Source organism: Theobroma cacao, chromosome 2, assembly GCF_053813885.1.
Source record: "Theobroma cacao isolate CCN51 chromosome 2, ASM5381388v1, whole genome shotgun sequence".
Classification (NCBI taxonomy): domain Eukaryota; kingdom Viridiplantae; phylum Streptophyta; class Magnoliopsida; order Malvales; family Malvaceae; genus Theobroma; species Theobroma cacao.
In genome coordinates, this window is record NC_142640.1 from 49,735,733 (window position 1) to 49,802,260 (window position 66,528).

General features: G+C 35.8%; 13 protein-coding genes and 1 long non-coding RNA gene across 29 annotated transcripts in view; 7 read left to right on the forward strand and 7 right to left on the reverse strand.

Annotated features, from left to right (window-relative positions):
- The first annotated feature begins 727 nt into the window (after positions 1 to 727).
- On the forward strand, positions 728 to 1,444 carry LOC148764390 (uncharacterized). Its single transcript, XM_088803595.1, has one exon. It carries the CDS (start codon positions 728 to 730, stop codon positions 1,442 to 1,444), a length of 717 nt encoding a protein of 238 aa, XP_088659721.1.
- Positions 1,445 to 5,757: 4,313 nt separating this feature from the next.
- LOC18610362 (transcription factor MYB16-like) lies at positions 5,758 to 8,001 on the reverse strand. Its single transcript, XM_007045963.3, has 3 exons — positions 7,762 to 8,001; positions 7,340 to 7,469; positions 5,758 to 6,865 (listed from the first exon to the last, which is right to left on the reverse strand). Exons 1-3 carry the CDS (start codon positions 7,892 to 7,894, stop codon positions 6,022 to 6,024), a joined length of 1,107 nt encoding a protein of 368 aa, XP_007046025.3. The 5' UTR covers positions 7,895 to 8,001; the 3' UTR covers positions 5,758 to 6,021.
- A 3,118-nt stretch (positions 8,002 to 11,119) lies between these two features.
- On the reverse strand, positions 11,120 to 12,902 carry UCP3 (Mitochondrial substrate carrier family protein). Its single transcript, XM_007045964.3, has 2 exons — positions 12,492 to 12,902; positions 11,120 to 12,137 (listed from the first exon to the last, which is right to left on the reverse strand). Exons 1-2 carry the CDS (start codon positions 12,900 to 12,902, stop codon positions 11,595 to 11,597), a joined length of 954 nt encoding a protein of 317 aa, XP_007046026.3. The 3' UTR covers positions 11,120 to 11,594.
- Positions 12,903 to 13,153: 251 nt separating this feature from the next.
- Positions 13,154 to 19,563, forward strand: APC2 (anaphase-promoting complex/cyclosome 2). 4 transcript variants are annotated; one of them, XM_088803415.1, is made up of 16 exons: positions 13,154 to 13,375; positions 13,449 to 13,761; positions 13,863 to 14,152; positions 14,335 to 14,406; positions 14,610 to 14,854; positions 15,252 to 15,668; positions 15,777 to 15,978; positions 16,078 to 16,192; positions 16,304 to 16,392; positions 17,299 to 17,418; positions 17,568 to 17,656; positions 17,733 to 17,814; positions 18,292 to 18,483; positions 18,671 to 18,739; positions 18,824 to 19,000; positions 19,104 to 19,563. In XM_088803415.1, exons 1-15 carry the CDS (start codon positions 13,154 to 13,156, stop codon positions 18,944 to 18,946), a joined length of 2,640 nt encoding a protein of 879 aa, XP_088659541.1. In that variant the 3' UTR covers positions 18,947 to 19,000; positions 19,104 to 19,563. The 4 variants fall into 4 exon arrangements, with proteins under 4 accessions (XP_088659541.1, XP_088659542.1, XP_088659544.1 ...); XM_088803416.1 differs by having other exon boundaries at positions 19,208 to 19,563; XM_088803418.1 differs by having other exon boundaries at positions 16,310 to 16,392.
- Positions 19,564 to 19,728: 165 nt separating this feature from the next.
- On the forward strand, positions 19,729 to 21,859 carry SDG35 (SET domain protein 35). The gene has a single exon (XM_007045968.3). The coding sequence runs from the start codon at positions 20,041 to 20,043 to the stop codon at positions 21,658 to 21,660; it is 1,620 nt and encodes a 539-aa protein (XP_007046030.3). The 5' UTR covers positions 19,729 to 20,040; the 3' UTR covers positions 21,661 to 21,859.
- A 105-nt stretch (positions 21,860 to 21,964) lies between these two features.
- On the reverse strand, positions 21,965 to 32,756 carry EMB1579 (ATP/GTP-binding protein family). Its single transcript, XM_007045969.3, has 22 exons — positions 32,587 to 32,756; positions 32,340 to 32,426; positions 31,716 to 31,919; positions 31,027 to 31,317; positions 30,770 to 30,861; positions 29,884 to 30,561; positions 29,733 to 29,778; positions 28,995 to 29,087; positions 28,848 to 28,903; positions 28,305 to 28,422; positions 26,945 to 27,156; positions 26,801 to 26,864; positions 25,892 to 26,065; positions 25,329 to 25,359; positions 24,109 to 25,205; positions 23,915 to 23,989; positions 23,673 to 23,747; positions 23,272 to 23,592; positions 22,784 to 22,987; positions 22,633 to 22,674; positions 22,494 to 22,556; positions 21,965 to 22,387 (listed from the first exon to the last, which is right to left on the reverse strand). Exons 2-22 carry the CDS (start codon positions 32,409 to 32,411, stop codon positions 22,265 to 22,267), a joined length of 4,131 nt encoding a protein of 1,376 aa, XP_007046031.3. The 5' UTR covers positions 32,412 to 32,426; positions 32,587 to 32,756; the 3' UTR covers positions 21,965 to 22,264.
- Positions 32,757 to 44,710: 11,954 nt separating this feature from the next.
- Positions 44,711 to 46,029, reverse strand: LOC148764391 (uncharacterized). The gene is made up of 2 exons (XR_016024791.1): positions 45,937 to 46,029; positions 44,711 to 45,135 (listed from the first exon to the last, which is right to left on the reverse strand). It is a non-coding gene; the product is annotated as an uncharacterized LOC148764391 (long non-coding RNA).
- Positions 46,030 to 46,160: 131 nt separating this feature from the next.
- Positions 46,161 to 47,604, forward strand: LOC18610368 (NAC domain-containing protein 1-like). Its single transcript, XM_007045975.3, has 3 exons — positions 46,161 to 46,464; positions 46,576 to 46,856; positions 46,958 to 47,604. Exons 1-3 carry the CDS (start codon positions 46,299 to 46,301, stop codon positions 47,363 to 47,365), a joined length of 855 nt encoding a protein of 284 aa, XP_007046037.1. The 5' UTR covers positions 46,161 to 46,298; the 3' UTR covers positions 47,366 to 47,604.
- A 145-nt stretch (positions 47,605 to 47,749) lies between these two features.
- Positions 47,750 to 51,249, forward strand: CYP704B1 (cytochrome P450, family 704, subfamily B, polypeptide 1). Of its 5 annotated transcripts, none has more exons than XM_088804017.1 (7): positions 47,750 to 48,130; positions 48,714 to 48,997; positions 49,117 to 49,332; positions 49,431 to 49,727; positions 49,815 to 50,207; positions 50,401 to 50,601; positions 50,802 to 51,249. In XM_088804017.1, exons 1-7 carry the CDS (start codon positions 48,127 to 48,129, stop codon positions 50,979 to 50,981), a joined length of 1,575 nt encoding a protein of 524 aa, XP_088660143.1. In that variant the 5' UTR covers positions 47,750 to 48,126; the 3' UTR covers positions 50,982 to 51,249. The 5 variants fall into 5 exon arrangements, with proteins under 5 accessions (XP_088660143.1, XP_088660144.1, XP_007046039.3 ...); XM_088804018.1 differs by having other exon boundaries at positions 48,778 to 48,997; XM_007045977.3 differs by having other exon boundaries at positions 47,750 to 48,997.
- Positions 51,250 to 51,648: 399 nt separating this feature from the next.
- LOC18610370 (2-hydroxy-palmitic acid dioxygenase mpo1-like) lies at positions 51,649 to 53,925 on the reverse strand. The gene is made up of 4 exons (XM_007045978.3): positions 53,465 to 53,925; positions 52,279 to 52,341; positions 52,086 to 52,157; positions 51,649 to 51,988 (listed from the first exon to the last, which is right to left on the reverse strand). The coding sequence occupies exons 1-4, from the start codon at positions 53,822 to 53,824 to the stop codon at positions 51,872 to 51,874; spliced, it is 612 nt and encodes a 203-aa protein (XP_007046040.1). The 5' UTR covers positions 53,825 to 53,925; the 3' UTR covers positions 51,649 to 51,871.
- Positions 53,926 to 54,723: 798 nt separating this feature from the next.
- On the forward strand, positions 54,724 to 55,735 carry PNSL2 (PsbQ-like 2). The gene is made up of 2 exons (XM_007045979.3): positions 54,724 to 55,303; positions 55,416 to 55,735. Exons 1-2 carry the CDS (start codon positions 54,797 to 54,799, stop codon positions 55,512 to 55,514), a joined length of 606 nt encoding a protein of 201 aa, XP_007046041.1. The 5' UTR covers positions 54,724 to 54,796; the 3' UTR covers positions 55,515 to 55,735.
- LOC18610372 (casparian strip membrane protein 1) lies at positions 55,714 to 57,192 on the reverse strand. Its single transcript, XM_018116231.2, has 3 exons — positions 56,754 to 57,192; positions 56,518 to 56,641; positions 55,714 to 56,101 (listed from the first exon to the last, which is right to left on the reverse strand). The coding sequence occupies exons 1-3, from the start codon at positions 57,074 to 57,076 to the stop codon at positions 55,886 to 55,888; spliced, it is 663 nt and encodes a 220-aa protein (XP_017971720.2). The 5' UTR covers positions 57,077 to 57,192; the 3' UTR covers positions 55,714 to 55,885.
- Positions 57,193 to 60,489: 3,297 nt separating this feature from the next.
- Positions 60,490 to 62,558, forward strand: LOC18610373 (uncharacterized). Of its 2 annotated transcripts, XM_007045983.3 has the most exons (8): positions 60,495 to 60,844; positions 60,944 to 61,023; positions 61,175 to 61,391; positions 61,486 to 61,548; positions 61,644 to 61,691; positions 61,831 to 61,884; positions 62,026 to 62,089; positions 62,209 to 62,558. In XM_007045983.3, exons 3-8 carry the CDS (start codon positions 61,194 to 61,196, stop codon positions 62,319 to 62,321), a joined length of 540 nt encoding a protein of 179 aa, XP_007046045.3. In that variant the 5' UTR covers positions 60,495 to 60,844; positions 60,944 to 61,023; positions 61,175 to 61,193; the 3' UTR covers positions 62,322 to 62,558. The 2 variants fall into 2 exon arrangements, with proteins under 2 accessions (XP_017970854.2, XP_007046045.3); XM_018115365.2 differs by lacking the exon at positions 60,944 to 61,023 and having other exon boundaries at positions 60,490 to 60,844.
- Positions 62,559 to 62,664: 106 nt separating this feature from the next.
- Positions 62,665 to 66,528, reverse strand: part of LOC18610374 (RNA-binding KH domain-containing protein RCF3-like) — a 5,572-nt gene continuing 1,708 nt past the window's right edge. The window contains exons 3-10 of one of the 8 annotated variants that reach the window (XR_001926649.2): positions 66,300 to 66,528; positions 65,951 to 66,205; positions 65,570 to 65,836; positions 65,303 to 65,352; positions 65,153 to 65,213; positions 64,198 to 64,276; positions 64,077 to 64,115; positions 62,665 to 62,996 (exon numbers count right to left, since the gene is read on the reverse strand). The exon at positions 66,300 to 66,528 is cut by the window's right edge and continues 134 nt beyond it. Coding sequence is in view for 1 of the 8 variants with exons in the window: in XM_018115360.2 (XP_017970849.2) it covers positions 65,168 to 65,213; positions 65,303 to 65,352; positions 65,570 to 65,836; positions 65,951 to 66,205; positions 66,300 to 66,528 (847 nt within the window). In the remaining 7 variants the exon portion in view is untranslated. Of the gene's footprint in view, positions 64,116 to 64,197; positions 64,277 to 64,517; positions 64,978 to 65,152; positions 65,214 to 65,302; positions 65,353 to 65,569; positions 65,837 to 65,950; positions 66,206 to 66,299 lie in introns of those variants that run through there. The other 7 variants (XR_001926647.2, XR_001926645.2, XR_001926648.2 and 4 more) reach the window with 7 other exon arrangements.

Genomic DNA, 66,528 nt, shown 5'->3' on the forward strand with positions numbered 1-66,528 from the left:
AGCAGCAACTTAATAAGCAACACACCGTTTTGTATTTATAATTATTGTTTTAAAAGTTAGTTAGGTTAGTTATGATATAATTAATTCTTTCTTTTCTTCTTTACTTAATTTTTAAGCTCTTGTATATATAGCTCATTTTATAGAGCCCTGATGTGAATGAATAGAAAACATTCCCTTAACTTTTTCAGCGCCGCTTGTCCTCTCTTCCCTGTCATATTCTTTTTTTGACATGGTATCAGAGCAGGTGGTGATTCCAAGATCCAGCTGTTGTCATTTCTGCTAATGGATTAACATAAACGACTTGCTGATCAGTTTTCTTTTCTTCTTACAGTAAGTCGTTTATCATCTTTTCTGGTTCATTAGCATTCAACTCATATTTATTAGCAAGCATTTATTAACAGCTATGGCTGAGCATACTGAAGCTAATGTACAGATCACAAACATCTCACCCATATCAGACCCCCTTTCACCATATTATGTACATCACACAAATCATTCTGAATCTGTGGTCATTAACCCTAAACTAGCCACTAATAACTACATATCCTAGAGTAGGTCCTTTTTACTTGCATTATCAATCAGGAACAAAACAGGATTTATCAATGGATCCACAGCTAAACTTGCAATCACAGACCCACTTTACTAAGCTTGGACACATTGTAACAACCTGATAGTGGCATGGTTACTTGATTCCATTTCACAACCAATAGCTTCTACTGTATTCTTTATGGATTTAGCTACAAAAATATGGAATAACCTCAAGCAGAATTTTGCTCAACCGGATGATACGAAGGTATGTAATTTGCAATATACCTTAGGGAATGTTAGTCAAGGAACAAGAATAGTTGATTCTCACTTCATTGAGCTTAAGGGTATTTGGGAGGAGTTAAGGAACTACCGTCCTTTGCCTCATTATGAATGTGGAAGCTGCAACCTTAATTGTTTCAAGAAGTACATAGATCAATTTCAAAAGGATATGGTTTTTAGATTTATCAATGGATTGAATAAGTCATTCTCTACGGTGAGATCACAAATTCTACTAATGGACCACATTCCAAGCCTAAATAAAGTATATAGCCTAGACCTGAGGGAGGAGTCACAAAGAAATCTTCTTGTTCAATCACAGCCTCTTTTGGAATCCTCTGCCATGTATGCTGCAACATACAACAAGAGGAAGTTAAGGAAGGACATAACTTGCAACCATTGTGGAAAGAAAGGGCACACCAAAGATAAGTGCTACAAGATTATTGGCTTTCCTGGTGACTTTAAGTTCACTAAAGGAGGGAAATCTAATTCAAGAAGGGGTAAGAATCTTGTTAACAATGTGTCTGCAGTTTTTGATACATCAGTAGAGAATGATTCTCAAGTTGAACCAGATGAGGAGTTGGCCAGTACAGGATCTATGTGTCAACTGTTTAGATCAAGCAACACGTTAACAAGCTAATGCAACTCTTAAATGAGAATGGTATAAGTAGTAGTGAAGGTAAAAGCATTTCATCAAACACTCAGTAGGCAAACCATTCAGTTGTGAATTCAGCCATAGCAAGTATTATTTCAGGCCAACCTTGCTTCAATACATCAAATAACATGCCTAATGGTCTTAGAAATGTAAATGTTAGCATGATAAAGTAAAATTACTGGATAATGGATTATGGTGCCTTTGATAATATATGTTGTACCTTGAACAGTTTCATACAAATCAAACCTGTAAAGAATTGCTTTGTCCAGTTACCTAATGACAAGAAAGTTACTGTGTCACACATAGGGATTGTTAAATTGACCTCAGAATTAATCTTGTAGAATGTTCTCTATATCCAAAGTTTCAAATTCAATTTTATTTCTGTAGGATAACTCACTGGGACTAAGAAAACCTATATATTTTTCACTGATATGTACTGTGTTGTACAGGACATTCCTTCATGGAAGGTGTTTGGGGTTGCTAGGGCTTTCTCAGGGCTATACTTCATGCAAGATAATTCAGATGAACAAGAAATGTCAAAGTTCTGTTTTGATAAGTTAGTCAAAGTTCCTTTTGTTTCAATAGTCAATCATTGTAAACAAAATTGCAAACGTTTGGATTTATGGCATTTCAGACTTGGCCATGTTCCTTTAGAAAGGATTGATGTTATACACAAACAATTTCCTAATGTTTATTCTTCAAACGAACTGGTTTGTGAAATCTGCCCTTTGGCAAAACAGAAAAGGCTTCCATTTCTAGTACATGTTCAATCTACTACTTGTGCTTTTCAGTTGATTTATGTTGACATTTGGGGTCCATATGAGACTCCAACTTTGTCTGGTCAAAGGTATTTTCTCACGATTATGGATGATTTCATCAAGTTCACTTGGATTTTTCTCATGAGTAACAAGTCAGATGTTCTGACCATCATTCTTTCATTCAATAACTATGTTCAAAACTAATTTGAACTTCAAATTAAGTGCATAAGGTCAGATAATGGTTTAACGTTTAGGTTGTTTGTTTTTTTGCAAAAACTAGCATAATACATCATTTATCTTGTGTGGATAGACCTCAATAGAATGGAATAGTTGAAAAGAAACATCAACATATTTTTACTGTTGCTAGAGCCCTAATGCACCAATCTAATGTGCTTGTATACTTTTGGGGGGATGCAGTACTCACTGCAGTTCATATCATTAATAGAGTTCCCACCAAAGTACTTCAGAATAAATCACCTTTTGAGCTGATGTTCCACAAATTACCTACATATGAACACCTAAGGGTATTCAGTTGTCTATGTTTTGTGTCCACATTGTCTCAACACAAGAAAAAGTTAGACCAATGGGCTTCAAAATGTGTTTTCCTAGGATATCCAAATTATATGAAAAGGTACAAGGTATATGATCTTAATGCACAAAAGATTCTGGTATCTAGAAATATTGTTTTTCATGAAGAAATATTTCCATTTCAGTCTATGCAGCATGGTATGTAGGAAAATGCATTTTCTCAAACACCTTATCTGCATACTAAATATCCTGATGTTTTTTATTCATATTCTGAAAATTTTCAAAACCAAGACCATGTACCTGCTGAGAATCATTCATCCTCATCTATGCCAAGTTCACAAACAACTGATACATTAACCTCAAACGAGTTAGTACATGATTCACCTAGGATAGTCAGCATGCCCACTACAGCTGACTCAATATCTAATACAGATGACAATGAAAGCATTTACCATCTCAACATCCTATTGTCCTAAATACTTATCTGCTGATAAACTCTCATTAGAACAGAAAGCATTTACCATCTTAATGTCAAAAATTTATGAGCCAACCACTTACCTTCAAGCAGCTAATCATTCTTATTGGAGAGATGCAATGGTGGTTGAATTAAAAGCTCTGCAGGACAACAACACATGGAGTATTGTACCTTGGCCTGCAAATTCTCATGTGATAGGGTGCAAGTGGGTGTACAAAGTGAAACTAAATGAACATGGTGAAGTTGACAGATATAAAGCTCGGCTGGTAGCTAAGGGATACAACTAGATTGCAGGGTTTGACTATCAAGAAACTTTCAGTCCAATAGCAAAGCAAACCAGTGTCAGGGTGTTCTTTGCCTTAGCTGCAGTGCACAATTGGTCATTGTCACAACTTGATGTGAATAATGCATTTTTAAATGGTGATTTACAAGATGAAGTATACATGGAAATTCCACAGGGGTACACTAACCAGGGAAAGTATCTTAAAGGAACCAAATTAGCTTGTAAATTGCATAAATCCTTGTATGGTCTAAAACAGGCATCTAGACAGTGGAATGCCAAGTTTACTTCATCAATTCTTCAATATGGCTTTCACCTATCATCAGCAAATCATTCTCTTTTCACTAAGAAAGGAAATGATGGAAGTTTCACTGCTTTACTACTATATGTAGATGATATACTGATTAGAAGTACATCTACTCGAGCAGTAGGAGATGTAAAATTGTATCTAAGCTCACAGTTCAAGTTAAAGGATCTTGGAACTGTGAAGTATTTCCTGGGGTTATAGATTAACAAGTCAGTTGAGGGTATTACTATTTCACAGGAAAAATATGCTCTAGATCTCCATGAAAAGTATGGTTTCTTAGGAGCTAAACCAGTTTCTACCCCAATTAACTACAATCACAAGCTACACAGGGTACAAAAGGAAGATGAATTGGTCGATCCTCTAATTTACAGGCAATTGGTAGGAAAACTACTCTATCTAACTTTTAGTAGACTAGATATATCTTATGCAGTTCAAGTATTGACTCAGTACATGGACAAGCCTGGTATGCAACATTTTACAGTAGCACAGAGGGTATTAAAATACCTGAAAAGAGCACCAGGGCAAGGAATTCAGATGAAGTCTACATCAAACTTGAAACTATTAGCCTACTGTGACAGTGATTGGGCAAGTTGTCTAGATTCTAAAAGATCAATTACTAGATTTACTATTTTCATTGGAGAATCACTCATAAGTTGGAGATCCAAGAAGCAGTCAGTAGTGGCCAGAAGTTCTACTGAAGCTGAGTACCGTTCAATGGCTTCAACATGTTGTGAGCTCATTTGGTTGAAGTACTTACTATCTGATTTTGGAATTAGCCATGATGATGTGATTGTTTTTTACTCAGACAATCAATCAGCGATCCACATCAGCAAAAATCCAATGTTTCATGAGAGGACTAAAATATCGAGATGGACTGTCATTTTGTTAGAGAAAAGGTGTTAGCAGGTACAATCAAGCCAGTCCATATATGCACTAATCTTCAGTTAGCTAACATTTTTACCAAAGCCTTGCAGCCGAGGCAGTTTTACAATTTACTGAGCAAGATGAATGTTCTCAACGATCACATATCCTCTTGAGGGGGAGTATTAGAAGTATTCAAGATGAATAAGCTTGAGATTTCTTGGAGGAACTCTGCACCAGGCCAATGACCATAGAACTAAAGAAGGGACAAAGAGACTTGGCAACAGGAAGACACCAAAACGCAGAGTTTAAATAAAAGGGAAGGAGAGCCACCCCAAACACTACATATCAAGCTCAGCTAAGGAGCAGCAACTTAATAAGCAACGCACTGTTTTGTATTTATAATTATTGTTTTAAAAGTTAGTTAGGTTAGTTATGATATAATTAATTCTTTCTTTTCTTCTTTACTTAATTTTTAAGCTCTTGTATGTATAGCTCGTTTTACAGAGCCCTGATGTGAATGAATAGAAAACATTCCCTCAGCCTTTTCAGCGCCGCTTGTCCTCTCTTCCTTGTCATATCCCCTTTTGACACCTTGCACGTATTCAATGTTGGCATATTAGACACTTTCCCAGGGCTGCCAATGGTGCAGCTGGTACTCTGGCCAGAGAGGTGGTCCAAAGGCCGCATAATCTTCTGTGGATTAAACCTGAGGAACCATTGCCTCACCCAGATTTGTTTCTTAATGCATCAGGAGATGCTGAAAATGGCTTGGAAGTTTAGCCATCAGGACTGGCGCTTTTCATTTGGAGGTGATTATTTTTAGGCTCCTTAAATGTATGACTGCTCTCTGTTTAGGTGCTGCATGCCTACGTTCTTTGTTGCGAAAATTTCTGCTGCTGGAATTGTTGCACAGCTTACTTTTGTACAGGGGTTTACGATTTGGAGTTAGTTATTTTTGTTGTATAGATCGGTTGGCTTTCTGCTAGTTTGGGATAGACCTTAGTGTACAGGTTTTGTTTGGAAATTTGTGGGCGTTTTATGGAAGCGAGGTTATGCTGACCCCCTCCTTTTGTACAGCAACTTGACTATCTTTGCCATGAAAGAATTGTACAGGTATTTACGAAATGAAATCACATGCCTTCCAAAAAAATTCCATCCCCATCTTCCTAAAACACCTTGGCTGATTTTCTGGCGAAATTTGGAATTGATTTATACAAGTTCTGAGGAACTTATTTGATTGAATATCGGCTATATCACCAAACATTTGGATAAAGAATCTACAAATACATTGACCTCTAAGCACTAAATCATTCGTTGAAAACACTGCATTTTGGTTCTCAATATCAGAAGTTAGAAGACGGAAGAATCAGACGAGGAAGCATTCATGAACTTGAGTGTGGGATCCCAGTAGCTCCCATCATCCGCCATGCAGCCAATGCTGCAACTTCCATTCGATATCTCTAGTTCCATTGATGAATATGAAGCTGGCACACCCACCAAGGTACCTGGTGAGTCCCCCATGAAATTTGCAATCACCTCATAATCATTGCCTTCCACATAAATACGGTCCACGAACCCTGCATCTTCTGTTGAGCACGTCCTCCCTTGCAATGCTTCATCGAATTCTTGCATTTGGTTAAACTTTTCACAACGTTTCCAATTACCTACGTCATCCAATTCGTCGCACGTATATGAATTCGTTGCAATGCAAGGTAAAAGAGTACCTTCGCCTGCTGCATTTTGATTAATTCCAGCGGTTGGAACTTGAAACCCGCGATGGGAAAAGTTCGATATTGACCCCGGGGACTCGAGATCGTCACGGTCAGAGAAGTTAAACATGCCGGTGACCAAACCTTGCCATGCTCTGAGCAAGTCAAGGCACTTGGGTCTCGGAGTTAGACACCCGAACTGGGATTTTTTTGGTTGGACATGATTTGGCACTGCTGGTTTATTGTTCGATACGCCGGCGGACCTGGCTTCCGCTTCTAGGCGAGCCCTTTCCCACTGAGCCATGTGGCTTAAATTGGCGTCGATGCCGCCGTGACGGGTCGGGAAGCCAAGGGCATCGATTCGGGGCTTGTGGGTCTTAGGATCGATGCCCATTTTGATTAGCCTTTTCTTTAGATGAGTGTTCCAATGGTTCTTGATCTCATTATCAGTTCTCTTCGGCAATTGAGCTGCTATAACTGACCATCTAAATTAATTGACATCAAGAAAAAGGAAAATTATGAACTACGTAATCTTTAATTATCAGTTCTCTTTGAAAGCCGCACGCATGTTCTAAAATTTCCAAGCAAAATAAGAACAGAAATTTACTATCTGAAGCAGCTGTGCACGCGTATCGTAACTCAAAGCAAAAAAAATTAATGGCAGGGCAAGTTTTATAAGTGAAAAAAAAATTAATGAATCAGGATATGATTTCAGGTGGAGGGGAGTAATAATCCTGATGATTGAATGGTATGGGTTGGAGTTCCAACCCCGTGACATGGGGAACTTGGGTGCCATCGTACACTTGGTTTTAGCACGTTCTTGGAAGTTTTCCTTCAGGATATAAATGCTGGTAAAGAAACTTGCTTTTACCTATAGCAAAGGAACAGAAACATGACACAAAAGGAGGATTCCTTTTGTTTTACCAAAAGTAAAACTTCTACAGAGACGGATCTTTCACCTGTTCCCGAGAAAAGCATGGAGTTGAACGATGGTCTGCTCTTCCTGTAAGCTGAACTTTCCTCTCTTGATATCAGGTCTTAGGTAGTTGATCCACCTCAGTCTGCAGCTCTTGCGGCATCTCTTTAGTCCTGAACAAAGGGGGGAACCATATAAATTAGTACAGTACTAAGCTTTTCAGTGAAGAGGAAAAGGAATTGTTCATGGCCTGGGCGGGTTGCTTTATATTTCCTGTTTTATGTTCTGGGGTTTGCTCAAGACTTCTTCTACATAAATTTATCCAGCTTTTTTGGCTGACCAAAAATAAAAAAGAAAGGGTATTTGAAAGAAGAGCAAACTACACAGAAAAGGATAAATATTCTCTTACTGAAAGCAGTCTGATCATGATAAATTATAAAAAAGTTTCCACACAAACTTAACCACCTGCTTTCTCAGGCAAGGTACTCCAGCTGCCATGGCCATGTAGTTGAATGTAAGCAGTGAGCTTTTGGTCTTCTTCAGCTGTCCAGGGTCCTCTCTTCAACCCTTCCTTTTCACAACACTTTGAGCTACCCATTTCCAAACTTGCAGTGATCACTAGGGAAGAGAAAAATGACAGTGTATAAGTTTAAGTTAGAGAAGGATATGCCTGAAGCCATGCATGAAAGGACAAGTTATATAAACTGAAACAGTGCCTAGGGGCACTGTGAAGGTAACCTAATAAATTACAACATAATACCAACTATATGTCGGCAGGTCCTACCATAATCATGAGCAATCTTCCTCAAATTAAAATCATGGCTATTTATTTGGTGAAAAAGTGGTCCTGAGATTCTTCTTTTTTTCTTTGGGAATTGAAGTTAAAGACTTCCAAATTGATTGGATCATTAATCTATATCAAATTATGATACTAATACGATGCTTTCTTTTATTAAGGTTAAAGACTTGAATCAGTACAATATACTCTCTCTCTCTCTCTCTCTCTCTCTCCATTATTAATATATGTCATACTTTTTTATAAAAAAAAAAAAAAAAGACCAGGTTGCATTGCATATGCTTAAACATCTTCAACCTAAAACCGCCATTGAATTTTCCTTTTGAATAAAATATATTATTGCTTCTTGGTGGTGGTGAAATAAATTTAAGTGGTCCTAAACTTAACCTTAGCAAATGTCTGAGACCTAAGAGTACTGAAAGGACAAATCGGTTGCCCTTCAAAAATGGTATGTGACTAGGTGAAAATCTAAATGGTCCCATAATGTTACTTTACTTGTGGTGTGTTGCTTTGATCTCTTTCATGTTAATAAATGTATCGTAACATGAAAGGGACGACTGAATCGTCTTGTAAATTGTATAACGTGGGATAATTGATTAGAAATGTCTATGAATGTGGTCCGACAAATCAAACCTGTTCGAACCTAGTTGTCCAACCTTAGTTTAAACCTGACTCAGCATCAGCCTACTAGGGGAGGAATGGCTTCTTATTCCTTTAGAATAGCAAAGCATCTGTTTGCTTTTTCTTTTTCTTTTTTTTTCTATTATAAAACTCGATACTTATTTACAAGCATGCTCTGTTCTTTTTGAATCTCAAGTTGATATTGTGTTGCATGGTTGCTCTATTCCTTGTGACTCTCGAGTTGATGTTGTATTGCTACTAGTGAGTGTGACATTACATTATATTTCCCGAGGATATTGTCTACCATGTTAGGTGTTGTTTAATGGGTAAACATTGTTTTATGAGCTATGAATTGTGCCATTATGTGTAGGTGTTTTCTAGTGTAAAAATTTTGTTTCGTTAGGTGCTTTTGTATGGACAAAACCTAGTTAGATTACTTTCTTTTTGGTCTTTTTGGCCACATCTTTGACTTTTCCCAAGGCGTTGTATCAATTCTGTGTTACATGATAATATATCAGACTTGATTGAGAAAAAAAAAAAAAAAAAACTCTTGCTTGAAAACTACCCATGCCAAGCTTAAACATATGGGCATAGTTTAGGTTTGATATGTTTATTTGGATTTTCTTTTTCTTTTTGTAATTGTTATTTCTCTTATTTTTACATGTGTAGATTGTTTTGATAAGTTGATGACAAACATTTTTATTTACTTGGTTGACTAATTAAAGTTATTCACATCAAATTATTTCTAGTCTTTCACCAGCTTGAAGACTTGGGTGGTTGTGGAGGTTTCCTACTAAACATTGAACTTGGACAGGTTTGAATCTTTTTATAAAATTATTAATTTTTTTGACTCATAAGACTGATTCGTCCCTACCCACCTCAGTCTTTTGATTTGGTGGGCTGACCCATTTAAGTCTGATTTTAATATTTAGATCCAACTCACCTCATATTTTATAAAAAATAAATCAATCCAATAGATAGATCCAATTTGACAAGTATAATTGTAAATTGCAACTTTTTAAAACTTTAAAGTTGGGACCTTGTTGCTGTGGGGTTGAATGATAGGTGAAATTTTTTGAGAATACCAATTAATAGAAATTGCGGCTTTTTGAGATTTTGTTGTTGGGACCTTTTAGCTATGGGATTGAATGACAGATCTAAAATTTTTTGAGAAGGCCAGCTGATGAATTTGCAACCTTTTGAGTTAGGATCTTGTAATTGGTGGGCCCAACTATGTATAGCTGACTCTTTTTGTATGAAAATTTTATGTGATGAATCATGAATGATATTATTTTTAATATTTAGTAAGTGAATAACAAATGATATCAATTTTATCTATGCAGATTATGAATGATACCATATATAAAACCTTCGCAAAAGGGATTGATTTGTGCTTACGCGAAAAAGGACATTTGCTAATTAACAATGGCAAGTACAACCTTCACATATCATAAGTTTGAAAACTGATGACAATCTTAATTTATGAAAATAATTTTTTTTTTGTATGAACCTTTATGCAAATTAACATATTAACTACTGAAATGATCTTGCAATGTCATTAGGATGCATGTATATGTATATATTCTAACATAATTATGATCATATAAGTCTTACAGTATGAAAGAACCCATAATTCAAGCATTAAAATTTTTGGATATCAATATATATATAGAGAGAGAGAGAGAGGGTATTTTTGTTTTGTATTCTTATGAAAATATTATTAAAATATAGTCAAGGGTAATTTAATTTTTTAGTATAAATATTTTATTATATTATAGTTAAGGGTATTTTGTCCTTTGGTACAAGTATTTTTGTCTTTTGATAAAAAATAATTCAAATATTATAATAAAAGGTAGTTTTGTCATTTTATCATTTATTTCTTGATTATTTCAAAATTATTCCTACCAATCAAACATTAAAATAAGTCATACAATAACAATTCCTACCCTATTTGATTCCATAAACCAAATCACAAAATACTCATTATATTCTAATTCTGTTTTATTCTATTATTACAGAATAACTATTTTATTATATTTCACGAATAAAAATTGTCATTAGCATTAGAAGTTAATAGGATGTACTCGCTATGAGAGGCTTTAATTTGAACCAACCCTGGCAAATGGTAAGTGGATTGAAACTAATGACCAGAGTTAAATCCTACCTAAAAATTTGTCCTGTGATATGTAAATTACACACATGCTTGACGTTGCCCTTTTTAAGGAGGAATTCCCCATTTAATCTAGAGCCAAGTTGATGGTATTGATGAAACGTTTTAATGCAGAACAGATCGATCTGTCTGTTTCAATCCCCACAACGTAAGATTTTGCCTGTTTCTTATCCTAGTACCGAGCCATTGTCGTTAGGATTCATATAATTAAGCCTTGAACACACTTCGAGCAAGAGTAGACTAGAGAATCCAAACCCATTTAGCATTGCCTTCAAGGCCTCGACCACCAACATTCACATTTAAGGATGGGGTTAACCATGTATGGGAAATGACATGAAAAGACTACAAAGGAAGCAACCCTAAGCAGATCCTCAAAGAAGAAACAGGTTGCCTAAATGGAGAGTTGGACAGTACAACTCTGGCGTCAATGCACTTAAGCAATAAAGCAAAGTTGTGTCTAATTATCGGGATTTGTAAAAGGTTGCTGATAAGTAAAGCTCAAAACATTGAATTCCATAATGGTAGACAATGAATGCTTGCTAGCTTATAACTGATGGAACTGAATGACACTCATTAATGATTGATTGGAAGGGGCATCAGCATTAGTAAATCTTCTGCCAAATGCTGCCATTTGTAGCACATTGCTGGTATATGCAAAACTGAATTCACCATGCAAGTGTATCTGCATCTAAATCCCAATTAGGTCATTGTTCAGAAGGAGGACAGACCTGCAATTTGCCGGAATTTCTCATAAGAGACCCAGAAAACAAACTGCCAAGGACCAAGCCTTGCCCATGTAGGAAAGAAACCTTTCCACAATGCTGTTAATCCTTCTATTTTCACCGTCTTCACCAAACAATCATACGAGTTCTTGTACATCACATTCCCCCCCTTGCCGCCTGCTTGGTTCATCATTCTCGTCTTCACAACATCAGCCGGACAACTCAAAGCTGTAGCAGAGAGACCCGACATGATCGATGCCAATGTGTGCGCATAAATGTTATCATCAGATATCTGATTACTGATAACAAAACGTTTTGCATGATCATAACAAGCTAATTCCCCCATATTCACTAAAAATGCTCTCTGGACATTTGGGAAAACTCCTTTCCAAAGACCTCCAAAACCTTCCATAGCTACAATCTTTTTTAAAGCATCAAATGGTCCTTTGTACCTAGGTTGAAGACCCCTGCTTACTATCCGCCCATCTGCTTGCATCCTTACCTTAACAAGATCAGCTGGACTTGCCACTACCTGTACTACTAATGGTAAGCAGAAATATTCTAATTACATTCCAAAATTAAGCATGAAAATTAAAATTGAAAACCAAAATTAGCAAAAGCACACAGGCACAATCAGTTGAAAAGTGAAAGCAAGACTCCAATGGAATGTTAACTTAGTATTTAAAAATAAATGGAATTTATTCATAAGAAAAGAAAGAAAGAAATGGAGTTAAGAAAATAAACAGAAGTGCAAAAAAGAAGTCTTGAATTGATGTAAAGATACCCTTTTTACATCCCAATTAGGAAGATTAACAGCAATCCCAATTTCATCAAACATTTCTCATGCCAAATATTTCTTTCACTGCGTCAATCAATAAACCCAAACCTGAGCAATGACACCGGAGATGCCACCAACAAGAGCCTTGGAAGATAAAGAAAGGGAGCCATCGGAGCTCACGAAATTCCTTAAATTCTCATAACCAACTATCCGGATGGGAGTGTAAAAAAGGTGCCTGATAATCGCCGGAGATAGGCCTTTGTAGAGACCCAATACGCCTTGTTCGCGAACTATTTCGGAAGCGACACGAAACGCGTTGGTAGAGCGCGTGGAGGAGGACGAGGAGGAGGAGGAGAGAGGTTGAGACTCGCCGTGGAGCTGGATCCTGGTCTTGGTCAGGTCAATCGGGAACGTGGAAGTCTCAGCCACCATGGCCGAGAGTGACGTCAGCAAGATCTTAATCCGGAATCGGGTTTGGGTTTGGGTTTGGGTTTGGATTCCGGTTTGACTTGCCTCCATTTTGACTGTTTGAGAGAACAAGCTTGGGCAGCTCTCGCAGACTAACCAGTACTAATGAAAAGTGGAAAAAGGATTCGTTTTTGAAATATAAAACGACAGAAGAAGTGCCGTTTTAATGGCAGTGGCGGCAAAAGAAGAAGTTCTCAAAAATCGAACTAATAATTCCACACCAATTTCTCTCCACTTCTAAGCTCAAGCAGTAGCTTGGTTTTCAAAGAAAGGAGACATTTTTCCTTCTGGGTCTATTGTTAATGGAGTCATTAACTTCTTGTCCAGATTTCAATCTAGGGATTTTGATGAGTCTCGACGACGATACAGTCCAAGAAATCCTCCAAAGCTACGACGGTTTCTGCGCCGCCGCTAAATCTCTCCTCAACGGCTCCATCGGACACGACTTCATCTCTCACGTTCACACTCTCTGCAAACACGGCCTCCACTCTCTCGCTCGCGACTACTTCCTCAGATCACTTGAGGTAATAATCGATTAAGCCATTGATATCTCCTTCAATACCAAGTTTCTTACTTTCCTTCTTTTTGGAATTATAGGAAGCCTTTGAGAAAAACGGAGCGTCGAGATTTTGGCGCCATTTTGAGGATTACAGCAAAATTGAAGAAGATTTAGAGAAGATTGATGAGGATGAGATTCAACGAGTGCTGTGTAAAGCTTTGAAAGAAATATGTTTAGAAAAAGAAAATCAAGAGAAATGTTTGTTAATGTTTGTTCATGCTTTACAATCCTATATGGAGAATTTATCTGATGGAAAGCACAATTTTGATGCGGAAAAAGTCTATCTTTTTTCAAAATATCAGTTAATTGTTTCCTCAATTCTTATGGCCAGTCTTCCTCGCCATTTTCCCGGTAGGAAACTATAGATTCTTTATATATATAAGTCAGTTCTTTTGTTGTGCAAAATTGGATTTTTATTTAGTATTAGCTGATAATTTCATGGATGTTGTTAGAGGTACTCCATTGGTACTTTAAGGGAAGGCTGGAGGAGTTAAGTACAATAATGGATGGAGAATTGAATGAAGAAAATGATTGTCGAGATAGAGATGAGATGGATTTGGATGAAAAGAGTAAGCACAGAAGTGGTGAAATGGATATTGATGAGTGCTATCATCAAGATAAGTTTCCAGAGAACAACAAGTTGGTGAGGAACATTGGGAAGGTTGTTCGTGATCTTAGAAATCTTGGTTTCACATCCATGACCGAAGATGCCTATGCTTCTGCTATCTTCTTGCTTCTGAAGGTGGACTTGTTATTTAAAAATGATATATGACTTTGTGTATTTGACATTCTGTCGGACCTGTTTTTATTTAATTATTCTTTTTAGCAAATGTTACGTTACATATTGGGTAACATTACATGTCATGTTCCAAGCTTATAAATCTGCATCTTATAAACAGTGTGCTTTCCTTGTTTGCATTGCAGGCTAAAGTACATAATCTGGCTGGTGATGATTACCGGAGTTCTGTTTTGGATTCCATTAAGGAGTGGATACAGGTTGTTTTTGGTGTTTGTGAATCCTTTACATTTTCGCTTTTCCATTCAATATAACTGTGAATCTTGCTGGTATTTTTGGTCAAATATAAAAGTATTTTTTCCCAGGTTTCATGTTATTTCAAGTTTTATTAACTTGCTATTATGTTCTCCTATGGTTAAGTTACTGAGAGATTATTCCTTATATTTGGAGGAATATTTGCCAGGCTGTTCCTCTGCAATTCTTGAATGCATTGCTTGCCTATCTTGGTGATTCTATTAGTTTTGACCAGCATTCATCTGGTCTCAAATCACCTCTGGCTTCACAACCATCTTCATGCTGTCCTGGAACAAATACTCCATCAGAAGGACTCATTAGATGGAAATTGCGGCTAGAGTATTTTGCTTATGAAACATTGCAAGATTTAAGGATAGCCAAACTCTTTGAGATAATTGTGGACTATCCTGAGAGGTAATTCTTTTTTCATTCTAAATTTTCATTTTACCTCCTTCAGTTCAATTTCTGCATTATTTTTTATGTTTTCCATTCTGGGTTTATGGGACAGGAGAGGTTTCCCTCTCATTATGTAGCTAAAAATCTCTATGTACCAAAAAGAGATAGAGAGAGAAAGTTACTGATTCAGTACATTAGTTTATAAGATTCTCAAAAACATTTGCCTACTTGAGGGGTTTACTTTGTCTCCTTCTTCTGACTGTGGAGCGAAAGAAGAAGACATATGGAGTTATCTAAACTTTTAAGTATAATTTCCATTGTTTGCTGTGTTCATTGCATGAATTGAAGTTGTTGGTGCTAATGGAAAGTATTCTTGGAAATTCCTCACTATTTTAATTATTTCTGACTATTGCAGCTCTCCTGCAATTGAAGACTTAAAACAGTGTCTTGAATATACTGGACAGCATTCTAAGCTGGTTGAATCCTTTATTTCTGCACTAAGATACCGCTTACTTACCGCGGGTGCCTCAACCAATGACATATTACATCAATATGTTTCAACTATCAAAGCACTCCGGACCATAGACCCAGCTGGTGTTTTTCTTGAAGCGGTTGGTGAACCAATACGGGACTACTTGAGGGGAAGAAAAGATACCATAAAGTGCATTGTGACCATGCTAACAGATGGCAGTAGTGGTAATCCAAATGGATCTGGAAACAGTGGAGATAGCCTTCTTGAGGAATTAAATAGAGATGAAGATAATCAAGAAAATGTCGGAGTTGATGATGATTTTAACACAGATGACAAGCAAGCCTGGATTGATGCGCAACGGTATGTCTACTGCTATCACTGTTGTTTATTACAGGTATAAAAGCAATGCTGTCAAAATTGCTATATCACTGTTCTAATCTGTGTCTTTGTGAGTTCCTTCTTTTTCAGCTGGGAGCCCGACCCTGTTGAGGCAGACCCATCAAAAGGTAGCCGAAACAGACGGAAGGTTGACATACTCGGAATGATTGTTGGCATAATTGGTTCAAAAGACCAGCTTGTTAATGAATATCGTATTATGCTTGCTGAAAAACTTCTGAACAAATCTGATTATGACATTGACTCAGAGATACGTACTCTAGAACTCCTCAAGGCAAGTTGCCTTTATTAAGTTATTGTATTCACTCTGTTTTGTTTTCCTCAACACTTCCTCCTAAATTTACTTGCTTTTTTGCATGCTCTCATTTTTCAGATACATTTTGGAGAGAGTAGCATGCAGAAATGTGAAATTATGCTTAATGATCTGATTGATTCCAAGAGAACAAATACCAACATTAAAGCAACAATTAATAAGCAATCTCAAATAGGTATTCTCTGGCCTTCTAGAACTTTTAGATGTGGGTAGCTTGGTGGGGCTACCTTAGCTATTCTACTTTCGTCTAACCTAATCAGTTTAACTTCTGTTGAATTATTCTAAGATGCAGATGCAGAGTTGGCAGAGACTGGGATTTCTTTGGATAATCTTGATGCTACAATCATATCTTCAAATTTCTGGCCCCCAATCCAGGCATGGTTTTCAGTGATATCAGTTCTTTTTTTTTGCTTTCAATTACTAAGAATTTACTTTGTTTATGGCTTTTTTGCTAGGGGAAGGTTAGAAATATCTCAGAAAAACGTTTTGCATTTTTCCCCTTTCAGTTTAAGTTATATGCCAAAGCTAAAGTGCAAATGGATTAATACCTTATAAAAGAAAGCTTCTCTTTGAATACTGTAAACGATATTTTGTTGGTAAGGTGTGTGTCAGATGGATTGACCATTTTGAAAACTAATTACTATAATTTTTGCCAACAATAGTAGCACATTAAGGTGCCTTGTTTTTTATTAAAGATGCAGTATTTTAGATGAAGAATTATTTGATCAAAGGAAGAGCTAAATTAATGATATTTAAGGAATCAATTATACCAAAAGAAAAATTCAGAAGCATGAGAGAAATGAATACCATTAATCTATTTTCATAACATGTAATGCATCTAGCCACCTTTAGTTCCATATTTCCCCTTTTTAATTTTCTTATTGAACATATCTATGAAGAATTTGTAACTTGACAAGATGCTTTAAATTGGAAAAAAATAAATTTAATGACTCAGTATGTGAAACATGTGATAGAGATATTTATTTAGGTCAGTGTTTGTGCAAAGAAGGCAAAGCAAATTTAGAAAATGGTTCTTGTTGTCCAACAAAATCACAGGCTTTATTCATAGTATGAGATTTATATGATTTTCTTTTTCACTTTTTCATTTCAGGTGTTAAGGTTGTACAGTAAATAAATGCTTGACTTGTATAAGAATGCATCAAGTACCAGATAACTATACTTTGCCTATGCCTGCATTCCTGATGAAAATCCATTTTGTCAAAATGATTAGTGGTTATCAGTGTCTTGTCACTTTTTATTTAATGTTGTGGAAATTTTCAGGAGGAGGCCCTTATCATTCCTGACCCCGTTGACCAGCTGCTCTCTGATTATGCAAGAAGGTTTCATGAAATCAAGACTCCTCGAAAGCTACTGTGGAAGAAAAATCTTGGAACGGTCAAGGTTAGGTCTTTTAAAGTTTAGTTATACATGTCCTTGAATGCCCTTTTCTTAGCATCAAGTATTCTAATTGTATTGTCGATTTCCTTTTCCTCCTTTTTTGCATCTTTTTACTAACATTTATTCTTTTAACCATATATATACTATTTTAGTTAGAGTTGCAATTTGAGGATAAGGCAATGCAATTCACGGTAGCTCCTGTACATGCAGCAATAATAATGCAATTTCAAGACCAAACGAGGTAGTTTCAGCAATTGTTGGAACCTTTTGCATCTTATTGTTCATATTCTAATGGTATATTATATATCTACTTTCAGTTGGACCTCTAAGAATCTTGCTGCTGCTACCGGGATCCCAGTTGATGTGCTGTATCGGAGGATAAGCTTTTGGATCAGTAAGGTACGCTTAACTTCATGTTTTTTTCCTTATCAAATACCGGGCCCTGTTCAAATTTTGAAATTTCCTTTTTCCACTTAATAGCTTGATGCAGCCCCTTGATCTTTAGTTCATTCCTCCATTGTAAAGCACACGTCTTTGCCACTTAAGATATAGGTGTGCTTTCAGTTTTATAGGGTAGAAATTTCCCTCTGTAGTTTTGGTTTGCAACATTATTGGAAGTTGATGAAATCATCCTTCTTCAGCTGGGAGACATTGCAAGTTTTTTAGTTATATGGTCTGAAGTTCAAGTTAATATGCTGCATTGTTTTGATTCATTGTCTGTACAATTCTCTTGGTATTTTCTTTGCAAGTAGAAGCTAAAAGTTTCAAGTAGGTCAAATTTGGTACTGTTTGAAGGTTTCCGAAATCAAAATGAGAATAATTGGAAACTAGAAATCTATTTACAAAATTTTTATCCTCATCAAATCTTCTCTCCAGGGAGTTCTCACTGAATCACTAGGGACAGATCCTAGCAACCATGTATTTACCCTAGTGGACGGCATGGTAGATACTAGTAAGAACGGTGGTAATAGTGGAAATTGTGAGGAGCTTCTAGCGGGTGATGAGGAGCCAGAGAGATCTGTGGCTTCCATTGAGGATCAACTACGCAAAGAAATGACTGTGTATGAGGTATGTGATGTGTGTGAACATTTTCTTTAGGTACTGTTGTTTCCAAAGCGTAAGGTCCTGCTGATCAATATGCATGTATATGGACTATGGACTATGGACTATGGACATGTCCTTTTTAAATATAAATAACTTGTTTAAATGTCATTTTGCTTAATGATGCTCTCTAACCAGTATTGGTTCATTGTAGAAATTCATCATGGGTATGCTCACAAATTTTGGCAGCATGGCATTAGATCGAATTCATAATACTCTTAAGGTAAGATGGTTTTGAGATGCCCTACTGTTTTAAATTATATATGAGTAATGTAATTGCTAACCTAAGACAGCATGTTGCTTTCAGATGTTCTGTGTGGCCGACCCTCCCTATGATAAATCACTTCAACAGCTGCAAAGCTTCTTATCAGGTCTAGTTTCTGAAGAGAAATTAGAGCTCAGAGATGGAATGTACTTTTTGAAGAAGTAATTAGCTGAGATAATCATCTGCCATTTACTATAATGTGTTTAACAAATAGCACCGGTAAGTTTAATCTTAGGAAGTTGAAGAATGGCCCTGCCTGACTTGTTTTACATATATATTCTAAAAATGCTAGGGCTATCATACTTTCCTGTTGGTTTGACAGGTGAACAGGAAGAATTTGCTAAAATTTACAGAGATTTAGACATCAGCGTTCATCATTATATGAAATATCTTTTTAAGGATATATTTGGTTTTCTTATCATTTAGAACTTTTGCCGGTGTCTCTTGTCAACCTCATCCTGTTCTGGAATCAACATGCTTCTGACAAGCTTTCTGCAAGATAAGCCGGAAGAAATTTTGGGTTGATCTCAAGAAGATTGTTCAAATCACGCAAATGATACTCTTAATGCTGCAGAAGCAACTGGTTCCATGGTTGAACTCTCGAGGTTGGAACCCTGGTTTGAGGGCCAGAAACTACAGTTTGTAGAGGACTAATTGAGGCTGAGGGGTCAATGTTATTATTAAGGTATCTGTTTATTGCTGCTCCGACGCCCATATGAAGCAAATGTGTTGTGATAATGTAAATATTCGGTATATCATCTTTCTGAGTGATTCCAGTACCACCAGCAGTTCCTTCAATACAGTGATTCTTTCTTCAGAATGGTGTAGCATTCACTTCTCATTTTCAATGCAGGTTCAATTTCATTGCCAGAGCTTAAGCACTGAAGAACCTCAGATAACCAGTCAATCATTTCAGTTATTTAACAGATATAGTCTAACTTATTCGGATACGGATTAAGATAACAATCATATCTGTATAAAATTAAAATGCTTTATCAAATAACAAAAGAAGATTTTTCCTTGTTTGGATCAAACATATATAGATATATTGTTCTTTTCCTCTTTTAATCCAGGCCCATGAACCCACTACCAAATTTTCACTTAAAAAAAAGAGAAGCAATCCTGACATAGCCGTTGCTATTATCAAACAAGAAGATCCATTATAATAAAGTTCCAAGTAGGATAAGACCAAAGACCAAAAGGAGAACATGACCGTTAGATAGACACCCCCAAATTTCAAAACCAACAAGCCAGAGAAGATGAGGGAAGAGCCAGCAATGTCCGCCGCCGAAGAGCAAATGCAGCAGCTGAGATTGAAAGCCACAGAGCTTATCCTCAGAGAAGAATGGGAAGAATCCATACAACTTTACTCTCAGTTAATCAATCTTTGCCAAGGCCAAATCTCAAAGACCAATCAAGATTCCAACCCAGACCCAGATCACCTCTCCAAGCTCCACAAATCTCTCTGCGTAGCCTTCTCGAATCGAGCTGAGGCATGGTCAAGGCTACAAGATTTCACTGAAGCACTTCAAGACTGTGACCGAGCACTTCAGATTGAAGCTACCCATTTCAAGACTTTACTTTGCAAAGGTAAGATCTTGCTTAGTTTGAACAGATATGCCCATGCTTTGGACTGTTTCAAAGCTGCTCTTTTTGATCCTCAGGGTAATGGGAAGCTGGAAATTCTTAATGGGTATTTAGAGAAATGTAAAAAACTTGAGTTTCAGTCAAGGACAGGAAGTTTTGATCTTTCTGATTGGGTTCTCAATGGGTTCCGAGGGAAGCCTCCAGAACTTTCTGAATACATTGGTCCTGTGCTGGTTAAGAGGTCTGAAACTAGTGGGCGTGGCTTGTTTGCGACAAAGAATATCGATGCTGGGACTGTGGTTCTGGTCACTAAGGCAGTTGCAATTGAAAGAGGTATATTGGGAGGTGAAGATTCAGGAGAAAATGCACAGCTGGTCATGTGGAAGAACTTTATAGATAAAGTTAAGGATGCTGTCACAAAATGTCAAAGAACACAGCTTTTGATTAGTATGCTATCCACAGGTGAAAATGAAGAGGGGCTTGAAGTTCCTGAAATGAGTCACTTTAGGCCTGAGGTGGAGAGCAATGGCTGTTCAAAGGAGAAGCTTGAAATGGATAAGATACTAAGCATCTTGGATGTGAATTCTCTTGTGGAAGAAGCGGTTTCAGCCAATGTATTGGGTAAAAACAGTGATTTTTATGGTGTTGGGTTATGGATACTGGCTTCCTTCATCAACCATTCATGCAATGCTAATGCAAGGCGTTTGCATGTAGGGGACTATGTCATGGTTCATGCTTCGAGAGACATCAAGGCTGGTGAAGAGATCACGTTCATGTATTTCGACACGCTTTCTCCCTTGGACAAGCGTATGGAAATGTCCAAGTCATGGGGTTTTAACTGCAGATGTAGGAGGTGCAAGTTTGAAGAAGTGTGTGCCAAGCAGGAGTTAAGAGAGATTGAGATAGGCCTTGAAAAAGGGGTAGATGTAGGTGCGGCGGTTTATAGGTTGGAGGAAGGTATGAGGAAATGGGCAGTGAGGGGAAAAGAGAAGGGCTTTTTGAGGGCATCGTTTTGGTCTGCATATTCTGAGGTATATAGCTCAGATAGGCTGATGAAACGGTGGAGCAGGCGGATTCCATTAATGGAGGCTGTACTGGACAGTGTGGTAGAAGCTGTGGGAAGTAATGAGAGAGTATTGAAGGTTGTTGTGAAAGGATTGAAGAAGAATGGTGGTGGTGTGGTAGACTTTGAGAGAGCTATGAAGTTGGGAAGAGGGTTTTATGGCAAAGTGGTCAAAAAACAAGCATTGAGGAATCTTCTTGGGCTTGGCATTCATGATCAAAGCTATTAGCTAAATAGCTAGGGGGAAAGTAGTTCTTTTCATTTTCTGCTTTCTACTTTTTGTGTTTCTATTCTTCACCTTTTAACTTATATAACTGCTGAGGAAAGTTAGCCTCGATGTTACTATGGTCAGTATTCATCAAAAAGGTTGATGTTACCAACATGTTTGGAATAATCTAATACAGAGATCCTCAGTTTGGAATAGCAAACTTTAATTCTGGCATTCAGCTGTGTCTTTAGCATAGTATTTCACTAGCAATCTTAGCAATGACAGTACTATTCAAACGTTGAACTTACAAGTCATACCCAGCGTGTAAATCACAATGATGACCACCAGTAATCATAGAAAACAATATGGTTTTCAGAAAGCAGTAAAATTAGACCAATCTGAGAAACACCCACCCATTCATAAATAAGGGGAGAGAGTTGGGGCTTGAGCAACTTAGCAGGCAATTTCTTGTATAAGTGATTAGCACAACTATTTATTTTTTTGATACAGAATGAAAAACTGGCTCTGAATAATTCGACAGCAGAAGCTAAAACCTTGTATGCAACCATCTGTGACTCTACTCCTATGAATCGTTCCTCTCATGGGTCATTAGATGCAAAACAGATTAAAACAGATCATCAGACCAAAAAAGGTCTCCTCCTATGTCAGATATACGAACTAGCTTATTGTAAAGAATGTGATCATCCCTTCCTGTGTTGCTCTCTAATAAAGCACTTTGGACAAGTTCCTGATGCAGTAAACGAAAACCATCATTAACTGTAGAGCAAGAGTACTATGTAAAAGCAGAATTATGACAGAAGCAACAACAAAAAGAGTTTGGAGAATCATCTTACTTTGACATCCCTATGGGAGAGAAACTTCCCCAAGCTGTGAATAATCAACCTCATATCTTCAACCTGTAAAAAACAATAAATTATCAATACCACTAGCCCACGAGAACATACCAAAATAAGTAAAAGATTTTGATCTCACCCTAATGTAGCCAATTCGATTCCGATCAAAAAACCTAAAAGCCTATTAAAAAGAAGACTTGCATTAATGAGGGAAGAAAGAAAATCTGAATTGCACACTCAAACAAGGAAAGATCTGAGGCAAGGGAAATGAAAGGTGAAATGGAAAATACCTGCAACAAATCCTTATCCACGGCAAGCTCCTTATTCCTTGGATCAACTTTCAGCTCCCTCTTCGCAGACGTATCTCCCTCAGGCCCAGGCTCTGTACTAGCAGCTTTTGTGGTCATTTCCTCCTTGATAAATTCCCTTGCTTCATCTTTCTCAGCCTCCTCTTGAGGTTTAGCATCTGTATCTGTCTTCTCTTCTTCATTTTTCTTCAAAGATGAAATTACCATCTTTCATAAATAAGGATAAATAACAGCACAAACCATATGAAAATGAATTTGCCAAATCAAATCACCAGAAATCAGTCCAGGTGTAAAAATGGATGCCTATCATAATGTAAATAATAATAGTATAGACAACATGATTGAAATTCAATCCAGTAACAAAACCAACTGCACAAAAGTTATAAGGAAGCATCCAAAAACCCAGTAGTGAAAATAATTTTTAACGAAAACCATTTCAGTTTCCCTGTTTAAAAAAGAAGGAAGCCTACCTCTTTAGAGGAATTGGATTGTGGACTTGCATCATCCATTGCTTCATATTCCTCAGGATCTTCGTCATCTATTTCGTCGTTTGTCTGTGGCTCATCAACATGATCAGAAGTAGTTTCTTCCTTGGTCACAATTACTTCGTCCTCTTGCAGAGCTTGCTGAGCTGCACTTGATGTATCTGATTTAGTAGATTCATTCTTCACAGAGAGCTCATTGGTTTTCAATCTTTTTGTTGGTGACTTTTTATCAGTTCCCTTCTCATGGGTTTCTTCGCGTTGCCTCTTACGCTGATTTCTTTTTGTCATAAATCTTACACGCAGTTTCTACACATTGAAAACAATGTTAGTGAAAATTCTTAAGAGAGAAATTTAAGTAAAATAAGCAAAAATCATCATAAACCAACCTGAAGAAATGTTAAAATGCGGCAACCCATTTGATACTGAAGCATTTCATACAGTGCCTCTGCAAATAATGAAAGCTGCAAAAATGGAATATAATTGGTGTAAATGAAAAAACTAAAAAGAATAAAACACCAAAATTGCTTCCGATAACATGAAGTTATAAATGAAAATATATGGGATAGCAAAAATTTTTTTAAAAAAAATTGTAGATATTAAGGCAGAAAGATAACAAGACAAAAGAAACCTCAAATGTTGATTCCTCAATGTCCTTGTCAGTATAATCCAAAAGTGAATCCAGTGAAAGTGACAAAGATCGCAACTGCAGCATTAGAATGCATAATTAGACAACTAATAGCAAGGGATATTAGATAGTTTGTGCATAAAGAACATTTTCCTTCACTATAGCCCAGCCCAGTGTATGAGATATGATTAACTTACTTTAGAATCCTTGCTCCAATTTGTTTGTAGAATCAACCCCGGATGCCTCGGAGGAGGTTCCTCAGACTTCCTCTTTTCTTTGGATTCTCTGTTAGGATTGCTTCGGGATTCATCTTTACTATCTTTGTCCTCTTTCTCATCTTTTGACTTTTCCGCTTCTTTCAATTTTCCCCTCTTGTCATCATGATTATCTTTTGTGATAACCTTTTGCTTGTCATTCAGACACTCCACATTAGTCACCTTTTCATCCTTATTCTCCTTCTCAGCCTTGATTTCTGATTTACTTGAAGTAGCAGCATTGCCTTGTTTCTCTGAACCTGCTTGCTTCCCTATATTTGAGGTGCAACTTCCAGCTTGAGCCACTTCTTTCTCATCCTTATCATCATCTTCCTTAGTTTCAGCTACTTCATTATTAGCTTGTGTAGCAGGTACCTTTCTTTTAGGCACCCTCTTAATAATTTTCTTCTTTACAGTTGTTTTCACACTGGCATTTTGTACAGCTGCAGCACCGCTGGCATCTGAATTATCCTTTGGTTGATCTTCAGAGCACCGCGGTTCCCTCTCCACTTTTGCCTCAAGGGGAACACCATTATCTTCACTCTGATCAGTTTTCCCAACTGCCTCCTTTTTTGCAATCTTTTTCCGTACAAAAGTTTTAACCCCAGCACGATCAGCACAAGATTCTTCCTTTTGACTGGCAATCTCTGATTTAGCATCCTGCTCTCCAACATCTTCATCAACCTTGTCACTTTGTTTGCTAGCAGTATTCACTTCGGCAGCTGTCTTATTAGCAACCTTCTGTTTGACAATCCTCTTTATAATTTTCTTCTTCACAGACTTCACAGCACCCGTCTTAGCACCAGCAGCTTCTTCCTGTTCCTTTTTCTCAGGACCTCCTCCTACTGCTGTTTCACTGCCATCTTTTACCTCAACTTTATTTTCACCCCCACTAACCGTTCCTTCAGCTGCATCTCCTTCAATAGAGTTGCCGCGTTTCTCCTTTTTGTTAGCAACTACTCCGTGACTAGAGGACACAGACTGAATCCTTTTTTCTGGTTTGCCTCTCTCAGTTTGTTTTGCAGAATCCGTTTCCTTGTCTAGCCAAATAAATGAAAAATTAAAGGGGAAGAAGCTCAGATCTAATTTCATAAGTGATCATGTCCATACAAAATATTTAAGCAAATCAGTAAGATGACGTAATTTGTAAAAAATCAATTCACCTTTTGATCCTTCCTTCCTCTCCTTAGATTTCTGAAAGAAAACAAATTCACCATTAGTAAAGTGGGCAACATATCCACTGGTCCTTATTTTATTACAAAAATGAAAATTTAGGGAAAGAAAATTGAAAAACTAAGGGTCACCCATATATCCATCTTAACTCAAAACCTGATATCAAGTGTTAGGGCATTGATTGCACAGAATGCTCCAAGCAATTGTCTGTCCAAAATCTTTAGAAACTTGATTTACAGGTCTTGATGACATTCAGAATGCATGATAGGCATTTAATTAAAACATAATCCACTGCGATTTTGGCATGTTGCATTCTAGTAACACTTCCAGTTTGTTGTTCTTCTTCTTCTTGTGTGTGTGTGTGGGGGGGGGGGGGGGGGGGGGGTGGGGGAGTTGTCAATGTGTCTGCTTGTAAATGTGCACACTTCACATGCATAAACTATGCATATGCATCTTCTTAATACAGCTCATGCAAGTACATAGGCATTCACTTGGACAAAACTGTGCATAAGGAAACCTAACAGAAAAGGCAGGGAAAAAAATAGAATAATACCTCCTTTTTCAAGGAAAGCTGGCGCTCTCTCTCAGAAACAGCTTTCCTATGAGCTAGCCATTGGGCTTGCCATGTATCAAATGAAGGGAGGCATTCAGATAAATCTGGAACAAACAGCACAGTGACCTCTTTATGGCTAAACAGTCCATCCTTGCCAACTCTATCATAATGTATCTGCAAATAACAAAAGGAGCTTAAAACTAGCTTCTTGACATCAAGAAACAAAATTCAAACTTTAGAAACTGTAAGAAGAAAAATCATTACAACTTCTAAGCTCATGCAATAGAGAATGTGATGATAAATGTTTGCCACCTGGCTAAACTGCCAGTCACAACAAGATAAGTTTTGCACATTTCTACATTATCTGCTTACTGAATTTTAGAATATTTCCCTATGTTCCAGCTATCATATTACCCGCATATATAGTCACTGATATTAATATCTACTAGACCCTAAACAGTATCTTCAAGTGCTCAAGCAACCTTTCTCTTTCTTTCCTTTTGAAGGCCTATGGAATCAAGATCTTCAGAAATGAAACATGAAAGGATTACAGCGAGTGATCTATGCAAAATAATTTCAAGATGAAAACCACCAAAAGATAACCATCCTTGATGGTCATGTTTGTCTGGTCTACTCAATGACCAAAAATAAGAAATACATACAACAATAAAAGTTTAGATCATGGCTGCTGAGAACAATTAAATTGGATTTTAAGTTCAATAGAATCAACATCTGTTTACAACTTAGCCTGAGATAGAATAAAAAAAAAAAAAAGAGGAGATGGATCCTGCAGAATAATTTTGAATAAAAAGATTCAAACATAAGGTAGAAATTTTTATCCGTAGAATTGCAGCTTCTGAGCAATACCACAGAAGGTTTTTTGGAGACAACTAGAACAAATAATAATACCTCAAGGAAACGATTCCAGTGCTGACAGTTCTGCAAATCAAGATTGGCTACATCCTTTCCATACCTGTTCAAGTAAAATAACTCCCCATTTGAAAAATGAATCAAGTGATACATAGCTTACTACTATTAGCAGACAGGACAAACCTAAGGGCTGTTCGAATGAGAGAGGACTCATCATCAGTAGGATTGCTGCCATCAGCAGAAACCCAAGGTCCACCAATTGCCATGAAGGAATGATCCTTTTTAAGAACAGCAAACCTTAGAATATTGCAAATATGTAGTATGCGATCATCAGGGATTTTTTCAGATGAAAGCTCTTCCAAAGCACTCCTGCTTAATCCACTCATCAAAATCATCTGAATGAAAGAAATGAACATACATTACTCAAGCACGATTAAAATTAACTTTGGTTGGAATCTTCAATATTCCTATCAAAGAAAGCCAAAGAGACAAACAAGTGAGAGAGCTTAAATCACACATGAATTATTACAAATAAATTGTACAAAGGAAACTTCAAAGCAGTCAAATGAATCACACAAAGGATTGGAAACTTCAAAGATCGACGACAGCATAGCTCATGCTTCTACAGCTTTTATCTACTATTGGCCAAATAAAAGCAGAATATGATACAATAAACTTGAAAACAAAACAGAATTTTCTTAAGTTTCAACTTAAACAAAATGCCCTGATCTTCTTTTCAATACTTCAGCATGTTAATATAAGTTTCATAAGAAATTAACAAAATAAGTGCAAGACTACTATATCTCATCCTTTAGTGTCTTGACCAACATATACCTCTGAAGGTTTTTTGATTAATCATAGAAGTAAATAGATAACAAAATATAAAAGAAAACTGTTAGGATACTGAATTCTATGTATAGTCTTCTAGATCAAACAAACAAGAAAACACCTTCCACAGGTACTTGCCAACATAAGGAACAACACAGAAGTATGAGATTAGTCATGATGCCAGTTCAACCAAAAGAGTAGAGTTATAAGGAATGAACTGCCTGGAAAAAAAGTCCTCAATTGTCATCCAAACAAAAAAAAAACTGTTGTAGAGCAAGCAAGAGAGAAAGGGAGAGATAAAGAATTGATGTCAGTTCAATCCAGTGAGTGAATTTATAAGACAAGTACTACCTGCCCAATACAGTCCTGCAGATGTCCCATATAAAACGAAGGGGATAGGTGGAGGCAGTGAGAGACAGGGCCCATTCAAAATAACCCATTATTTCAATGAAGTTTTGCTCCCAACCACTAGTGCAATAGAAACTCCATAACACCAAAGCACACATTCAAAGCTTAAATTTAATCAGAAAGAACTCAGTTCTACATTATTCAGATATTCTGTTCTGATGACTAAAATTAAACCCCATGATGCAGAAAAAATGAAATAACCAATTCACATTTGATAAAAACGTGCTTCCTCAGAAAAGGATAGAAGTATTATAGATAAAAAGGCTATAGTTTCTATCATCAGATGCTACATTTATAAATGACCAACCTTTGCATTCCACACTGTACTTCCTTGTTCAGACTTTTCAGGTTCAACAGGCAAAAGCTTGCTGGAAATTTCTTCTGATTCAGCTAAACAACCTTCTTCAACAAAATCATGCTCAAAGCTGGTCCACTCAACATAAACCATACTATTACAATTCCATAAAAATATAAGGTGCCATATCATTTAGTTGGTCAAAGTAAGTTAGCGAGGGTGAAATGAGGGGAGGAAATGAAAACAGCGATTAAAGTTAATTAGGATCCCACAACTACTTAAGTTTGAACAACTAATTTTGTCTCAATTGTTTTGTTATTCCCCAGGCAAATGACCAAGCTTCATGACAACCAATTCATTAGCAGTTTCACTTCCTCAAAAAATAATTAATTAATTAATAAAGTAACAGTTCATAGAAACAATTAAGATATCTAAAACCATGATGGGAAGACCACTTTAGTCTTTAGCCAATAAATAGACAACAAACCAAGAAGTTCAATGCTAGTTGAGATGTCCAAAAGCTATTCGAGTAACAAAGGGATCCACGAAGAATACCTGACAGGAGTATGCATAGAGAGCTTAAGGTTCTCCTTTGGCCAGTTTAGAACAGCCTACAGCAGTTGAAGATGTTATCTCAAAGCAAATATCTAAAAGTACAAATTTAACACATCACTGAATTTTGAGAGAGAGAGAAAGAAAGACCTTTGAAAATTCAGGAGGTACAAAAAGTCTGGGATATCGCTTATCAATTGACAGATAATCTCTCTCTACATCTACCAAGGTGGATGAATATACCTGCAAGTAGGCAGAATATATTGCTTGAAGGATCAATAACATTTTAAATGACATGCATATTGAGAAAATACATATCCATGTTACAGGAAAATATATTGAACAAGGTTTCCAACTCAGGAAAGTTGGATAAGTTCTCTAAAGTAAAGGTAAGTTTCATCAATTGGAAGAACTAGAAGTTGTAGCGAACCACCACAGCTTAGAGCCGTTTGCATATATAAATCCAGGGAGCTCTGAAAGTTTTGAAATAGACTCTATGAATGTAAAATATGGTTTAACCAATGAGGAAAAATACGAGACGGTGAGGGCAAGGAAAACATCCAAGGAGACGAGGATTGAAGTAGCAAATTGAAACCAGTCAAAATAAAATATTAGAAAAGGTGCCCCAAGAACCAAGGATCAAACCTAGGGTCAAAAAAGTAGGCAACGGCTTATACACATCTGAAGAATTATCTAGACTGGAAAAAATGGCAACTAGCCCTGCGCACCATGAGCCAAAGACCAACAGGAAGCAACAAAAACTGAAGGCCCAAGTCAAGAGTGAAGACAAAAAGAACGTAGATACAAATCAGATTCCAAAAGGAAAAAAGCAAATTCTTGAAGAAGTTCAAATTATCTTCGAATGGGGAGCTCTTGCTGTCCTTTTACCTTGCAGACATATTCTCTCCTTTTTTCCTTAACAGGTGAGAGACGCCTTCAGCAATACAGAACACCAAGTTAGTTATGAAGACTGTGAGAAACACAAGGAGCTAAACATTCAGAACTAGAGCAGGATGGAATGTAAAACATCAAGATCCACCTATGCGAAGCTTCACGACGTGGGGAGTCTCGCCTCAAAGGTCGAGCCTCTTTTGTCAAAGAGGGACCACGGTGGTCCCTAGAAACTCTTGGTGGAGTTCTTTCACGCGTAACTTCAAGTGTGCGCTTGCGCTCGCGTTCTCTCTCCTTCTCCCGCTCTCTCTCCTTCTCCCGTCGCTCCAAGATGCGCAAACGTTCACGTTCTCTTTCTCGTTCTCGAAGTCGTTCTCGTTCCCGCATCCTTTCCCTCTCTCTGTCTTTCTCTCTTTCACGCAAATGCTCCCGATGATGCTCCTCCACTCTCATCTCAAACTCCCTAAGATAACCAGCCCTGTCATCCTTGCGTTCATCAATCCTAGGATGACCACTGCGTGACAATGTACTACTCGGATATTCAGACTCAAGGGATGCAACATGAAGTCCCTTTGTTCCATAATCCCTACCAGGTGGTAGGCTCACTCCATAACCGGGATTTGCAGAATTAGGTGGATACATGAGATCATCCACATTTCTCTTTGGAGCTGCCCCTAATATCGATGGAGGTTGTCCACCATAAGAAGAAGAAGAACTAAGCAATGATAAACTGCGGGGATCAGCATCTATTCTTCCTCCATAAGGCATAAGATCTTGGGTGGAATGACGACTAGCAGCACTCCTTGCTGCAAGATAATCAGCTTGTCTGCCAGAAATGGGTTGCTACTCAGTGTAGTAAGCAATATATTACCATCTAACAAGCAGTCAACAGACTATCACCAAGAAGGATGAGAAGGTTGACCTTGGCCATATACTTACGAGGGAATGAGTATAAGTGAAGAAGTGTAGCTATGAAGTACAAACCATCCTCAATTGAAAATTGTACATTAAATATTTCATCAATATAAAAATACCTTGAACCACCTTCATGAGGAGCTGATTGAGCTTTGAGCAATTGTTCTTGTCGAAGCAAGACAGCTTGATCAAGACGATCATATATCTCAGGCTGTTGAGCAATATAGTAAAAATTAAAGATCACAACCAAAAAGAGAACAAGAAACAAAAGTAATAGATGGTCAAGGCTGGAGCAGATTTATATTCAGAACATGAAAAAAAAACACTATAAAAGTAAACCGAAGCTAATAAAAGAAACATCATGAAATTGCTAGACCTGATGCTGATGACCATAAATAGCAGAATCAGCATATCTTCCACTTGACTCACTTGGCAAGTCCCTCCCCAAATAACCACCCTGCCGTTCTCCATATTGTCTTCTCTCCACTGTAGGATAGTCAGGAATCTTCTCTGCATACAGTTGATCACCTTTGTGACTATAACTGTGACTTGATGATGAAACATAGTCAGTAGATGCAAATTTTGGTGAATCTGGCATAGCTGAGGCATAAGCACTACGAGCTTCCAAAGCTGATGGTCCAGCCCCTTTGGAACTTATTGCAGGAACCTAGTACATATAAAATTCATCAAATCCAAAATTCAATCAACAAATGTAAATAATATTGTTCATTACCAAATTAATCAACAAATGTAAATAATATTGTCCATTACCAAATTACAATTAACACACAGAGTGACGCATGTTCATCCAAAATAACAGTCTAATATCACCTTAGAACCAACTAATAATATACCTTAATGAGCAATAGGCCATCATGATTGACTATCGGATGCTAAGACATATTAAACTCCCAAGGAAAAGAAAAGCAGCACAAAATTAATGAAACTGACCAGGATTCACAAATATCTACAATAAGGCTTAAAGAGAAAGGACAATTCAAAGCAAGATGAAATATACGAATTACCAAAACAAACACATAGGAAAACAGACCAAATTCCACTGACCTGCTGAGTAGCACTCAAAGCAGCTGTGCCATATATGGAGCTATACTGCCCCCCATAATGAGCTGATACCGAAGGAAGGGCTCTGTACCCACCAACATCTGCTTCTTGAGAACTACCTAGAATTGATGAATGCCGGGAAGCCAAGGACATTTGAGCTCCACCATCAGGTCCTCCAACGGAACTCCCAGAATAACCAGCCCCCAACTACAAAATTTACCAAAAAGCAAAAAAAAATTGAAACAAAACCAGACCCACTATAACTCTTGAATTATAAAACATACATGGCATGTTATTGCCAGGGAAAATAGCAAATCCCCGGAATTCAGATGCAATGCCACAGCAACAATTTATTTTGAAATAATTATTCACTCATATTAAACGTTTGTATGCTCAGCAACAATAAAGATTGTGAAACAATTATTTAAAACAAAAAGGTTACAAGTCACAGCAACATCAAAGCAAGTACAATTGGGCTGTTTCTCTCACAAACCCAGGCTAACTGTACAAAACATCTTATAATCAGAGCATTCAATCCCATTATAATTTCATACAAAAAACAATGAGCTCGAAAACAGAAAGACCTAGCATCTTTAACGCTAACATTGTGGGAAAAAGAAGACTCACATTTTGTGCATATCCAGATTGACCTCCATAGGTTTGCTGCCCGTAGGCATTCGTCCCTCTTGACGAATACATTAAATTAATTTAAACCTGAATTAAACAACAAATAAAACAATGTTAATCAACCAAACAAATATAACCCATTCTTTCTTTTCTTAAAATAAAAGAGAACAGAAACAAACCACGGGTTCTTTTCTATGCAAATCGTTTAATAACCAAAAATAAATAAAACCCATAATGGAGAAGATACCTAGGTAATTACTGATAAGACAGGGACAGACGGAAACGTGAGATTTGTGAAAAAATATTGATAAACCCTAATGCATGGATGGGGTGGTGTTGAAGAAGAACAGAGAAATGAAGGGGCGGGTGACTTTGAGGATGACTTGAAACTCGACTTAATATATTCTCAGAAGTCAGAAAGAGGTTTAGCACCAATTTTTTGCTTTAGTTTCATTGGCTCAATTCCATGTATCTCATTGTCTTTACGGCGGGCTCAGAAAAAACACCAGAGGGTGAATCCATCTCAGCCCGATATCGTCGTGCTGGGCTTCCGTGGACCCCAATCAGCTCATTTGGTTTGGGCTCTCTTGGCTCTCAGCCCGAACCAGAGGCAAGAATAAAAGGCCGTTGCATGACCATTGAGAGGGGGTTATGCCATAAGGTTTGCTTTCCACGTTCCGTTCGATAATCAAAATTTAATTTATTTTAAAAAAATTATAAAAAATATTTTTCGTTATTCAAATAAACTAAGGAGATTGTCTATAAACAAGTGTAATAAAATTTTCTTGAATCAATAATTATTCGAAAATAATTATAATTTACTCACATATTTTTATAAATAGATAATTATTCGAAAATATAATTTAATTACATTATATTTTATCCATCATAATCAATTAAATTTTGTGTATAGATGTTTATTTTTAGTCAATTCTTCACATATTATAAATTATTTTCAAAATATTATTTAGAAAAAATATTAGAGAATAAATATTTGGGAAAAAAACGAAAAAACTAGTAGAAATAGAAAATCATGTTTTTAGATATATTAAATAGAAAATCATATCTTTGAAATTAGAAAGATGGTCTTTCATTTTTTTTTAAAAAAATAATAAGTTATGTCTTTTGATATATTAAATAAAAAAATCATATTACCTTTCGAAAGAAAAAAGAAAATCATTTCTTTAAACCAAGCATATGGTGCTGAGGAAATATAAATGCCAAAGAGAGAAGTAACGTGTCTTTCAATTTAGATAAGTATTCCATCTCTGACAACAAAATGACAATTTACAAGTATAACTATTACATATTAGCATGGAAAGAAATAAAGAATGAAAGAGCATTGTCGTACTATAAATGCCCTTTAAATGAGAATATTATTACATATAATCAAAAGCTAAGGTATCGTTTACAAAAATACATTGACCTTGAAAGTAATGGATGAATATTCATCCTAATGCACTAAGTTACAATATGTATAAAACCAATAAAGTAGTTACAATAACATCATCATTATACAACCAGCAACACAACGGTCAACTTAAAAAGGTTCACACTTGTTAATGAACCTTATAATTAGCATCAACATCAACCACAAGTGCAAAAAAGTTACAATATCAGGAACTTACCTTCACAAAAAGTTTTAGAGCCATCCAAGCTCAATGGTCAGCAAGAAATGTCCTCAGCCATTTAAGTCTTTAGTCAAGAGCAACATTGAAAAACATAAACATAAGAGTTGGAGATTCAGGAAGCTTAATTGAAATAAGAACCCTTTCCCTCGCTGTCAATCCCTCTACTTGACTTAAAATCCCATCCAACTCTTGAGCCTTTTGTTGGATGTTCATTTGTACCCCAACACTCTTGCTGAACTCAATTCCAGCCTCCTTTATGTTTTCACCCAATATAGTAGCAACAGTAATAATTGATTCAGATGTAATGGGATCACCCATCTCATTTGGCCTTTTCCTCTTTCTTGCTGAAGTAGTTTCACTTCTAGGAGCTAATGTTTGAGGTTGAATATTAGAAAAATCCTCATCATCGAAACTATATCTAGCTGGGTTTTCACCTTCAGTTTTCTCATTTATTGTATCATTACATTTTTGCATTTGTTCGAGGATATCTGCTGCAATTTGTGTTTTTTTTCCTGTTGCATGATCTCTTGCATAAATAAGACTAAGCTCGTTGAAGAAAGAAAAACTCTTTCTTCTAAAAAAGGCAGCCTCATTGTGACTTTAACAGTAAAACGAAAAAGATGACTATTAATTATATTATTATTAAGAAACTAACATGAAAATACTTAAATAAGTTCAAACCAAAAACTTACCCGTATGTAAGATTCTCATATAGGATCATCAGCAACAACCATATTTCTTTAATCATCCCATCCAAATCCACTAGTATGTGTCCCTTGCACCATATCATATATAATAGCGCATTCTTTTTTTAAAGTCTTTATTCTAGACACTATATAGGGCTTTGCCTTCAAGTTTGCATTCGGTAATTTTGTTGCAAGCATATTTTCAAGTTCTATTAAATAGCCCCTTCTAAAACCAGTGTCAGCATTGTATTTTCCTATATTGTGCAAATCAGTCAAAGCTGAAATAAGTACAACATCTTTATGATAATTTCATTTTCTTTTGGTTCCCTTTAAACTTTGAGAAGCTAGGGCTGAAGATGCAAACATTGTTTTCTACCATACACCAAATATTTTATTATAAAAAATTAATTATAATGCTAAAAAATAAAAGATAAAAAAATATATCCAATAATATATTAAAACTTGTCAAAAGTTATTCACATGATAAAAAGTACAATATAAACAACAATTGACAAGACATTAAAACACAAATAACAAATTAAAAAAAAGCACAACTTGTACTGACAAAGGAGATAAGCACTAAAATAATCCTTCAATTAACAATAAGCCTAACAAATATCAATCATCATTTTGTCTAGATGCTTGCCATTCATTAAACATTTGATTTGCTAATTCCATTTTCAAATTACTCCAAATATCAGTAGGATCAATAGTACTTATAAAATCCTCCTCAACTATTATGTTGGTTTGAATATATTCCCCTATATCAACTTCAATAGGATTAAAACTCATCTCCTTCCTAATAAAATTATGAAGCAAACAACAAGTTATAATAATCCAATTATGTATCCTAATCGGATAAAATGAGGGACTCCTAAGGATACCCCACCTCATTTTCAACAACCTAAAACACCTTTCTATAACATTGCGAGTAGTTGCATATTTCATATTAAAAATTCTTTAGGATTGCTTGGTTCATGGCCTTGACGTCATTCATTAAAATGATATCGTTGACTCCCAAAAGATGTAAGAAAGCCCTCACAATTTGTATAGCCTGTATCAACTAGATAGTAACAACCTATATAAAATAAACTAAATAAGTTATTTATTTATTTAATTAGAATAATCATATGGTACATAATTTGAAATATCTTCCTATTATCATAGGAAAGCTTACCATGAGGCACTTTAAGTCCATTTTTTCTCCTCAATGCATCTCGAAAAACTCTGCCATCAGCTACAAATCCTTCCCAACTAGGAAGAACAAAGACAAATTGCATGTCAAGTGTACATACGCCTAACATATTTGTTGCAATATCCCCTTTATGAGTGCGATATCTAAGTTTATCTGCACTTGGCACCTTGACCCTCATATATGTCCCATATAGAACACCTAAATAATTATATAAATCCAATATAATGAATTACTTATAAGTAAACCTATTGATGTCTTGTATATATAATTATAAAGGTAATAAGATCAATAATCTACCTTAAACCACTTCCACCGATTATCTGTTGAGTTTGTTATAATGGGCTTAAGTTTTCTAAACAAATATTCTTAAAATTTTAATACTGCATTTAAAATATTATGAAAGTGCCGACTAATTGTCTCACCCTACCTTTTAAAATTTAAACTAATTACTCAATTCTTAACATAATGAGCAATAATATGTAAGAATATTGTTACTTGCTCATCTACAAGCATGTTCTTTGTTGACTTCAACCCTTTAATACTTCCTAACATTTCACATAATTTAAAAAAGGTTTGTCTATTCATCCTAATTTATGGAATACATGAAATATCATTATCATACACAAGTCGACTCACATATTCTCGATTTGTAATAAAATCTAATGCATAAGATCTTACTCTTGGCCTATAAGTACATAAAGTCGACGCTGCAAACAATAAAGTCAAGAACAAACTAACAGCATGACTAATCTTCATATAAAATTTAAACATAGCTAATAACCTTTTTCGCCATTCAACATCTCTTCTCAAACACAAACAAATCATGACTGCAAAAAATAAATATTCTAATATATTTTATTATGTACACAAAATATTAAAGCCATATGGCATATAAAAAGTAAGAAAATAAAACAAAATAAATAAATAAATATTATTAATTTATGACCATGTTGTATGTATCTTTGCATCAATACCCTAAAATAATGGATTTAATTTCAACTAACTTTCCCAAAACCCTTTACCTTCCTTAATTGAAATCTTATTTGGAAGCCCTTTATCCTAAATTTTTCCTTATTCAATTTGTATTTATAGTATAATTTAAGGATTATGACAATTTCAATTACAACGTTACAAGTTCTAAATTAAATTAAAGTTCAATTAAGAGGTTGAAATCTATGGAATCTAAAAATGAGAGTGAATCAGGTGAAAAATGAGTTTTAACAAATATCTCTTTAAATGGGGTGAGCAATATGTTTTATTGAGCATGTTGGATGTAAGCTGTTAGGATGAAGGACAAGTGCGGGGATAAAAATAAATTAATTAGGGCTTGGGTGGCTCTTTTAGAGTTAATATATATGTTGATTATTGCATTCATTAATTTAATTATTTGATTAATTTGTATAATCAACCTCACTTGATGTTTATCACAATATATTTAAATATCACCTTAACTCATGCCAATAAGCACATATGCACGGTTAGTATTTTTTAAAATTTTTATACTATCATTATAAGGTTGCACAATAATTATGAATCATGATTATACCTTGATCCCTCTTTAATAAAAATTTTAAAAAAAAATTAAACTTTTTTCTAGCATTTATAAAGACAATTTAAGTAGCTAAAAGTGTCTTTATGAGATTTAACATTCTAAAGACTTCCTCTCGTAAACTAATATTACTGAAAGTTGAAACTCTTATACCCCAAAGATTTGGCATGGGTTCAAGATATTGAAGATTAAGATGAATTGAAGGTTAAGTTGAAACTCTGTTTTTCCTGTTAGCTTTTTATCCTTGAACCTTCACAGCAAAATTAGTGTTTATCTTTTAAAAATATAACTGATATTGTAGATCATTGACTGCTCAACAACAACAACTTCAATCAAAAAATGGACTTGGGTATGGGTAAGTGACCTCAAGAGCACACTTCAACCCCATAAGCATATAATTAGAATGCATAAATAGGCTATAGTATCCTTCACATATTCTTATTCCTCTTTGTAACTGACTAATTACTTTGCCTAAGTTTTTTGTTTTTTGAAAGTTAATAGGGATAAGTTCCCTGGATACAAAACAAGCACACGATTTTAAGATGCTATGCCTTGATTAGCATATCATCTCAAAATCATGTTGACAACTTGTCCAGGAGAAGCCATCAAAAAATATACCTCCAACATACTTTGCCTAAGTTTGTTAAAGGGAATTCATGTATTTATTTTTTTTCTTAATCATAATTGTTTTTATTTGTAAAAGGTGGTGCAGTTGGGTTAGAGAAACAGGTAAAGAAAAGGAAATAATTCATGTATCTAAGTGCCTGCTAACAGAAACAGAGGAAATTCATGCATATAGCAAAAAATTGCATAAGTCAAAAGGTACCACTTACTTTCTTCCATTAATGAAAATGTTTATACATTCACTATTATTCATGCATTTATAAGCATGATTCCAAATACAATGATAATGAAAAGAAAAATAACGGTTCATTTTGACCAGCATTATAAGAAAAAATTTCTCAATTGTTAAGTATATCAGTACTAAACATCAGTATAGCTCCTCCAAACTTTTGTCAAGCACAACAAGACCTTCCATCATCCTACCTCAAGCTTTCATGAACCATAACAAACTAACTCAACATATAATCTATCCTTTCAAATTAATAAGAAGGATAAGAAGAATGTGTTTTCTTAAGCTGATAGATTTTTCTATTAAGTAACAACAAAAGAGGTAGAAGTGTGCAGATACAAGTATTAGGCAGCTCATGCTTCTCTAGCTACATTCAAATACCATTAATGTTACCACTAGCACTGCTAAAACAGCTTATAGCTTAAAGAATTACAAAACTAACCCAAATTAATAAACCTTCTTCTAACAAAGAAACGTTCTCTCCCTTCTCTCTCTCAAATACCAAGACCCCTACAAAACAAAACCAAAAAAAAAAAATCTTACAAAAAAAACATAATAGAAAAAAGAAATTGAGATTGAAGTTTGCCTACTTCTTCTTCTTTTTCTACTTATCTCTCTAATTTTCATTTTATATCTAATTTTTTATTAATCTAAGAGCAAAAAAAATTTACCCAAATCACAACCACTAAGCATAATCTATAGTATTGACAATGAATCAAAGAAATAAAGGAGAACAAACTCGACTCACAAACAAAAAATTGAGAAATACACAAGTCAGATAAAATCAAATTACTTCAAATATAAAATAATTCAACACTTAGGCTATTTCCACTTTCAACAGAAAATAAGAGCACAATATGCAAGTACCTGGACTATGGAAGGGAGTAACGTAAGTGGAAAGGTGGATGAGAGAGGCAGTGCTACTAGCGGAGCTAAAAACCATGGAAGAGAACCATGCGATTAAAAGAAAGAGAGAAAAAAGGAAGAGAAAGAAAAAATATATTTTATATAGATAGGGTTGTAATTTTCTAAATCTAAGATGGGTAATTTAGTCATAACAATTTTAACAGCTATTCCATGAGACATGGAATAAATAATACCAGGGGGAAGGTCGAGTTTAGTTGAAAAGGAGTTCTAACCGATTTTAAAGAATAAATATTACTCAAGAATTGGTATTACTTGTTAAACTACTAACCAAACAAAGTTACAATTAACAACTAGGAATAGAAGGGGAATAGTTATGCTATTCCTCATACCAAATGTGCTGCAAGAGGTGTTATACTACTCATAATATAATATAAAGATGTAATACCCTGTACTTTGATATGGTGACTAATAAAGTTTATCGAATGCCAATTGAGGTTAATTATAATGTTTAAAAATGATGAAAGATGAAAAGAATAGTTTGGGATAAAATATTTCACACGCAAGAAAATAATAATAAAATAATAATATTTTTATCGGGAAAGAATTTGCTAAATAAAAAGTGATTCAGAAGTGAATTGATGCATAATAAGGTTTTTGGGTACCAAGGAGATAAGAGGAAATTTTTGAAATAAAATAATATTTTATTAATAAAATAATATTAAAATATTAATATTTTATTCAGTGTCAAATTTTTCCATGAAAGAGGGGTATATGGTCAATATCAGTAGGGGAGACCAAGAAAGAGAAAATTTTGAAGAAAAATGATATTAATGGGGCCCACGTATCTTTATTAAATAAATATAGTTCGAGTAAATAAATATTTTAAATATTATGGGGACACCGCGTTGGAGTACAAACTTTATACTTTATTTGTACATGTGTAAAAGAAGGTAATAGAAAGAAATTGAAGTTAAATGAGTGATGCAAGGATACAATTAAAAATGGTAAAAATCTTGAAGGGTAAAATGATAATTTTACCATTTACTGGGTCAAAGCTTCCGAAGGAAGCTTTGACTCCTTTCTTTATAAGCCATGACAATCCTTATCCTCTCCCACAGATTTTCTTCTTCTTCCTCCTCCATCCCACGCTATTTTCTCATTCTTCACCATGAAAAGTTAATTTTCTTTCATTTTCTTTCCTTGTTTTCTTTTCATTTTCTTTCTCTTCTTGCTTCTTCCTTCTCCCAACTCCTTGTGCACCAAAGTTACAAATTCTAACCCTAAATTTCAGCACTTCCAAACCCAAGAAGAAAGAAAGAAAAATCTCTCTTTCTTTCCTTTATCTTCTATTTCTACTTCACTTTTAACAACACTTGGATTTTTGGCTTCAAATCTTCATTTTCAAGGTTGAAAGGTATATATTTCCAACTTTTAGAAATTTTAAATTTATGGTTATATTTTCAAATTTATTTCCTAATTTCTTCAAATTATTTTTCTTGGAAAGATTAGGTTTTTTATTGATCTTCATGCCTCCAAGCTTATCTAGGTAATGAAATTTTAAATTAGAGTAATTAGCCAAATGGGTTTGTGAATTAGACTAGAAACTTAGGTTAAATGTTAGGTTAGAGGGTAGATTGCCTAATGTAAATTCATTAGAATTATTAGATTTAATTGATGACTTAATTGAAGTTGTTATGGTTTATTGATAAAAATAGGTTTTAATGGTATTTCGGAACTACTTGGATTAGAACCTTGTTGGTGCTAGTTTTGTTGGATGAGTGAACTTGCATTGAAAATATTTTGAAAAATGTATTGGTATTTGGACGAAGCGTGTGAATGATTTTTATTTGATTTTTTCCTTAAAAATTATACATGGGAACAAACCTTTATTAAAACGTTTTACGTTGTGAGTGTGCAATATGATGAATCCTTGTGCCTTATATGATGTTGATAAATATATATGTTACGTATTGATAGTTAATATTGTGTGATAAATATAACCATGCGTGTGCGCGATGTGGGGGATGCACATGCCGGTGATGACGAGGTATGGAAGTGTGGATAGTGATATTGATGTGTGCGAGTAGGGAGTGCAGACAGTGATGTTGATTTGTGCGAGTAGGGAGTGCACAAGATATTGTTGATGTTTGCAAGTAAGGAGTGCACACGATGATATTGAAGTGTGCGAGTAGGGAGTGCACATTGGCTAAGTGAGGTGGTTGTATTCATGTTTATATATGTATATATACATGTGTAAGTGAAAGTTATGAATATAGTAGGTGGATGTAATGTATGTGAAATCTTGTATGTTGAATCTTGAAATCTTGCTAATTATCTTCAAATTGAATTGTATTGCAGCGAGAAACTCTCAGGGTTCTTGCCGCCAGAATCTTGTTGCAGCGAGAATCCACTCTCACTGCAATGAGAAACATTCTGTCATGGTTACTACCTTGCTTGGTTTCTGCCATATTTTCTACTTCTTTAACCTCACGGTTGGTCATGGATTTTCAACATTAAGGGATAAATTTATTAAATTTGAAATGACAGGTTTTAATAAAAATTAAACTAAATTGCATTGTTTTTGAACTTAAGTGCATCATGATTCTAAACTTTCCCTAACGCTACTTGTTCCTTTCCTACGTTCACTCACTGAGTTTATACTCACGTTTTTAAACTTTATGTTTTAGGTTTTTCTGAATTAAAGGTAATTGGATCCTAGGACGAGGTGCTCCTCCCTATCCATTGCTCGGTAGATTTCACATGACACTAAACATTAACAACCGTACCCAAAGTGACTCCGCTAATGGTCAAGGTCCAATTATGTGTATATGAATGCTTGTTGTGAAATGCTAAGATTCATTTGTCAAGGTATATATGTATATTATGGTTGATGATGCTATTCTTAATGCAAAATGGGGTTTTATGAATTGTTTTCAAAGGAATCATATTTGAACCTTACGAATTTTGGATTTCAAAGAAATATATAAGATTATATAAATAGGCTTACTTTGGCTTAATGGGTTGAGCCCATTAGGCCCTTGTGCCCATCATGACCTGGGAATTGGGCTGTGACAAAAGATATCTTTCTCTCACATGTAAATATGCAACTCTCTCTATTCACACAAGTTCATACTTTAAAATTCGCATTGCTAACTAAGTTTTCAGTCATTCATTCAAGATATTGTCATAACTTGGGCTAGGGATATAAACAAGTTGATTATTATACAAGTAATTATGAGTACTCGACCTGATAACATAAAGTTCGAGTACCTTATATTTGGTTATGAAGCAAATTTGGGTAAGACTTTTAATACCTAACTTTGGTTCGAGTTATCACCCATAAGATATCCTTTTAAACCTAATTACATGCCCACGTGCACACACACATATACCTATATATATTAATATTATATATAATCTTTCGAAAGTTTATAATTTATGAAATTCTAACCTATATCCTTTTTATTTTCAATACAACCTTTACCATATTAATCAATTTTGTTTGTAAACTAATAAATATAAAATTAATTTTTTATATGGTTTTTAGTTGTTTAAGTCATTTAATCGAGTATTTAATGGATTTGAGTAATTAGTAAATAGTGTTATATTTTTAGGATTCTATTTTAAATAATGTTTTGCGATTTTATTTAGGTTTTAGTGTTTGTTTGGTTCAAATTTTTTTCAATTTATTTACCTCTTAAAAGCAGAAATCAAGCCAAACAAGATGTTAAAAAGCTATTAAAAAATATTTTTTTTAAGGAACAAAATCTAAAAAAAAAAAACCTTCAGAAAAAGCCTCAAAGAGGAGTTTTCTTTTTTCTTTTTCTAAAAACACGTTAGCTTTTTAAGAATTTTTTGTTTAAAAAATATCATCATCTATTAAAAATAATCCCAACATTACCCTTTCAAAAAATACCCTCTCTCAATGGATCTACCTCTTCTCTTTCTCGACAAATCACCCATCTCCAAAGCAAATCGCAATCTCTCTTTTCTTTATTGTTTACTAAAAATTGTAGAGGAACCACTCAAACTATATTGACTCTCTCTCTTTCTTTCTTTCTTTCTTTTCATTTTCATTTTCTTTTTCTCTCTCAAAAGGAAAAAATCCTCGAAATCTAGAGTTTTTATTTTTGATATCGGTTATTCGATAAGTGTCTTTGTCAATTTCCTTTTTTTCACCTTTCTCAAATCCAAAATTAGTGTGCATGATCTAATTAGGGATAAGTAAAATCAGACCAGACTAATTACTCATCTAAATCAAATGCGATTTGAGTAAAACAGTTTAGTCTAATTGATTCATTTGGTCAATTAGTCTAAAATGTTTGGTTCAATTGATTTTTTGATCGGTTCTCGATTTTAAAATTTTTAGATCAAACCAACCAAAAAATAAAACTAATTTATACATATATATATATAATAATATATATTATTTTTAAATTTATCAAAAAATATAATATACATTTAATATTTTCACTTTTTTATTTTTATTTCTTTATTTCTTTTAATTTTTTTTGGTTTATGCATTTTAGAGATGTTAAATATTGGGATTGTAGTTTCCATTTCCATTGTTAATGATTGATGAGTGAAAAGGCTAGAAATGCATTCTTCACACTTCAATTAAGATAAATGTTAAATTTTATTACTTTTTACATAATTTTTCATTTTAATCTTTTTTACTTTGTTTTTTTAAAAAATTTATTTTAATTATGTTTTTTTAATTTTTTTTCAATTGTTAGATAGCCTATATAAGTGAATGTGAAGAACCAAGTCATAGAGGAGATTCAAGTTGATAATTTATGATAGTTAATAGTCTTGTGTTAAATAGTTTTATTTCGTGGATATTAATTTTATTATATTAGACTTTTGTTATGTTGAATATTGAATGTTAATTCGATTATTTATATAAAAAGATATAATTATGTGAGTGAACGAACAAATATAATGTTTTTTTTTAATTTTTAAAATATTTGTATATTTTATAACTATAGATGAAGTTTATAAGTTTTAATATTGTAATTTACAAAAAAAGTGATAAAATTTTAGTACATTGGTCCAAAATCAAATTAATTCGATGTTTGGTTGATTTGGTCTTTATTAATGTTTGATCGACTTTAATCGATTTTTTAAAAATATTTGATTCATTTGATCTTTAGCTATATTGGACCAAACTACCAAATTACTCACCCCTACATGTAACTCGCTTCATAATCTGAATCTCTTTGATGGGACCACAAAACTAAGTTCAATGCATAAAATAAAGTATTATATTTAAATATTAAATACGTGACGTTATCGAACATCATGATAATAAAATTTTTAAAATTATTCGTGATTAATAGTACGTGGATTCACATCTATCATTTATTTAAAAAATAAATAATTATTATTTAGAAAAAATGAAGATCCGAAAGTCAAATTTATATTTTTTTAATTTTTTATTTTAAAAAAATAAATTTAAATCCTTTCTTATTGGACATTGATTCTAATTTATCCACATGGTTAAAAACAAAACAAGCAAAGGTCATAAAACCGACAAAGACAACTACTGCGCGTGCCTAATTCATAAAAAAGCCCCAATCAACGGCTGAGATTCACAGAATATTCCCTCCAAGTTCTCAAAACCCACGATTGATGGTCAACTTGCCACGTGGTGGCTTGATCTTAGAATAAAAAAAATTACTCAAGGATCAAGATTTCACCACGTGACATTAATTAGGACCCATTGAATACGTGGCAATCAGCAAAAGGGATTAGCACCAATTAGGACCCATTGATGACGTGGCAAAGATAAGAACCACAAGTTAAAAAATCTTTGCCTCCGTTTCTACAAATTCTGCTATGCTTATCCTGGTCTACTACTTTAGAAAGGAACACGTGTCGCTATGTTAAGTGTTTTGATAGCATTCTTTTGATGCCCCATCCCGCCCCAAGTGCTTCCCATCTCCATTGCTCGAGTAGAAAAAACAGCATACTCGCTTTGCCTGGCTTCCATGTTTTGACTGTTTCTGTTTTTTTCTTAAAAAAAAAAAAACTCAAATCACCATTTTTTGCATAAATATATAAGATAATTTCTTAAATATATCATAATTTTCCTAAATAATATAACTATAAATGTGAATTTTTTTATATGTAACTAAAATTACACATGTCTAATTTAATTTTAACAATAAAAATAAATTTTGATAAAAGATTAATATGATGAAAAGAGTTTACAATAAAACAGTATGAAAAGAAGAGAAAGAAATGAAAAATATTCTATGAGAGATTATGTTAAAAAAAAACTAAAATGTAGTGTTCCGAACGTATAGTATTGATTGTACATTAATGTTAATTAAAAAATAATCCGATAGATTATAGTATTTAAAAAGGTTATGTAAAATCATAATTTATTTATAAAAATTTAATACAAATTTTTTAAAACCATTTGGTAGATGACCAATTCACGTCACCAAAAATTTAAAATTAAAAAAAAAATATGATTAGAAAAAGTCCTTATTAATAAACTCATATCTTATCTCTAACATTTTTTGTGGATTTCATCGAAATCTTTCTTGTTTTGACAGCCTACTGCATAAAAAATAAAACTAATTAATAAAGAAAAAAATAGATACAAAAAATCTAAGTATTATCCTTGTTATGTATACCCAAAGAAATAAGAGCCTTTTCTTTTTTTGAATAAAATTTTTTTATTGTCTCGTTTATATTTATTTTATAATTTTATGTTATATATTTAATAAATATTTTATAGTAATATTATTTTTATTAAAATATAAGAATTAAGGAAACTGTAATAAAGACCGAAGAATTTTATTCGACCTTTTCCGAAGGGTGGTGCAACGAACCCAGCATAAGAAGTCAATGGAAGCAGCTATACAGAGAGAGAGTGGCATGTGCTGTCCACGTGCACTGCTAGTGTTGGCAGTCTGATTACCATACGAGGTTTTGTCTGATAGTCAAGTCATCAGCCAATCGAACTCCATTGGAGCGCAGAATAATAGGACAAAATCCTTCAAAGATAAAAGGCCTAGCCCTCTCTTTGCAAACATTTCAAACACCCTTCTGTCTCTCTGTCCTCCTCTCATCTCCTCCTCCTGACCCTCCTTCACCAATTCTTATCCTGTTTTAGCTTTAGTATAAACAAATATCAAATACCCTTTGCTTGGACTAGAAGCAATAGAATGGAGGGAAAAGCCAGCTCTGACCTTCCTCCTGGTTTCAGGTTCCACCCCACGGATGAAGAGTTGATCATGTATTACCTCAGAAACCAGGCCAAATCAAGGCCATGTCCTGTTTCGATAATCCCAGAAGTTGATATTTACAAATTTGATCCATGGCAATTGCCTGGTTAGTTTAAAAAAACATACCCTTTGGTTTGCTCTGTATTTTGCTCAATCATGTCTGTTTCCCCTTGTTGCTGAACGATGTTGTTTCCTTCTTTGGTTTCATGGTTTGTAGACAAAGCAGGATTTGGTGAAAACGAATGGTACTTCTTCAGCCCTCGAGACAGGAAGTACCCTAATGGGGTTCGTCCCAACAGGGCTACTGTCTCAGGGTATTGGAAGGCTACCGGGACAGACAAAGCGATCTACAGTGGTTCGAAATACGTAGGGGTGAAGAAAGCTCTCGTGTTCTACAAAGGCAGGCCACCGAAGGGTATCAAGACTGACTGGATTATGCATGAATATCGATTGAGCGATTCCCGAAAGCAAATCAGCAAGCAAAATGGATCCATGAGAGTGAGTTTCTTATCTTTTGGTTGTTTCCAGGATGCCGATCATGTTGTTGGTGTATGTAAGCTGACCATATGGCTTTGCGTTTTTTTGTGTGTTTCTTTTAGCTGGATGATTGGGTCTTGTGCAGAATCTACAAGAAGAAGCATTCAGGGAAAGTTTTGGATCAAAAAGTGGAAGAATCAAATACCCCAATTGAGATGATAGGGTACTCAAATGATGCTAGTGAAAGCCAACAAATGTTGAAATTTCCGAGGACATGTTCACTTACTCATCTACTGGAATTGGACTACATGGGTTCAATTTCCCATCTTTTGAGTGAAAACACATACAATTCCAGCTTTGATTTCCCTAACAACATAGGCAATACCGGGACTGACCACCATGTTGAGAAACTTCAGTTAGGAGAAGTACCTTACGAATACTCTGATTCAGGGAAGTTTCAAGTGAATCTGAGTGGGAACCTATACCAGCAAGTATGCATGAATCCCATGGTGTATCAGTTTCAGCAATGAGATTTGCGTTAGATTGTTTTTCACCTTAAAGAAAATATTGGATTGGCTAGACACATAAGAAAATGGACCACCCTTTTCCATTAAGAAACTTGTAAAAAAGAAAAAAGAAGAAAGAAATGTTTGCCTGAGAGATTATATCTTTTTAGATGATTAAATTTGTGATATAGGTTGCAGCCATCTCAATATTCAAGAATTATAAATTTAGAATGATTAATATAAGTATTTGTATTGAATGAGTATTGATGATTTTGATTAAGACCAAAGACAATGTCAAAGAGGCAAATCGGATGAATATTGAATATTCCAAGCAGTATTTTTGCTGATAAAGTCATAATCCCTTGTTTTATTTCTTCTAATCTATCCTAAAGTCAGGCCCCTTAGGCCCTGTCAAGGAAGAAAGAAAGAAGTTAGGGAGGCAAAGATAGGCATAGAGCATAGATGATGAGAATAAGAAGATATTTTTCAAGATAAAAAGCTTTGATCTGAAACCATTGGCAGACTTTTTGGGGCTGGGTTATGCATCACTTATCCAAAAAGAGAACAATTGATTGGAAAGTTGGTGGGATGGTCAAAAGACCCTAGTGGGAAAGCAATGTGTGGACGATTGCGTCTAGAATTGCTGCATGCATGGGCTACTTTGTCGTTGCACATTGATGCTGATATTTCCTTCTAAGACTTTCAGATTCTGCCGTCACACCGTGGCACCTGGACAAAGAGAATTCTGTTTGAACAAAGCTTAATCCGACCGCTGAATTCTTTGAATGAGTCAGTATCATAGACATAGGAATAGCATTGCCATTTATTGCTCATTAACTATATCTATGTATACAGCTTAGGCATTGCTGTCCTTATACGCTTTTTTTTTCCCCGCAAAAGAGATTTTAACTCTGTTTTGAACGAGGTATCACTTGTCATTGGATTAAATGTTTAGGTACACGTAGTAACCTTAGGAGATTAGTTTCATTGGCAAGTGATCAGCACAGTTCTTATGTTGTTGACATCTTGGTTTTTATGTGCTTTGATAAGTGTATGTATCTTGCGCACTCATCCTCATATTAAGAATGAAGGAATTACTTTGGGTAGATAAGGGTAAGGATGCAAAAGAAGTGAAACATTTTTTAAAAGCTATATAGCATGCAAAGATTGTTGACAAAGTAGTAGTTAATTCATGAGCTTCACAACTTATCTACATTTTAGCAAACCTGGCTCCTGTTTGCTTTACTCCTTATAAGAAACAATATTTCCCCCACAAGTCATTTCATCAACAAATTACATTTCTATTTTTCTGTTCATTTTTAATCTAAAATGGAAGAAGAAAAGAGTATTTTCTCAGTTTTTTCTTCCCCAGATGGATGCAACATGGGGATGTTGATGCTAGCTTGCATGGTTGTTTCATGGATCTTCACCTACAGGTGGAACCAGAGGAACAGAAAAGGCCCGAAAACATGGCCGTTCATTGGAGCATCGATCGAACAATTCATGAACTATGATCGAATGCATGATTGGCTTGTCAAATACCTGTCCAAATCCAAAACTGTAGTAGTTCCAATGCCATTTACAACTTATACTTACATTGCTGATCCTGCTAATGTCGAACATGTCCTTAAGACCAACTTTGCCAATTACCCCAAGGTAAAGCTCTCATTACTCAGCGACTAATTCATTCTCCATGGTTTGTTGGACTGCATTCTCTCTGTATATTGGTTAACAGATATAAAGGTTGGTATCCTGTTTGTTTCTTAAATTGAAAGGGTGAAACGTATCATTCTTACATGGAAGTGCTGCTTGGAGATGGGATTTTCAATGTCGATGGTGAGCTGTGGAAAAAGCAAAGGAAGACAGCTAGCTTTGAGTTTGCTTCCAAGAATTTGAGGGATTTCAGCACTGTAGTCTTCAGAGAATATAGTCTAAAGCTCCATTCTATTCTAAATCAAGCTTCTTTCTCCAACCTAGAAATAGACATGCAGGTGACTATCACAATATTTCTGTCCACATTTAGAGAATTCTCCAAAGTGCTGTCAGGGTTTTCTTTTCATATGCTTTGACAAATGACACCGTTTTTCAGGACTTGTTGATGAGGATGACTTTGGATTCCATATGCAAAGTTGGGTTTGGTGTAGAAATTGGAACCCTGGCTCCCAGTTTACCAGATAACTGCTTTGCTCAGGCTTTTGATACTGCAAACATCATTGTGACACTTCGGTTCGTTGACCCACTGTGGAGATTGAAAAGATTTCTCAATGTGGGCTCCGAAGCTCTACTTGGCAAGAGCATCAAAGTCATTGACGAGTTCACATACAATGTCATAAGGAGAAGGAAAGCAGAGATAAATGAAACTCGGGACACCTGCAAAACTAGCAAGGTAAACTGAAGTTAAGTTACGTTCAGGTTTCTTTTTTTTTTCTTTTCCCAGTATTCTTATCCAAGCAACTTTTGTTATTGACGGAAGAATCAGATAAAGCATGACATACTGTCAAGATTTATTGAGCTAAGTGAAGACCCAGAAAGCAATTTAACTGACAAGAGTCTCAGGGATGTTGTCCTGAACTTTGTGATCGCTGGCCGTGACACTACAGCTACAACTCTGACATGGGCCATATACATGATAATGAGACACGCTAATGTAGCTGAAAGGCTTTACTCAGAGCTCAAAGCTTTTGAAGAAGAGCAAGCAAGAGAGGAGAAGATTTCATTGCTTCCGTTTGATGTCGAAGACCCTGAATCATTCAATCGAAGAGCAGCACAATTTGCAGGTCTGTTGAATTATGATTCACTAGGGAGACTGTATTATCTGCATGCAGTGATCACAGAGACACTCCGCTTATATCCGGCAGTTCCTCAGGTATGGGAATTTTTCTCCAATTCAGTTGATAAACAATGAAAAACATTTGGGAAAGGGCTCTTGAAGGTTCAATGATGATTTAAACTAGAGCAGTTCTCCGATTCCAACAACCAAAAAATTGTGCCCAGGAGAAAGCAGATGATCTTTTTATTTTGGGTTTTATAACTCAGTATATATAGTTGGATGATTACAGGATCCCAAGGGCATCTTGGAGGATGATGTCTTGCCTGATGGAACCAGAGTAAAAGCAGGAGGAATGGTTACTTATGTTCCATACTCAATGGGCCGGATGGAGTATAATTGGGGCCCTGATGCAGCTTCATTCAAGCCTGAGAGATGGCTCAAAGAGGGTTACTTCCAGAATGCATCTCCATTCAAGTTTACTGCATTTCAGGTATAATGCAAAAGATCTTCATCTTTGGATGAATCCTCATGCACCCAACCAGGAAAAATGCAGATTGAACTAATACTCTGGGAACTTCTTGTTTCTTTACAAAGAATTCATCTATGGGAGTTCTTAAATCTATCAAAGAATGCTGTAAGTTTACATTAGATCAGGTGTCTCATTGGTTCTTGTTTTCTGGTGCTATGCAGGCAGGGCCAAGAATATGCCTTGGAAAGGACTCTGCCTATCTCCAAATGAAGATGGCATTGGCCATTGCATGTAGATTTTTCAAATTCCGTTTGGTGCCGGATCATCCAGTAAACTACAGGATGATGACTATTCTATCCATGGAGCATGGTTTGAAGCTCACAATAGCCAGACAATCTTGAAGTGGCTAATGGTACTTCCAGTTAAAAGTTAACCATTACATATTGTCCAAATAATGCACAAAATTTACTTGGATTTTGCAAGCAATCAGCAATCAACTAAGACAGTTAACAATCTGATTTTCGTACAAAGATAGAACATTGGATATGTACTCCTGGACTCCTCTAAACTGGTCTGATGAGGGCAAAAGGTTATTATCCCTTCTGAGACCAGATGCATTATTAAACTGCTGAATCATTTATGAGAGATGGAGAACACATGTTGCAGTAATGGTCTATAAGGGACAAGCTCCATGTATCAATAAATGTCAAAACCAAAAGAGTAAGTGAAAAATAAAGCAATGGTTTCAACATGCAAATCCTTCCAACTCTGGAAAATCAGAGATTAAACATTTGATATCTCCCAGCAGATTGACAAAAGAAAAAGAAAGAAGGAAAAATCAAAGTGTGAAAAGAAAGAGAATAATATGAAAACGAAGCTCATATTTTTTTGCAAACGGAAAAAGATAGCCTAGTATGTTTTCCGTTAATCCAGATTGGGGATGTAACTGCTCAAAAGTTCCCCTCCTTTCTCAGTGAAAGATAGAGTTAAAATATTCGAATCAGTGAGAAAACACTTCGCACACATTTTAGTTTATGCATTCCCTAGTTGGAGCTTAATCCATAAGCATCAAGGAAAAACTAGTGCAACAGTTTATTTCAGCTACAATTATTGAGAAAACTGTTTACTGTGAACATATCCGGTCCTTGCTACAAGCTTATGCACATTCCACTTAAAGTGCTTAGCATCAGATTTTACATGATGACAGATAAAGTGTGCATATTTACAAGTTTGTTTGTGTCTTCTATACTCACTGAAATCCCCTGCATGCTAATGTCAATGGAAGCAGAATCTAAGAAATCAAGTTCTGCTTCTTTTCTTGCCAGTCATTGATTTGAGCCTCAATCTTTGTTTGAACAACTGCATGAAACCCTAGGTATGGCTCGTAACCAAAGAAGGTTTGAAGAGCCTGAGGAACAAGACGATAATAACTTAGACCATTTGTGAAGATCAATAGTTTTTTTCAGCTATTTTTCTTTATTTTTAAAGAAAAAAAATGAAATTACCTCCAATAGCACAAAGAAGGGAGCCATTATAAGGGCTTGAACAAGGTTGTCCAATAAAGCTGGTGCCCGTTTCTGTAGCATATAAATTGAATTTTAGGAGTGTGAATATGATTGAAAAGCATTAACTTTCTGTGTGTGTATGTATGTGCTTACATATGTTTGTATAATAGATGCAATGAGCAGAACTCATTACCTCAAAGAACCCATGGCCAATGAACTGTCCAGCCCAACAGACTAATTGAACCACCAGAACAACCTAAAATTAGTGTCAACCCAATCAGAGCAAAATCAAGACAAAATGAAACTGCAAGTGCCAAAATTTCAACTATCAAGGAAGGACAGTTCTAAACAACAAATGGATTGAAACAAGAGTAGATGTGAATTGCTTTTGCTATAAACCAACAAGAACATGGCCCTGCAACCACAGATGGGCAGAATGAAAAAGTAACAGCCAATCCACATTTAGTCAAAACAATCAACTAATTATAATTGTTTGGAAATGTTTGTTTTACAAGGGGATTTGGAAAAATAACAGAATTCAATGCAATCCAAGGTTAATGACAGTTTAACACCCTTTTATACATCTTTTATTTTTCTAGAATGCTGCTATCTGAATGTTAGATCATACTTCTGCATTCACCCCTGCCCATCTCTCGCTCACACACACTAAGCAAGGATTCAAAAGCTTTACTTAAGTGAATGGTAAATGGATTAAGACTATCCAGCAGTGATATAACTCATTATATTCTCATCTTTCTTGTATACTTTACCAAGTCAAGCAGAGAGGCCAATAAAGCCAAATTGCAATATTCTTTAAGTCCAAACTATCATGTATAGGAATAACAGGAACAAAAGAATCCATTAGCATGCGAAAAGGATAAACTTTTATGTTTTGGAATAAATTCCAAACCCCAATTCACATTGTAAGCCACAAGAGTGATCCAAATTGTCAAGCCATCATTTAAAATATTGCGAAGGATAGTTCCAGAAACAGACGCATTAGAAGACCTGGTTCTTTTAGAATAAAGGTGCTCCAATATTGAAGGAACTTTCAAAGGCCTACTATGTAGTCTTCTTGCAAGCAAAGTTGTGCTTGTCAAATGCTAAGACTATGGAGCTTGGACTTTGGACTCTGGAGAATCCTCCATGAAAATCTAAATGAAAAGAATGCATTGTATGACTGAACCGATCAGGAACTTGACCAAAAACCAAATCATAAGCATTTCCAATAAAAAATTCCATGCAAAATTCCAAAGAAAAATTCTCTTTCAATCATAGGAAGCTCTCTATAAGGAAAACACAAAAAGGGATTCTTGTTTTTGAAAGGCAAAAGCTTTGAAAAAATCCATAAGACAAGAAAAAAGGAGAAAATTTTGTACCTTCCAAGCAAGAGAAAACCCAAGTCGAGCTGCGAGAAAGCTGCTACCAATCCAACAAACCCCACAAAGCAGAGCAGCCAAGGTCCCAGCTTTGATGTCCAAACACACGTAAAACACAGCATAGATCAACGCAAACAAGAACCCAAAATTCAAAACCAACGCAACGTGGCTCCCAAACAGAGAGAAATCGATGTGAGGGAGATGAAACAGAGGAGGAGTAAAGCAAAGAATGAGGATAGCAGTGAAGAAGATCGGCCAAACGAATAACATGTGGATTGCTATGTTTATTGGGTTGCTGTGGTATGCACCGTAGAACGCAAAGTGCTTTTCCAGATCAAATAATTTAATCTTGATCCCCATATTCTTTTCTTTGCAGATTTTTCCCGAGAAAATTACTGTGTTTGTTTTTTAAAGGCGACGACTTGGAAGCTATAGGAACCGAAAGTTGGGTTCTTTCAATGAGGTTAGTTGTTTTATAAAGGGCCAAATCAGAGCGGACTTGGGTGGCTGCCATTTGGCATCGAAATTCAAGCATTTAGTAAAAATTCTATTTTTCTTTAATTTAGTCATAATTTGGTATTATTATTTCAAACAACTATGCACCACTGAGATAATGACCTACACCAACATCTTGCCAAAGATATGGACTGATACCAACTAAGATAAATGACTCTAAATCGGAAATTTCGATCACATTCAATGGTATTTCTTCATGCTCATGCAACTAGATGGATCACATTTGATGGTATCTATGATGTTTATGCAACATTAATGTAAATAATAATGCTTGTCATGAAAAAGGTATTATGGAGATTGGACCGTCCATAATACATGCGACTACATGTTATAAAACAAGAGAAAATAAGTTTTAATTTCAAGTGTCACGATGATTTAATAGGTTGTGCAATGCATTATTTGTCTGATGTGAGATTAATGAAACACTTTATTTATTTTTTTAAAAATTTTTGACGTGATGTTATGCGTCTAAAATCACTTTATCATATGATTATTATTTTTTTTAAAAAAAAACTTAATAGAATGAGTAGTGTTCATTTTTATTTCTTTTAAAATGGTAGGTGTGATGGGAGGCCCATACCTAACCATTTAAATTTGAAGGAGATAAACCTAATGAGAAAGCCCACTCACTCTGTTTTGAGCTTGGTCACATCCTACGAGATGACAAGTGCCACGTTCCCAAAAAGCTGAGGTCCAAGTTGGATCAAGGGGAAACTAGGTCAGCACCAAAACCTGCCACAAAAATCCATTCTCTCACACTTTCCTCCACATGCAAAGCAACCTATCCTAAATGATCTGGCACTTTATCCAAAAACCATGAGCACCTTCACTAATTCTACAGCTCTCATCCATGTCAGCCAGAGCTTCACAGCACCCCAAACTCACCTTTGCAACAAACCCTCCATCCCCATAATCCGAGCATCGTTTCCATCCCAGCAAAATGATGATGTGATGACCACCAGTACCAACCGGAGAAAACTTGTCACAACAATTCTGGCTACTCCACTAGCAGCACTGGGGCTGCATGGCACCTCTGTGGCAGTAGCAGAGAATTGGGGCACGCGTTCGTTTCTCAGGGAACGGTTTTTCGAGCCCGGGCTGTCGCCGGAAGATGCTGCCGCTAGGATTAAGCAAACTGCTGAGGGGTTGCATAGCATGAGAGAGATGTTGGACAACATGTCATGGAGGTATGTCATGTTTTACATTCGACTAAAGCAGGCTTATCTTTCTCAGGATTTGAAGAATGCTATGAGCACATTGCCCCAAGCTCGAAAGGAAGAATATGTGAAAACAGCGAATGAATTGGTAGATAACATGGCTGAGGTATACATCTAGCTATCTTTCATTTGCATTCAATAATCTGAATTAGTGAAACTATATATATACCTTTAATCTGAATTAATGGGTGATTTTTTCTTTTTCTTAATTCTACTAGTTTGATTATTACGTTCGCACACCAAAAGTATACGAATCATACTTGTACTACGAGAAGACATTGAAATCCATAGATGATTTAGTGGCATTATTGGGGTAGTACAAAGGTACTGGAGCCCTGATGGAGTATATGGTCAGCAATTGGCAAGTTGCTTCCATGTGACCATAACTTTGATTCGCAGTACGATCAGGAACTGTAGAGTTTCATTCAGTATACTTTCGGCAAGCAAATTTTCAACTCTTTAGGACACGTATTTATTCTTTTGCAGCTGTTGTTCATATAAAATTGATGATCAATGAGAGTTGGGAATTGCTTTGGTATTTGTTATGATTTAAAGTTGGATTGGTTGCAGACTAAGTTTGAATATTAGATTAAATAAAAGCCCTCAAACCAGCAAGACAAATACAGACTCAAACTAGGAAATATATAGATATATACATACAGATGCACTCTTTCACTGTTATTTGGGATCACCATTGAGAGCTAGCAATGGCTGATGTAATGATTATCAGTATGAGCACAAATGCTGCAGCAAAAGAGCCTATCAACGATCCAGAAGTGTGTTCGCAGAAGGAGTTGAATTGTTGGCAAATTGCAAACCAATTGGCATTAGCATTCCCCTTGTGTGCTAAATAGACAATGGCTGCAGCAGTAGAAGCTCCAGCAGTGACCAGGGCCAGCATTACCTGTACAATTAGATTGAATGTGTTTCATTTGAAGTTAGATTCCTCAAATACACATATAATTATTTTAATTTTTTCTATAAATTCCTCTCCAAACCCCACCACCCCCCCCCCCCCCCCCAAAAAAAAAAAAAAAAGAAGAAGAAAAGGAAATGCTCTGAGCATTTGCTTTGTGTGCTTTTTGAACATCTTAGGAAACAGCAGCTTCTGATGAGTGGTGTATGTTGTTCAGGTTGAACAGTGAAAAACTATGAAATGAAATGGTAGTTTTATCCTAGTTAATTTTCAGTTGATTTTTATCTCTGAGGGGCATATTATCAAATCAAATAAGCTTAGTTGAATCATATGATTTGCTTTTTGCCTATATGTTTAGCACAGAAACAAATATGATGCCCCAAATCAATGCTCATTATCCTCACCGTGTCAAACATGACCAAGATGATCCGACTGCTTTTGGCTGCTGTCCTGATAATGTGGTAGAAAGATAGGGGAAGAGAAAGCACAAGATAGGCACAGGCAACTGAATTGGCGATCACAAAGAACCTGTCAAATATAGACATGCCAACCAAGTAAATTAGGTAACTTTCGTTTACATTGCAATTGAATTCAAGTGTCATAGTCATGTATGGGGCACATCATGACGGTAGTAACTCACGTGAACATGGGAAGATCACTATATTCGGCATTCAATAGGATGGATTGAGGGAATAATGGAACTGTTTCTTCAGTAGTCCCCATGGCCATAGCACTCCCTAGTGTTCCTGCGGCAGCAAGGATTCTCAGCATGAAGTCTAGTACAGCAACCACACTGATCATCAATTTTGCCGGGGTTGCATCACTGGATGATTCACCAGACTCAAGTGGTCCTGTCTTCATTCCCTTGGTGATTTGTGTTGCCTTCTTTGAAAATCTCCAAAATTTAGAATAATTTTGGCTGGAACTACTTGCTAGATAGAGCAGAGTGAAAGATATGTACATTTATACAAACTTCAAGGCCATTGCAAATCTGGATTTTTCTCTTAGAATTATCCACCAGTAAAAAACAATCAAAGTGGGAATTAGGTTAATTTGCTGACCTTGAGATAATTGGCATTTGCTTCTGTAACATGTCACATGTCATTTTATGATAAGATGCATGACCCTCACTTTAATAAACTAGCTACGATGATGAAATCATTAATTTCTTAAATCCTATTCCTACCTGCTCCTACTTGCCTCAAACTTGCGTCTATGAAAGACTAAAGCAAAGTTAGGACAGTGGCATACCATGACAAGCAGCATAATGCTTGGCTAATTCGGTACTGTTGTTGGAAAACAAGCTCCTCCTACATACTGCCATGTCCAATTTGGTGCAGAAAGCAATTTAATCTGTGGATCCCAACTCCAACTACAAGGGAAGCATAAGGATGCTAGAGTCACTGTGATTTGCACAAAGGAGGGAGGGATAGATACACATTTAATCATTTTAATCAATGTTGTTGTCTAAAAGTACTTGCAGTCCCCATCATTATTAACTACTCTGATATGTTAATGTCGTACCCAAGAGACCTAAAATTTCCCATATATTCACATTTATGGTGTGCTAAACTAAAGGAGACACGTAAGGAAGATGAATCTTTATGTCATGGGACTTCTGTAGCTGTAAATGACTGAATGGCTGCAACCCATCTATAGGGAAACTTGGTCCAATCTCAGCCTAATAATAATGAATGATTTTCTGTAGGTTGTACACGGGGATGGACCCTCTCAAGTCTTGACTCCCAGTACCGTCAGACCGCAATGTCACATGTGTAGCCAGCTAAATTTGGGAATGCGATTGCAATCTATATGTGCTCAGCAGTCAGCTGTCCTATTTTTTTCACAGCTTTTACCGCAACTTCTGTAGGGAAATCTGGACCGACAGCGATGAAACATGTCCAACAATAATTGTCAAAATCCAGAAGCATTTTTCCCCGTATTATTTGGGTTCATTTGTTGACTTCATGTCCTAAACATTCACAATCACAGTCATGATGTGTTACAGCAAAGCATACAACACAGATGTAACAAGGGCATTCCAAGTGAAAAGGGTCACGTCACTCGTGCTTCTAGCAAACCTCTCTCGGTCTGTAGCAAGAGATTCTATATTCAGTCAGCTAAAATCTGTCTATCTTGCAACTTGTTGCAATGACCCTTCAGTCTAGCTAATTGCTTTAATTATTCCCTTACCAAAGAACAAAAGGGTGATTGAGAATGATATGTCCGAGCTGTATCAGCATTAATAAGAGAAAAGGTGGGGTCGGGCATGACTCGATGCAATTATGTCCTTGTACCAAAAGTAATGACTGATCCCTTTGAATTATGTGCGTGCCTCTTTCCTTCCATTCACTTGGAAACAGTTAGTATGGATCAAATTAAGTCTTTACAGCTTGAGCCTTGATTTTAATTCTAACACTGCAGTTCCACAGAAAATGTACACATATTTCCTGTTGAAGGCTTAATCATTGGCACCTTTTATTCTATGAATACAATAGAGAAACATTCTGGAACTGCAGAATTAACCTCTAACCTAAGAGAAAATGCCATCTATGTTTTCTTCTGTTTCTTTAAACTTTTGGTTAACTAGCAATTCTTGGATAGTCATGCTATGATGATGAAGTTTCCATTTATAGGAATACCAGGCAATTGTCTGATACATTATTCACATTCAAAGGTGCTAAAGGAATGAAATGTTATATCTAGATCATATATGCAAGGATGGGAACTTACTTCATAACGATTTTGACCCTGCCACATATAGTTTGAACCTCTCCTCCATTATTGTCATGTGAGAGTGCTGCTCCATCTTCAGCATTTCCAAGTTTTATTATCATCAGAGATCTAACATGCGAAAATCAGGCAGAATTGTAGCCAAAGACAACTTGCCGGTTATCTCCACCAAAAATATGCTCCATCTCCCAATAGTATTTCATTGAAAAGATTAATCCAGATGTCCCAAAAAGAAAAAAAAAATGCCATCTACATATAAATCTATTATTTGAAAATAAGCTATAGTTATGATATATATGGAAGAGAGAGAGAGAGAGAGCCTAGCCGGCAAGTCATCCTTGGCTGCACTACTTTACCTCATCTCCACATGCAAGACCTTAGATGAAGAAAGCCAGCATGGATATTCAGCAATGGAGAAACGACTGAATGAGTCTGATGAGTGAACTTTTGGAACTAAAAGGAGGACCAGATATGTATGGAGTATGTTTTTAGGCAGCAAAGCTAAACGTTTTAGCTTTGTTCTGCTGAAAAGAACAGCAATGTTTTCATCAGAGAGTTGGTTGTTTCTTTAAGGACCTATGCAAATGGAGGTCTGATGATGTATTCTTGCAGAGAGGAGTACTCTGAAAAAACAGTGGGTGCATATAACCAAGAATGAGGTTAACATATACATTCATGAAGGCATTGTGGGAGTGAATGTGACAACTGCAACTGCATGGGTCCTGAAGTCAGCATACTCAAGCCCTAAAAGTTATTATCAATCACCTAATAAGCTCAGAGTAGTTTTATTTGCCACGTTGTCCCTGCCCCATATTTATGTTTGTGATTTTCTTTCCTCCTGGTTCAAATATTTATGTTAACAAAGCATATATTTCGTAATCTGCAATCCTAGTCAGACCCTCGATCTAGTTTTTTGAGATTGTTTTGGAAACAAACCTTATCACTTTCCAAGTTCCAAGTTCCAAGTTTAGGATAAGGGATTAGGAGCTGATCCACTATTTGGAGAAATTTACACGACTGATGAAAATCTGAAATGTTTTGGCTAGGAATATGTAGGCAAACTATTAGCTTGTGAGAGGTGAAAATGCTGATCTATTTCAATGCCTAGGGAAAGTCTTTTGATGCCTATCCAATACTAACAAATTGACAGATCATTTGCTCAATTGATCATGCTAAAGTTGTTAAGATGGATAAATGAAAGTACCCCAAAGTTATGGATGAGATTACAAACGGAGGGAAGACTGATTCTGGTTTATGATGTAACAGGAATGGGAGTTTGGGGGGGACCTCGTGAATCTATGAATATGGTTATGGGGTGACATATGGGCTGAGGATGGCGTTTTTGTCTACCAAAGTTTCAATCCTAAATCCTAATGGAGCAGATACCAGATAACATTTTCTCTGATATCAGCCCACCACCCACCCATCCCCCTTTTTTCCTGCCTGCTTTTCAGGTACAACTGTACATGACTCCCACTTGCTTTTCTGTTGCAAAGATTACTTCACCTCCTCACCCCGCCTTGAAATTTCAACTTGCAATAATACTCCCCACTCTGCCAAAGTGCTTCAATTTCAAGATCTTTGAATACTTTTTAGTTGATTCATCTTTCTCTCATGCACACACAAAAGTGAAAAACACAGTACACATGCAAAATGCTTTAAGATTCCTGAGGGATTGTCCCAAAGCTTTGACAACCGCTACCTTGACAGAGCAATGAGTAGGAAACTAAACAGATCCCAGAACAATGACTAAGGATCAATCAGCACAACTTTGGGCCCATGTTTCAAACCTGTTCAGGTTCTAACCCAAACCCAAAACAAGAAACTAGCCCATGGGGCCATGACTGCCCCTACCCCACCATGGAAGAAATGCTCCATGCGTATTTTTAAGGCTTCATGTTGATGATATAGTAGGAGATTGAAGTCGGTAACGCCTGTCTTTATCAACCGGACCCGTCACTCGTCCGTCAAGCATTCCGCTCCGATCTCTTTCATCAGGTAATCATTTCCTTTCACCTGTCAAGATGTCACCTTTTTTTTTGGATCTCGGTACTAATGTTTTCTTCCCTGTTCTGAATTCTCCATTAAATATTTCAGCAAGCTTACAGGCAGGAGCTTATTATGCACATATCAAGGAAATTCAGCCTGTCGTCTATCTGTTAAATTTTATAAACTGGGTATTGTTTACTTTGTAGTGTACACTAAACCTGGCACATATGCTTGAAATTTAATGGGGTTTAGTTCATCTTTTGATTCCCTTCATTTGGTTTCAATCTGGCCTTCCAACTCTGCACCTCAAATGGAATCTTTGTTTTTACTGTCATGCAGGTATTTACTTAAAGCAAAAATGTCACAAGCAAATAATGTTGAGGATGTAAAGCAGAAGGAGGTGGTGGATGACAGTGAAAAGAATCAAGTTGATGATGACAAGGCTGATGATCAAAAAGATCAAATTTTGGGTGATGAGGGTGGTGCTGTCATACAAGAAGAGGTGAAAGATTCACATGAAAACAACAAAAGTCCCATGCCCTCAGCCCTACAGGAGGTAAATCATAAATGTTACATAAGCTGTGCTAACTTGATTTTGCATGGTTATGAACATTCAATAGTGAAATCTTTATTTGTTTTGACTTTAACAGGAAGAAGCAATCAAGAAAAAGTATGGAGGACTAGTACCTAGAAAACCTCCTTTAATATCCAAGGTTTTTATGCTTTGACTCTCTTGTTTTTTTCTTTTCCTTGATATTTTTTAATTGGAAGGTTGCTGACCAGAACAATACTTGAATTCTATGCCTAGCACCATGAACGTGCGTTCTTTGATTCTGCTGATTGGGCATTAGGAAAGGTAATAGTACTCCTTTGAATTTCTCTTTGGCTCTAAGATCCCAATCCCATATCTGTTTTAGCCTATGATCTTGAATGGGTATTCATTTATGGTTTAAAATGCTAATGTTGTTGGTGACATCTTCAAACTTGTTGAACAGCAAGGAGCACAAAAGCCTAAAGGACCACTTGAAGCATTGCGCCCAAAATTACAGGTATTGATAATGATCTTCTCTTTCCTGTTAACAGGCCAAAGTTAGAAAAACATGTCATTTTCTGAGTTCAACCTGTCAAGGTACAATAATGTAACCTGAGATTGAATATGTTAAATACTATTTTGTTTTGTTGATTCCCAGCCCACCCCACACCAGCAGATGCGTTCAAGACGCTCAGCTTATGCACCTGCAGATGATAGTGAAGGTAAAAGAGAGGATCCATCTTATTTCAAAGAGCAGCATCACCCACCCACCCAAAGATTGAATATGTTATAATTCTCAATTCTCATGCTGGGTCCGACTCATGTTCTATTTCTCTGACAGGAGATGATGGCAATAACACAACTTCATCTGCCGAGGATCAAAGCTGCAGATTGGAGGGTGACAGTGGCGACAACATTTCAAAGGAGGATGAGACACATGACATGAGGATGTGAGAGAGCTTGGTTCACTTTTAGATTCAGTGGTGCTTTTGATGAACCTCATGAACATGCAAAATGTTTCTTTTTTGAGATTTTTCTTCCTGGTAGAAACTGGGGGTTGGTAAACCCTGTATATTTATTGATAAGCATACGATGACAGCGTCGAGCTTCATCATTATAAGCATAAGAACATTCCTTCGAACCTTTCTTGTTGGAGTCATAAATGAAGGAGTTACTGATTCATTTTATATATGACTTGAATTCTTATATATAAAATTCATATATTTGTTATTTCTTATTCTTTTATTATTCAAAAAAAAACCCTTATCTCTTAATTTGTATTAACACAAACTCTTCATCTTTACAACAATTTAACAATCATCGGATTCAATATATAATACACTGTAAATTAACGATCATCAGATTCAATCTATGGTACATCAACTGCATTTAAATGTCAGAAACTCAGTACACAAACAGCTCACGACATATATATAATTGTCTGATAACAAGGGTTCGAGGGCTTTGAACGATGACTGATGAGATCAATGAGACAAATGAACTGCTTGACTGCATTGATTAACAGCTTGACAAACCATGATGTACATGTCAAACATTGTGACCAAAGCTGAGAATGCAGGAAGACATTTTGCACTAGTGCCAACAATATTTCAACTCGGATAGAAAACCCTGTCAGCAAGCATTATCCCTAAGAGAGTAATGTATTATGTATATACATAAGGTCAAAAAAATAAACAAGTGATTTCTATCGAGTATCATCTTCAGAATAACTATAAAAGGAAAGCTTGCTACTTGCTAGTGTAATAAAAACAACAGTTCAGTGTATAAAACTAGCCACACATGGAAGCTAGACATAACGACTCTCCAATATTTAGAAGGTTCTAAGATTATTCTATTTCTCAGTACAGTAGAAAGTGTTCTGATGGTTGTTAACAAAACTCCCATGTAAATCAAATATCCATGCATATACATCCATATGAGTAAATGTCTAGGTGAATTTTTAACAGCCACAAACCGGTTTGTGCATGGGAGACACCACACACGAGTATTAGTAATTGAAAGATAGCAGTAAAAAAGATAAATAGATACAGAGAAAATCAGCAACAAAGCATTAACAATAATAAGAAATATATTCAAATTGTACGATTCAAGCATTCTTTTGCATATATATACGTATCTCCACTTTCTCTATTATTCTGACGATTAAGTAAAGAGCAATCTCCTCAGCATGTGTTTGTTGTGATGAAGAAAGGCAAGGCTAGAAGGAGACTTGTATGGGAATATTAAGCAAACATATAGCCCTGGAACAGTAATTGTAATATTCAACAACCAGACAAATCATCAGGTCTGAAAGTATTGTTATCATTATTTTCTTTTAGAATTTTCTCACTGCCAAGGATCATTGGAAACTCCCTAGTTGTGGCAACCATTTCCCTAAATCACTACCTGACTGTTGTCTTAGAAACTAAAGCTGTTTATGCTACAATTATGGGACATATCAACCTATTTCTCATCAGTTTTAAAAGAAAATTAGAAAAATATTACTGAATTACCTTTTCAATCATTTGTTTTTACTTTTTTAGGTTAAAAATGACCATCATTTTTTTCACTTCAAATTAAAAAAATGATTTCACATTTCATCTTTCTATTTCTGTTATATTGCTCCAATTCTGTTCAGTGTATACCACAAATACAACCAGATTCCAATTGACTACAAAAGTCACTTACCAGTTACTACATATAGCTTACCTGCTACCAATGCCAGAGGAACTCAACGATAAAAACCACCTGCCAAGTGCACAAATAACTAAAGTTGCTTACGGCAAGATGAAATAAGAGCATGAGGAAGCAATACCAAGAATAAACCTACCCCTTCAATTGATTCCATTTCAGGTTAACCTTATCTCCCTCTCTAGCTTTCTCTTCACAACACAGCCTCCAAAACTTACCTGAACACATACCATAACCAAATATTTCTGACTTTAAGTGATTTACAATTTCATAACACTCTTATATCACTTCCAACTCATTTTATGCAAAGCTCAAATCTCAGATCATGCAACAAAGGAATAATTTTTTAATGCAATTCATTTAGAAGGACATATAACCTCTCTTCTTCAAGAGAAAAAGAACCGTTATACCCCTGCAAACTCCAAAAATACACCAGCCATTTGAGCTACATGTAAAACATTATCAAGAAACCAGAATACATGGCATTTAAACCCAATAAAAGATACTGCTACATTTACACTTAGGATTACAGAAACCTACACTTTCCTATGACACTGCTCTCAAACCACATGGATACAAGAAAAAACCTAAACAAACAGATGCTACCTGAATTCCATTATTAAACATTAAAAACATTTCATGAGCCAAAGTGCCAAAAGTCAAGGCTACAAATGTAAGGTTTTTACATGAAAAGCAAATTATTTGAAACACATTACAGAGCCTGAAAATCATGAAGTCCAGGCCAAAAGTGATTTGAGTGGTGATTTGCATCATCAAATGATCTTGGTCACACAAGACAAGCGCAAGGGTGGGCCAAAGTGGAACATAAGTTTCTCAAATCCAATTTGTCTGGTCTTCTGATCTAGGCTGGCTTCATCGAAAGGGACAAAGGTCTGGCTTCTATGTTTGTTGACGACAACTGTTTAGATAGGGGAGAAAAGGCAACAAGTGGGGAAGGTGCATTAGAATCCTTGGCAGAGGATGGCTGGCAGGGTTCAATAAATCATTCTGCAGTATCTTCTTCACTCAAAAGTATCAAAAGAACTTGCTTATCAATACCCAAAGTATGTAAATGAAATAAAAAACATATTTACCTGCAGAGTCTGGGACTAATACCCATGCTTCCTATGTGAAACTGGGTTTTGATTGGACAACCTGGTCATAAAAACCAAAAATCAGGCCAAACAGTTAGAATTTATATTAAAAAACAAAAAAAAGTGTCCAACTTGATAGTCAAACATTACCCCCGGCCAGAGTTACGACCACCATGAGATCCATAGATGTCACCTCCACTCTGAAAAATGACAACATTAAACATTCAGAGGAAGTACAATAACAAGTGAGAAAAATTATGCATGCAGCCCATCAGAAATATGCAATTGATGGATCATTCTAACATGCAGATACTGCACCTTAGAAAGCACCCAGAATAACCAGATGAATCCCAATAATAGTATGCTTACACATCTTTGCAAAGAAATGTTAGTAAATGGATCCCAAGATAAGCTTACAAGTGAACCGCTATATATTCCATAACTGTCGCTTGCAGACAAATCACCAGAGCTGTATCCCCCTGAGTAAGAAGAGTATCCACGATTACGTGGTTGACCATCTTTGTTCCCGTATTTTGAACCATCTGACATATCTAATGACACGGGAATGTAGGGAAGAACAGGCAAAAATGTGGCTTGTGCTCCCTCTCTTTCAAATATATTAGCTCTCAACCGCGATATTATTTGCGAAAGGGCATTGCTAGCGACATCAAGACCTCCAGTTATCTGTACAGCATTAAAACATAAAATTTCCATCACGCCAGAAAAGTCTGATCAAGAGAATCAGTGAACAATAAAAGCAAGTGTGCATGTGCACACCAAAGAATATGTTTTTTTCACCTGCACCATCTCTTCATCTTCAAATGCAACTTTGGGAAGGTTTTCCTTTGAAAGTATGCGAATACTTGCCCTAGTAGCACTCCTCATCTCAGATATTATTGCCCCACCTTTACCAATAAGGCACCCAACCTGTGAGCTCGGCACAAGTAGACGGGTGGTTATTACAGAATCACCTGATTCTCTTTCGGTTTTTTCACTGCATCGTGATTGCAAGCGCAAAGCAGCATTGATGGTAGGAGATGGGTCTTCAAAAAACTGCAGCGATATAAATAATTCAGCATGACATCTAAATTTATCATAAATTCCACAATAAAACTGTAGATAATTCTAAAAATGAATGTATTCTTACCTCTTTTGTAGATATGAATATAATGCAATCATCTCCTTCAGCTGCAGAGCTATCAACTTTAATGGATGCCCCAGACTCCTGCCTAATCTGTTTGATAATACCACCACCTTTTCCAATCACACCTCCAATATTTCCGACCGGGCATACCAAACGAAGAGAAAATTCCCTTGCAGAAGCATCATCTCTTCTAGAAGAGTAGTTGCCGTAAGAACCAATAAGGGGGGCATTC

Bases quoted from the DNA above. Each gene is read 5' to 3' on its own strand.
- PNSL2 (XM_007045979.3), top strand. From the start codon at position 54,797: ATGAGCACCTTCACTAATTCTACAGCTCTCATCCATGTCAGCCAGAGC. The intron at 55,304-55,415 runs GTATACATCTAG...TAATTCTACTAG, and splicing joins TGGTAGATAACATGGCTGAG to TTTGATTATTACGTTCGCAC.
- APC2 (XM_018115369.2), top strand. From the start codon at position 13,154: ATGGAGTCATTAACTTCTTGTCCAGATTTCAATCTAGGGATTTTGATG. The intron at 13,376-13,448 runs GTAATAATCGAT...TTGGAATTATAG, and splicing joins ACTTCCTCAGATCACTTGAG to GAAGCCTTTGAGAAAAACGG. The intron at 15,979-16,077 runs GCAAGTTGCCTT...CTCATTTTTCAG, and splicing joins GTACTCTAGAACTCCTCAAG to ATACATTTTGGAGAGAGTAG.
- EMB1579 (XM_007045969.3), bottom strand. From the start codon at position 32,411: ATGTATTCGTCAAGAGGGACGAATGCCTACGGGCAGCAAACCTATGGA. The intron at 30,562-30,769 runs GTATTTTTATAT...CATTTCTGGCAG, and splicing joins CCTCATGAAGGTGGTTCAAG to ACAAGCTGATTATCTTGCAG. The intron at 22,988-23,271 runs GTAGGCTTCCTT...TCATCTTTGAAG, and splicing joins AATCCAATTCCTCTAAAGAG to AAAAATGAAGAAGAGAAGAC.
- CYP704B1 (XM_007045977.3), top strand. From the start codon at position 48,671: ATGGAAGAAGAAAAGAGTATTTTCTCAGTTTTTTCTTCCCCAGATGGA. The intron at 48,998-49,116 runs GTAAAGCTCTCA...TTAAATTGAAAG, and splicing joins ACTTTGCCAATTACCCCAAG to GGTGAAACGTATCATTCTTA. The intron at 49,333-49,430 runs GTGACTATCACA...ACCGTTTTTCAG, and splicing joins ACCTAGAAATAGACATGCAG to GACTTGTTGATGAGGATGAC.
- SDG35 (XM_007045968.3), top strand. From the start codon at position 20,041: ATGAGGGAAGAGCCAGCAATGTCCGCCGCCGAAGAGCAAATGCAGCAG.
- UCP3 (XM_007045964.3), bottom strand. From the start codon at position 12,902: ATGGAGGCAAGTCAAACCGGAATCCAAACCCAAACCCAAACCCAAACC. The intron at 12,138-12,491 runs GTTTGGGTTTAT...TTAGTAGTACAG, and splicing joins TCTCCGGTGTCATTGCTCAG to GTAGTGGCAAGTCCAGCTGA.
- LOC18610373 (XM_018115365.2), top strand. From the start codon at position 61,194: ATGTCACAAGCAAATAATGTTGAGGATGTAAAGCAGAAGGAGGTGGTG. The intron at 61,549-61,643 runs GTTTTTATGCTT...TTCTATGCCTAG, and splicing joins AACCTCCTTTAATATCCAAG to CACCATGAACGTGCGTTCTT. The intron at 61,885-62,025 runs GTATTGATAATG...GTTGATTCCCAG, and splicing joins CATTGCGCCCAAAATTACAG to CCCACCCCACACCAGCAGAT.
- LOC148764390 (XM_088803595.1), top strand. From the start codon at position 728: ATGGATTTAGCTACAAAAATATGGAATAACCTCAAGCAGAATTTTGCT.
- LOC18610370 (XM_007045978.3), bottom strand. From the start codon at position 53,824: ATGGGGATCAAGATTAAATTATTTGATCTGGAAAAGCACTTTGCGTTC. The intron at 52,342-53,464 runs GTACAAAATTTT...CACTAATTTTAG, and splicing joins GGTTTTCTCTTGCTTGGAAG to GTTGTTCTGGTGGTTCAATT. The intron at 51,989-52,085 runs GTAATTTCATTT...CTTGTTCCTCAG, and splicing joins CCTTCTTTGTGCTATTGGAG to GCTCTTCAAACCTTCTTTGG.
- LOC18610372 (XM_018116231.2), bottom strand. From the start codon at position 57,076: ATGTACATATCTTTCACTCTGCTCTATCTAGCAAGTAGTTCCAGCCAA. The intron at 56,642-56,753 runs GTGAGTTACTAC...TATATTTGACAG, and splicing joins AGTGATCTTCCCATGTTCAC to GTTCTTTGTGATCGCCAATT. The intron at 56,102-56,517 runs GTGAGGATAATG...CTAATTGTACAG, and splicing joins TCTTGGTCATGTTTGACACG to GTAATGCTGGCCCTGGTCAC.
- LOC18610362 (XM_007045963.3), bottom strand. From the start codon at position 7,894: ATGGGTAGCTCAAAGTGTTGTGAAAAGGAAGGGTTGAAGAGAGGACCC. The intron at 7,470-7,761 runs GTGGTTAAGTTT...CCCTTTGTTCAG, and splicing joins TACCTTGCCTGAGAAAGCAG to GACTAAAGAGATGCCGCAAG. The intron at 6,866-7,339 runs GTGAAAGATCCG...CAATTAATTTAG, and splicing joins CATGCTTTTCTCGGGAACAG to ATGGTCAGTTATAGCAGCTC.
- LOC18610368 (XM_007045975.3), top strand. From the start codon at position 46,299: ATGGAGGGAAAAGCCAGCTCTGACCTTCCTCCTGGTTTCAGGTTCCAC. The intron at 46,465-46,575 runs GTTAGTTTAAAA...CATGGTTTGTAG, and splicing joins TGATCCATGGCAATTGCCTG to ACAAAGCAGGATTTGGTGAA. The intron at 46,857-46,957 runs GTGAGTTTCTTA...TGTTTCTTTTAG, and splicing joins AGCAAAATGGATCCATGAGA to CTGGATGATTGGGTCTTGTG.